Source organism: Homo sapiens, chromosome 22 (genome assembly GCF_000001405.40).
Source record: "Homo sapiens chromosome 22, GRCh38.p14 Primary Assembly".
Lineage (NCBI taxonomy): Eukaryota > Metazoa > Chordata > Mammalia > Primates > Hominidae > Homo > Homo sapiens.
This window is the reverse complement of record NC_000022.11, coordinates 12,118,086-12,190,174: the sequence shown is the minus strand read 5'-3', so window position 1 is coordinate 12,190,174 and position 72,089 is coordinate 12,118,086. Positions and strand designations below refer to the sequence as shown.

The 72,089-nt window shown below is 42.8% G+C and overlaps 1 long non-coding RNA gene and 3 pseudogenes across 1 annotated transcript; 2 read left to right on the top strand and 2 right to left on the bottom strand.

Moving 5' to 3' along the window:
* Nucleotides 1–23,000: 23,000 nt before the first annotated feature.
* Nucleotides 23,001–58,671, top strand: LOC105379516 (uncharacterized). The gene is made up of 3 exons (XR_951179.3): nucleotides 23,001–23,345; nucleotides 30,583–30,737; nucleotides 57,059–58,671. It is a non-coding gene; the product is annotated as an uncharacterized LOC105379516 (long non-coding RNA).
* LOC107987322 (translation initiation factor IF-2-like) lies at nucleotides 26,664–28,094 on the top strand (annotated as a pseudogene).
* Nucleotides 52,281–52,871, bottom strand: MTCO3P34 (MT-CO3 pseudogene 34; annotated as a pseudogene).
* On the bottom strand, nucleotides 53,185–54,241 carry MTCO1P34 (MT-CO1 pseudogene 34; annotated as a pseudogene).
* Nucleotides 58,672–72,089: the final 13,418 nt, after the last annotated feature.

Sequence of the window (72,089 nt, the reverse complement as noted above, 5' to 3'; positions counted from 1 at the left end):
AGAGACTGGGGGCCAATACACAACATTCCTAAAGAAAAGAATTTTCAAGCCAGAATTTCATATCCAGCCAAACTAAGCTTCATAATTGAAGGAGAAATAAAATCCTTTACAAGCAAATGCTGAGAGATATTGTCACCACCAGGCCTGCCTTACAAGAGCTCCTGAAGGAAGCACTAAACACGGAAAGGAACTACTGGTAACAGCCACTGCAAAAACATACCAAATTATAAAGACTATTGACACGATGAAAAAACTGCATCAACTAATGAGCAAAATAACCAGCTAGTATCATAATGACAGGATCAAATTCACACATAACAATATTAACCTTAAATGTAAATGAGCTAAATGTCCCCAGTTGACACAGTCTGGCAAATTGGATAAAGAGTCAAGACCCATCAATGTGTTGTATTCAGGAGACCCATCTCATACACATAGGCTCAAAATAAAGGGATGAATAAACATTTACCAAGCAAGTGGAAAGCAACAAAAGGCAGGGGTTGCAATCCTAGTTTCTGATAAAACAGATCTTAAGCCAACAAAGATAAAAAGAGACAAAGAAGGGCATTACATAATGGTAAAGGGATCAATGCAACAAGAAGAGCTAACTATCCTAGACATATATGCACCCAATACAGGAGCACTCAGATTCATAAAGCAAGTTCTTAAAGACCTACAAAGAGACTTAGGCTCCCACACAATAATAGTGGGAGACTTTAACACTCCACTGTCAATATTAGATCGATGAGACAGAAAATTAACAAGAATATCCAGGACTTGAACTCAGTTCTGGACCAAGTGGACCTAAAAGATATCTACAGAACTCTCCACCCCAAATCAACAGAATGTACATTCTTCTCAGCACCGCATTGTACTTATTCTAAAATTGACCACATAATTGGAAGTAAAACACTCCTCAGGAAATGCAAAAGAATGGAAATCATAACAAACAGTCTCTCAGACCACAATGTATTCAAATTAGTATGCAGGATTAAGAAACTCACTCAAAACCTCACAACTACATGGAAACTGGGCAACCTGCTCCTGAATGACTACTGGGTAAATAACGAAATGAAGGCAGAAATAAAGATGTTCTTCAAAACCAATGAGAACAAAGACACAACGTACCAGAATCTCTGGGACACATTTAAAGCAGTGTGTAGAGGGAAATTTATAGCACTAAATGCCCACAAGAGAAAGCAGGAAAGATCTAAAATTGACACCTTAACATCAAAATTAAAAGAACTAGAGAAGAAAGAACAAACAAATTCAAAAGCTAGGAGATGACAAGACATAAATAAGATCAGAGCAGAATTGAACGAGATAGAGACATGAAAAACCCTTCAAAAAATCAATGAATCCAGGAGCTGGTTTTTTGAAAAGATCAACAAAACAGACCACTAGCCAGACTAATAAAGAAGAAAAGACAGAAGAATCAAATAGATGCAATAAAAAATGATTAAGGGGATATCACCACTGATCCCACAGAAATACAAATTATCATCAGAGAATACTACCAAGACTAAACATGGAAGAAGTCAAATTCCTGAATAGACCAATAACAAGTTCTGAAATTGAGGCATTAATCTATAGCCTACCAACCAAAAAAAGTCCAGGACCAGACGGATTCACAGCCAAATTCTACCAGAGGTACAAAGAGGAGCTGGTACCATTCCTTCTGAAACTATTCCAAACAATAGAAAAAGAGAATCCTCCCTAACTCATTTTATGAGGCCAACACAACCAAAAAAAGGAAATTTTAGGCCAATATCCCTGATGAACATCAATGCAGAAATCCTGAATAAAATACTGGAAAATTGAATCCAGCAGCATATCAAAAAGCTTGTCCACCATGACCAAGTTGGCTTCATCCCTGGGATGCAAGGCTGGTTCAACATGCAAATCAATAAATGTAATCCATCACATAAACGGAATCAATGACAAAAACTACATGATTATCTCAATAGATGCAGAAAAGGCCTTTGACAAAATTCAACAGCCCTTCATGCTAAAAACTCTCAATAAACTGGTATTGATGGAACGTATCTCAAAATATTAAGTGCTATTTATGGCAAACCCACAGCCAATAACATACTGAATGTGCAAAAACTGGAAGCATTCCCTTTGAAAATCAGCACAAGACAAGGATGCCCTCTCTCACTACTCCTATTCCACATAGTGTTGGAAGTTCTGGCCAGGGTAATCAGGCAAGAGAAAGAAATACATGGTGTTCAATTAGGAAAAGAAGAAGTCAAATTGTCTCTGTTTGCAGATGACATGATTATATATTTAGAAAACCCCATCGTCTCAGCCCAAAATCTCCTTAAGCTGATAAGCAACTTCAGCAAAGTTTTAGGATAAAAAATTAATGTGCAAAAATCACAAGCTTTCTTATACACCAATAACAGACAAACAGAGAGCCAAACTATGAGTGAACTCCCATTCTCCATTGCTACAACAAGAATGAAATACCTAGGAATACAACTTACAAGGATGTGAAGGACCTCTTCAAGGAGAACTATAAACCACTCCTCAAGGAAACAAGAGAGGACAAAAACAAATGGAAAAACATTCCATGCTCATCAATAGGAAGAATCAATATCGTGAAAATGGCCATACTACCCAAAGTAATTTATAGATTCACTGCTATCCCCATTAAACTCTATTGACTTTCTCCACAGAATTGGAAAAATATATTTTAAATTTCATACGGAATCAAAAAGAGCCCGAATAGCCAAGACAATCCTAAGCAAAAAGAACAAAGCTTCAAGCATCATGCTACCTGACTTCAAACTATACTACAAGGCTACGATAAACAAAAGAACATGGTACTGGTACCAAAACAGATATATAGATCAAAGGAACAGAACCGAACCCTCAGAAATAACACCACATATCTACAACCATCTGATCTTTGACAAACCTGAGAAAAACAAGCACTGGGGAAAGGATTCCCTATTTAATAAATGGTGTTGAGAAAACTGGCTAGCCTTAGGCAGAAAGCTGAAACTGGATCCCTTCCTTACACCTTATATAAAAATTAACTCAAGATGAATTAAAGATTTAAATCTAATACCTAAAGCCGTAAAAACCCTAGAGGAAAACCTAGGCAATACCATTCAGGACATAGGCATGGGCAAAGACTTCATGACTAAAACACGAAAAACAATGGCAACAAAAACCAAAATTGAAAAATGGGACCTAATTAAACTAAAGAGTTTCTGGACAGCAAAAGAAACTATGAGAGTGAAAGGGCAACCTACGAAATGGGAGAAAATTTTTGCAATCTATCCATCTGACAAAGGCCTAATATCCAGAATCTACAAAGAACTTAAACAAATTTACAAGAAAGAACAATCCCATCAAAAAGTGGGCAAAGGATGTGAACAGACACTTCTTAAAAGAGGACAATTATGCAACCAACAAACATATGAAAAAAAGCTCATCATCACTAGTCATTAGAGAAATGCAAATCAAAACCACAATGAGATGCCATCTCATGCCAGTTAGAATGGCAATCATTAAAAAGTCAGGAAACAAAAGATACTGGAGAGGATGCGGAGAAATAGGATTGCTTTTACACTGTTGGTGGGAGTGTAAATTAGTTCAACCATTGTGGAAGACAGTGTGGCTATTCCTCAAGGATCTAGAACTAGAAATGCCATTTGGCCCAGCAATCCCATTACTGGGTATATACCCAAAGGATTATAAATCATTCTACCATAAAGACACATGCACACGTATGTTTATTGCAGGACTGTTCACAATAACAAAGACTTGGAATCAACCCAAATGCCCATCAATTATAGACTGGATAAAGAAAATGTGGCACATATACACCATGGAATACTATGCAGCCATAAAAAAGGATGAGTTCATGTCCTTTGTAGGGACATGGATGAAGCTGGAAACCGTCATTCTCAGCAAACTAACACAAGAATAGAAAACAAAACACCACATGTTCTCACTCATAAGTGGGAGTTGAACAACGAGAACACAAGGACACAGGGAGGGGAACATCACACACTGGGGCGTGTTGGGGGTTGGGGGCGGAGGGAGGGATAGCATTAGGACAAATACCTAATATAGGTGATGGGTTGATGGGTGCAGCAAACCACCACAGCACATGTATACCTATGTAACAAACCTCAGCATTCTGCACGTGTACCCCACAACTTAAACTATAATAAAAAAGTAGGTTAAAAAAAGTATTACAGACACAGTATGATGCAAATCTTTGACTTGGCTAGCCTCAAGGCTTTTAAAAGTCTAAGATTCCTTATTAGAAAGTTCCAACAAAGCCAATTTTAAGAAGCCTATATGGTCAATAAATATTCTTGCTGCACTTTATGCAAATAATCAGACCAGGTATGATAAGACTAAAACTTATTTTGCACAGAAATTTGTCCTACTATGGTTTGTCTTTGATAAAATGATGGACTAGAGAGAGAAAATTCATGTTTCAAATGAAAACTGTGACATATGCTATTAGATTCCAGCCCTGATCATTCTTTTCCGAGTTTTTATTATTTGCCTATAATTTGGGCTGAATCCTGAATTATTTCCTGGCTCCAAGTGTTCCCTAGTGAACCCAGATAAAATATATTTTTAAAAAACTTGTTTTATCCTGTCAGGAATGAGATGTATTTTTGAAGGACTACTTAAACTAGCAATTACAATTCGATTATTATGATTATAGAATCTCGGGATTTCTCTTCCTTCTTGTCAAGGTCTTTACCTGATGTTTGTCTCATTAAAAAAAAAAAAGAAATCAGACTGATTACACTCTACTCAAGACTGAAGACATGTACTTTAACCTGTCTCTGTTACCAGTAAACGAAAGCCTTAAATTTCAGAATCCGTCAGGGACCCTGTGTGGTCCCTGGATCAAGCACACATGGGCTTATGAATGTGTTGACCGCTGGCATATGAGAGGTAATTGTCTATTAGGTTATGTGGCTCTTCCTCTTCCTATTTATAACTCCAATGTTTCTGAACGCTGAAGTAGTTCATCGAAATTATTTTCCAGGATTAGACAAACCATACCTGCAAACCAAGGAGATGAATTTTGGCCTATGTTTGGCAGAAATCTCTTGCCATGGTGGGGAGTAACCTCTCATGAACGTATAATTAGAAATCTGTCAACCACTCTAGGTAACTTAGCAAATGAACTAGCTGAAGCCATAGCTACCAAATAAAGATCTTCAGACTCTTTAGCCAGGATAGTCATGGATTACGGAATAACTTTAGGCTACATAGTGGTGAAACAGGGAGAAACTCATATGGCAGCTAGCTAACACATCATGTTGTGTTTAGATCCATACATCTTCTGAAGTTGAAACACATGTAAAAAAATAGACGATATGGGAATTAATTATGACAAATCCTAGGGAAGAGGCTGAAAGAGCTGTAACACAAACAGGGCTGAGACATGCCCCTTGCTCGCCACATTGTGGGCAAAGAGAAGGAAAGAAGAGCTATGGCCCTTTGGGGAGCCCAGACCTGGGAGCTCCCCGAGCCAGAGCTGTGATTCCTTCTTTGGGGCCTTTGGTTCCTGATATCTCCAAGCTTCTGGGTGCCACTGTGTTCCCAGTGTGCCAGCTGTGGAAGCTTCTTGAGGTGCCCATGGTCCAGCCACAGCCTTGTGGAGAGCTGGCGCCTGTGTTGGCACCTGGAGCTACCTGCTCCACTTCAGCAGCCAGCAAATCTGACTGCACAGTGGCCAGACCCCATGCTCACTCACACACCCCTTGCCACTCCATGCAGTCTCCCTTGGCAGGCATGGGATCCAACGTGGTAGCATGAGCAGAGCACAGCCTGCCAGGCTGAGTGTGTGGGGCCCAGCAAAACTCAGGCAAAGGTGCCACCAGTCATAGAGGTTTCTGTCTAGAAAAGTAACACCCCAAAGATCCCATAACACCGCTACTCTTCCCAGCCTCTGGAAACTCTCAGTCTACTCTCTATCTTGATGAGTTCAATTGTTTTAATTTTTAGCTCCCACAAATGAGTGAGAACATGCGAAGTCTGTCTTTCTGTGCCTGGCTCATTGTACTTAACATAATGTCTTCTAGTTCCATCCATGTTGTTGCAAATGACAGAATCTTATTCTTTTTCATGGCCGAAGAGTACTCCATTGTGTATATGTACTACATTTTCTTTATCCCTTCATCTGTTGATGCACACTTAGGTTGCTTCCAAATCTTGGCTATTATGAATAGTGCTGAAATAAATATGGGAATGCAGATATCTCTTTGATATACTAATTTTCCCTCTCTTGGGTATATACCCAGCAGTGGGATTGCTGGATCATATGATAGTTCTATTTTTAATTTTTTGAGGGACCTCCATACTGTTCTCCATAGTGAATATATTAATTTACATTCCCACCAACAGAGTAAGAGTGTTCCCTTTTCCCCACATTCTTGAAAGCATTTGTTATGGTCTGTCTTTTGCATAAAAGCCATTTTAATGGGGTAAGATGATATATTTTTGTAGTTTTGATTTCAATTTCTGTCATGATCAATGATATTGAGCAACTTTTCATATACCTATTTGACATTTATACATGTTCTTTTTTGTTTTTGCTCATTTTTTGAGACAGGGTCTCACTCTGTCACCCAGGCTGGAGTGCAGTGGTATGATCATGGCTTAATGTAGTGTTGACTGCCAGGGTTCAAGCAATCCTCCCACCTCAGCCTCCTGAGTAGCTGGGACCACAGGCATGCATCACCATGCCCAGGTAGTTTTTAAAATTATTTGCTATGTTGTTCAGGTTGGTCTTGAACTCCTGGGCTCAAGTGGCCCACCCGTCTTGGCTCCCCAAAGTGCTGGAATTACATGTGTCAGCCACTGCGCCTGACCTGTGTGACTTCTTTTGAGAACTGTCTGTTCAGATCTTTTGCCCATTTAAATAATTAGATTGTTAGTTTTTTTTCTTATAGAGTTGTTTGAGCTCCTTATATATTCTGGTTATTAATCCCTTGTCAGTTATATAGTTTGCAAAAATATTTTCTTCCATTCTGTGGATTGTCTTTTCACTTTGTCCATTGTTTTCTTTACTGTGCAGAAACTTTTGAACTTGATGTGATACCACTTGTTCATTTTTGCTTTGGTTGCCTGAGCTTTTGGACTATTACTCAAGAAATCTGTTCCAAGAGCAATTTCCTGGAGAGTTTCCGTAATGTTTTCTTTCAGTAGTTTCGTGTCTTTGATTTAAGTCTTTAACCCATTTGGATTTGATTTTTGTATATAGTGCAAGAGAGGTTTCTAGTTTAACTATTCTGCCAATGACTTGGGAGGCCGAGGTGGGCGGATCATGGGGGCAGGAGATCGAGACCATCCTGGCTAACACGGTGAAACTCTGTCTCTACTAAAAGTACAAAAAAAAATTTAGCCAGGCGTGGTGGTGGGCACCTGTACTCCCAGCTACTTGGGAGGCTGAGGAGGAGAATGGTGTGAACCCGGGAGGTGGAGCTTGCAGTGAGCCCAGATCGCGCCACTGCACTCCAGCCTGAGCAACAGAGCTAGACTCCATCTCAAAAAAAAAAAAAAGCTGACAATGAATATCTAGTTTTCCCAGCACAATTTGTTGAAGAGACTGTCCTCTCCCCCATGTATATTCTTGGCACCTTCATTGAAAATGAGTTAATTGTAAATGTATGGATTTATTTCTGGGTTCTCTATTCTGTTCCATTGGTCTATGTGTCTGTTTTATGCCAGTACCATGCTGTTTTGTTTATAATTTCTCTGTACTATAATTTAAAGTCAGGTGATGTGATTCTTCCAGTTTTGTTCTTTTTGCTCAGGATGGCTTTTGGTATTCTGGGTCTTTTATGGTTTCATGTAAATTTTAGGATTTTTTTTCTATTTCTGTGAAGAGAGTTATTAGTATTTCAATAGGGATTGCATTGAATCTGTAGATTGCTTTGTGAAGTATGGGTATTTTAACAATATTTACTCTTCCAATAAATGAACATGGACTATCTTTCCATTTTTTTTGGTGTCCTCTTTAATTTTTTTGCATCTATGTTTTATAGTTTTCATTGTAGAGATCTTTCACTTCTTCTGTTATGTTTATTCCCAGTTATTTTATTTTATTTGTAGCTATTGTAAATGGGATTACATTCTTGATTTTCTTCTTTAGATTGTTCATTTTTGTCATTTAGAAATGCTACTGACTTTTGTAGTTTGATTTTGTATGCTGTGACTCTGAATTTGTTGATCAGTTCTAATAGTTTTTGGTGGAGTCCTTAGGTTTTTCCAAATATAAGAGCTAATCATCTGCAAACAAGAAAACTGTAATAATTTTACTTCTTTCCAATTTGGATCCCTTTTATTGTTTTTCTCTTGTCTGAATTGCTCTAGCTAGGACTTCTAGTACTATGTTGAGTAACAGTGTTGGAAGTGGACATTCTTGTCTTGTTCCAGATCTTAGAAGAAAGGCTTTCAGCTTTTCCCTGTCCAGGATGATACTGGCTGTGGGTCTGTTGCATATGGTTTTTATTGTGTTGTGGTATGTTCCTTCTATATCTAGTTTTTTTTTGAGGGTTTCTTTTTATCACAGGGATGTTGAATTTTATTAAATGCTTTTCAGCATCAATTGAAATTATCATATGGTTTTTGTCCTTCATTCTGTTGATATGATGTGTCACATTGATTGATTTGCATACGTTGAACCATGTTGGCATCCTCGGGATAAATCCCACTTAGACATGATGACTGGTCTTTTTCAGAGGATGAGTTTGGAAATACTACAGCCTTCTCTGTTTTTTGGAATAGTTTGAGTAGGATTGATAGTAATTCTGCCTTCAATGCTTGGTAAAATTAATCAGTGAAGCCAGTGAAGCCATTGAATCCAGGCTTTTCTTTGCTAGGAGATGTTTTATTATGGCTTCAATTTCATTTATCCATTTCTTCTAGGTTTTTTTTTTTTTTTGAGATGGAATCTTGCTCTGTCTCCCAGGCTGCAGCATGGTACAATCTCAGCTCACTGCAACCTCTGCCTCCCAGGTTCAAGTGATTTTCCTGCCTCAGCCTCTAGAGTAGCTGGAAGTACAGGTGCATGCCAGCATGCCTGGCTAATTTTTGTATTTTTAGTAGAGATGGGGTTTCACCATGTTGACCAGGCTGGTCTTGAACTACTGACCTCAGGTGATCACCTGCCTTGGCTTCCCAAAGTGTTGGGATTACAGGCATGAGCCACGGTGCCCAGCCACTTCTTCCAGGTTTTTCAATTTATTGGAATATAGTTGGTCTTAATAGTTTCTAATGATTCTTTGAATTTCCACAGTATCAGTTATAGTGCCTCCTTTTTAATCTCTGGTTTTATGTATTTGAATCTTCTCTCTTTTTTCTTAGTCTGGTTAAGTGTTTGTTGATTTTGTTGGTCTTTTAAAAATATTAACTTTTCATTTCATTGATATTTTATATTTTTAAATTTCAATTTCATTTATTTCTGCTCCGATCTTTGCTATGTTTCCTTCTACTAATTTTGGTTTTGGCTTGCTCTTGCTTTTTTAATTATTTAAGATGCATTATTAGGTTGTTTATTTGAAGCTTTTCTACTTTTTTTGATGTAGGTGCTTATTTCTATAAACTTACCTCTTAGTACTGTAGTACTGTTTTTATTGTATCCCATAGGTTTTTTTTTTTTTTTTTTTGAGATGGAGTCTCGCTCTGTTGCCCAGGCTGGAGTGCAGTGACGCGATCTCGGCTCACTGCAAGCTCCGCCACCCAGGTTCACGCCATTCTCCCGCCTCAGCCTCCCGAGTAGCTGGGACTACAGGCGCCAGCCTTCACACCCGGCTAATTTTTGTTTTTTGTATTTTTAGTAGAGACGGGGTTTCACCGTGTTAGCCAGGATGGACTCAATCTCCTGACCGTATGATCCGCCCGCCTCGGCCTCCCAAAGTGCTGGGATTACAGGCATGAGCCAGTGTGCCCGGCCTGTACCCTAGGTTTTGGTTTGACTTTAAACTTTTTCTTTTCTCGAAAACTCAGTGTCATGGTACCGGCTTCTTGTGCTTTGGGCAGTGAGACCCTTTTACTTGATAACAGTGGTAGCTGGGACAAGTTGGCAATGTAAATAAATAAACAGCATCTAGATTGGAAAGGAAGAAGTACAGTTATCTTTATGTACAGATGACATGATCTTGCATTTAGAAAATCGTAAGAAATTTACTAAAACGTATTAGGACTCATGAACAAATTTAAGAATGTAACACTATATAAGATTGGTATACAAAAATAACTGTATTTCTTTACCAAGAAATCAAGAATCCAAAAATGGAATTACAAAAATAAATCTTGTTACAATAGAATTAAAGCTGGGGAAGCTTAAACTTGAACACTAAAAACTACAATACATGGTTAGCGTTGGAAACACCCAGATAACATCCCTGAGCATTCTCTCCTTGGCTCTGAGGGCTTTACCTTCACTGGGTGAGGAAAGGGGTTGCATTCTTGGTTTTACATTATATTAGGTGGGTTCGGGTTGAGGTATCTGCAATTCAAATGAGTATTACAATCACTACTTTTATGGATAAGAGACTAAGGCCCACCAAGAGAGGGAATGACAGTCCATATCCTGGAAGGTGAATTGTCAGACACTAATTTCCGCTATTTAACCCCTGCCAATCATCATGTATTTAAAGGATCCCCAGATACCATACCAATAGGTGTTCAAGAGAGAGGCCTGTAATCTAGGCGTCTGAGAAAACAAGGCTAGAGATTCCAATATTGGAGACAACAGAGCTCTGGGAAGATTAAGTTTGAGTTTTCTGGATCTGCAGAATAGAGTCACTGAGGACCAATTGCAAGATCAGAGGAGATGAAAGAACAAGTCAGGGCATGCTTAGGAAAAGAGAATACCAGGGATAGGTTTTAGGCAAGAGTCACACTGAGGAAGGGCAGGTTCTTCGCGTCGCTCAGGAAGAAATCCAAAAGCAAGCCTGTGGTGGAAGAAAGCAGCTCTACGGAGGCATTGGCGGTGTTACAGCCCTGCGTCCACTCCAGCAAGGCAGGGAGCCCTCCGTGGGTTGTGCTCCCAGAGCAGCAGCCTAGGGGTGGCTTGTAGTCATTTTTATGATTCACTTTTAATGGTATGCTAATTAAGGGGCGGGTTATTCAGAAATAGCTAGAAATGGGCAGTAACTTCCATCTGTTTCCATGGCAAGGGGTGGGGACTTCTCGTGATGACATGGCATTGGCAAACTGTCATGGCACTGGTGGGAGCGTCTTCTGGTGACAGGTGTACCTAATAAAAATATGCTTAGTGACTTGGGATAAACCAATAGTTGTTCAAAAGTGATGGAGAGCCGTGAAAGAGAGATAGCGGTAAATAGTTACAATAACACAATTTTCCTGCACCTGTCGAGGATTTCCCCCAAAAAACGCAGAATGTGGGATGCACCTAAGGCATATGAAAGAGAGAGGGCAGAAGGAGTAAGAGAGAAATAGGAGGAAGGAAGGAAGGAAGGAAGGAAGGAAGGAAGGAAGGAAGGAAGGAAAGAAGGAAGGTAGGACGGAAGGAAGGAAGGAAGGAAGGAAGGAAAGAAGGACGAAAGGAAGGAGAAAACACCAGTGTTACTAAAACCCCCCAAAAAGTGGTTTCCCCCTGTGGGTAAGCCTACAATGTGGATGAATCTTGAAAATATTGTGCTACGTGTTATGTCAGTCATAGCAGCTCACCTATTGTGCAATTCCGTTTATAGGAAATGTCCACAATATGGAAATCTATGCATATGGGATTGATCGCACTAGGTAGTTGCTACCTAGGGCTGAGGGTCAGGGAGAGGGTTTGAGACAGAATGAGGAGTGACTAATGTCTACAGGGTTTTTCTCTGGTCGGGGGTGATAAGACGTTCTACAATGGATTGCGAATTAAAATTGAATGTGCACAACCACAGGTATAGTAAAAGCCACTCAATTCATGACGTTTAATGGGGGAATCTTATGTGGCGCACTCTCATGGAGACCACGGCAGACATAGTGAGAGAGAAAAAGGTGAGTAAGTGTCTGAAACGGAGGCAGAAACAGAGAGAATGAAAAGCCCTGTGAATGGAAGGGAGAGCGAAAAGGGAAAATGGTCCTATTTACAAATGACGGATGTGAAACTGGGGTTCACATCAACAGTGTCACTGCCAGGAAGGAGGGTCATGCTAGCCATGTCACCGGTAGTGTGGCCCGCAGGGACGCCGACCTGCTGGAGCGTCGTGCCAGCATGGGCTGTGGCATCCACGTGGGCCAGCAGGAGGTTCCCGCTGCACAGCTGTGGGGTGAGGATAGACTGGGTGGTGATATCGGCCATTACAGGGGCCTCTTCTGCTGGCAAGAGTGTGACAGTAGCAAGTAGATGGACAGGCCTGTGTGTGAGGACGTAATGCAGGAGGGGCTCTTGTGCGGCTGGGTGTGGGGCCCTCACGGGAACCGTGGAGAAATGGCCAGGTAACTGCGTCATGTGGGCTGGTAGATTGGCCAGGGCTTCGAACTGAAGGACGATAACGGGGAGTAGCTGTCAGGCCCTGGGAGTGCCTGAGTGTAAGTGAAGATGGGTTTGGGGTCACTGAGGGATGCGTGGGAGCCATCCCTGTATAGGTACAGGTCGCAGGGAGATAGCCTCGTGAGGCCTGTGAGTGTCTAGGGTTGTCCTGGGTGCCTGGGGCTGACTGTGGCAGAAATCTGGGGAAGGCTGGAGAGAAGCTGGGAGACCCAGGAGAGTCCCTGAAGGCAGGGGGTGAAGAGGTGAAAGAAATGGGGGTGGGTTGCAGTAAGGTCCGTGAGTTTGTAGGTGATTCCTGGGTGCGGGAAGCTGACTCCAGGTGAAATCTGGAGATGGTTGGAGAGTAGCTGAGAGAGACAGAAGAGTCCCTGAGGGTTGGGGGTGAGAACATGAGGGAGACGGGGGAGTAAGTCAGTGAAATTCGTGAGTTCGGTGGTGTATCGTGGGTGCCTGAAACTGACTCCAGCTGGAATCTAGAGAAGTTTTGAGAGTAGCTGAAAGAGACACAAGAGTCCCTGTGGGCTGAGGGCAAAGACCTGAGAGAGACCAGGGAGGACCTCAGTGAAGTCTGTGAGTCTGTAGGTGATTCCGGAGTGTGGGAGGCTGACTCCCGCTGAAATGTGGGCGTGGTGGGAGAGTAGCTGGGACAGACAGGAGAGTCCCAGGGGGCTGGGGGTGAAGACATGAGAGAGAGTGGGGAGTAACTCAGTGAAATTGCTGAGTTGGTTGGTGATACCTGGGTGCCTGGAACTGACCCCCGCTGAAATCTGGGCATGGTTGGAGAGTAGCTGGGACACACAGGAGAGTCCCTGAGGGCTGGGGGTGAAGACATGAGAGAGACCGGGGAGTAACTGAGTGAAACTGGTGAGTTTGGTGGCGACTCCGGGGTGCGTGGAACTGACTCCAGCTGAAATGTGGGCGTGGTTGGAGAGTAGCTGGGACAGTCAGGAGAGTCCCTGAGGACTGGTGAAGACATGAGAGAGACTGGAGAGTAATTGAGTGAAATTGGTGAGTTTGGTGGTGATTCCTGGGTGCCTGGAACTGACTCCCGCTGAAGTGTGGGCGTGGTTGGAGAGTAGCTGGGACACACAGGAGAGTCCCTGAGGGTTGGAGATAAAGACGTGCTAGAGACTGAGGAGTAACTGAGTGAAATTGGGGAGTTTGGTGGTGATTCCGGGGTGCCTGGAACGGACTCCAGCTGAAATGTGGGCGTGGTTGGAGAGTAGCTGGGACAGACGGGAGAGTCCCTGAGGGATGGTGAAGACATGAGAGAGACTGGGGAGTAACGCAGTGAAATTGGTGAGTTTGGTGGTGATTTCTGGGTGCCTGCAACGGACTCCCGCTGAAGTGTGGGCGTGTTTGGAGAGTAGCTGGGACAGACAGGCGAGTCCCTGAGGGTTGGAGATAAAGACGTGCTGGAGACTGGGGAGTAACTCAGTGAAAGTGGTGGGCTTGGTGGTGATCCCAGGGTTCCTGGAACTGACCCGCGCTGAAATGTGGGCGTGGTTGGAGAGTAGCTGGGACAGACTGGAGGGTCCGTAAGGGCTGGGGGTGAAGACGTGAGAGAGACTGGCGAGGATCTCACTGAGGTCTGTGAGTTTGTAGGTGTTTCTGGGGTGTGGGGTACAGACTCCCCCTGAAATCTGGGCGTAGTTGGAGAGTAGCTGGGACAGACAGGAGAGTCATGGGTGGCTGGGGGTGAGCTGCTGGATGATGGCAGTAAGAACATATGGTACATTATTGATGAATGAGGTGACTGTGAAGAATCTCCAGAGGAGGACACGGGAGAACACAATGACATGAGTGACTGTCCTGCTTGGTTAGGAAAGGGAAACGTAAAGTTGTGGAATTCTGTTGATGATGGATGTGAGAGTGGTGAAGCCCTGCGGGATGATGTAGAGGACTTCCACATCCCTGGTGAGGAGCTGCCCCTTGGGTCTGAGTTTCTGGGAGGGGAGAGGGAGAAGCTGGGTGAGGCAGGCATGAATCTTGAGGAGTCAGGGCTGGGGGACCGCTCATATTCTCCCGAGACCTGTGAGTCTCTGGGGGACTCCTGGGTGCATGGGGCTGACTCCCGCAGGAACCTGGGGGTGGCTGGAGAGTAACTGGGAGCCACAGGAGGGTCCCTGAGGCCTCGGGGTGAAGAGATGAAAGACACAGGGGTGGAGCACCGTGAGGCTCGTGAGTTGGTAGGTGATTCCTGGGTGTGGGGGGCAGACTCCAGCTGAAATCTGGGGTTGTTTGGAGAGTAGCTGGGAGGCACAGGAGACCCCCCGAGAGCTGGGGGTGAGATGCTGGGTGATGGCAGTAAGAACCTGTGGTATATTGTTGATGAACGTGGGGACTCTGAGGAATCCTCAGAGGAGGACACGGGAGAGCCCAATGGCTTCATTGATTGCCCATCACGGTGAGGACAGGGAAATGGGAGCTTGTGGGATTCTGGTGATGACAGAGGTGAGTGTGGTGAAGCCCTAGGGGATGGTGAATGGTAGCTCCGGATCCCTGGTGAGGAGCTTCCCCTTAAGCCTGAGTTTCTGAGAGGGGAGAGGGAGAAGCTGGGTGAGGCTCGCATGGACCTTGGGGTGTCCGTGCTGGGGGACCGTTCATAAGAAGAGCCAGACAAGACCCTACTCTTCTTAGGTGCAGACATGATAAGGATAAGAAATAAGGATAAGTTCAGAAATAAATGTGGGGCCCAGCATGTGGGGAGGGGCACTCTACCTTCCAGGAAGTGTTATCCAGAAGCTCTCTGAACCCAGTCCTTTTGGGTTTTGATGGAGACCTCATTCTATAGGCATGATGGGTTAAACCATACGCTATTGGTGATCAACTCCACCTGAGGCTCTCCACCCTCCCTGGAAATTGGGTTTGAGGCTTTGCCATTCTCAGTCTGACTAAAAGAATTTACCCAAACGGAATTTTAAAACAGATGTGCATAACTGGAATCTTAATTAGATGATTGGATTATCTGGAGCCACACCTTGATATTCCTAACCCGAGCACCCTCATCCAACGAATTCTCCACCCAACTGGCTCCCAAGTCTCTACGTGGTTCCAGAGCAAAAGAATGTTTATACAACGCATATCTCCACCTTTTCTTCAAAGTCTTTTCGCTTACACGGAAAGACTTCTTCAACTGCCATGCATCAGGGTCAGGGGGAGGTCTTGTTACAACACAGATCTGCGGATCTCCGGGGTTTGATTGTGGCAGGGATGCTGCTGGTGTCAAAACCACAACGTGGGAAGCACAGAACCACTAGTTGGTTTTCAGTGTTTCAGTGCATACAGTTCCTTATATATCTGGCCAAGAAATCTTGTAAGTTCTTAGATTGTCACAAAGGTGGCGCATGAAATCAGAGCAGGAGAACAGTTTCCTACGAGGTGTATCCTGGGAAAGTTGGGGGTGACTGATGGAAAGGAGGAGTGAAGCTCCGCCCTTTCCGCTGCTAGGCTGCGCCCGAGGCTATTTAAACCCACCCTGGCTGGCCTGTACTCAGATCTTCGCGGAGCGGATCAGCGGCCGGAGCGTTTGGCGGACTCTGCGTGGACTTGGAGCTCACAGCATCTTGCGACTTTGAAGCGGATTCAGAGGACAGGAGAGAACACTTGGGCAAGTGAATCTCTGTCTGTGTGTCTGTCTGTCTGTCCCATTGTTTGGTTGATTTCCATTTTCTTCAGGGGCACATACATCACACCGCACACACACAAACACACACACACACACACGCACACACACTCACGCACACACACTCCTTCCTTCTGCGAGTTAGAACATTAGTAGGGGCCCCTGGGTGCTGCAGGTTTCCTAACCATGTCTGCACCTAAGAACAGTAGGGTCTTGTCTGGCTCTTCTCTTGAACGGTCCCCCAGCCTGGACTCCCCATGGTCCATGCGAGCCTCACCCAGCTTCTCCCTCTCCCCTCACAGAAACTCATGCTTAAGGGGAAGCTCCTCACCAGGGATCCGGAGCTACCATTCACCATCCCCTAGGGCTTCACCACACTCACCTCTGTCATCACCAGAATCCCACAAGCTCCCATTTCCCTGTCCTCACCGTGATGGGCAATCAATGAAGCCATTGGGCTCTCCCGTGTCCTCCTCTGAGGATTCCTCAGAGTCCCCACGTTCATCAATAATATACCACATGTTCTGACTGCCATCACCCAGCAGCTCACCCCCAGCTCTGGGGGATCTCCTGTGTCTCCCCGCTACTCTCCAAACAACCCCAGATATCAGCTGGAGTCTGCCCCCCACACCCAGGAATCACCTACAAACTCACGATCCTCACAGTGCTCCACCCCTGTGTCTTTCATCTCTTCACCCCGAGGCCTCAGGGACCCTCCTGTGGCTCCCAGTTACTCTCCGGTCATCCCCAGGTTCCTGCGCGAGTCAGCCCCATGCACCCAGGGGTCCCCCAGAGACTCACAGGTCTCGGGAGAATATGAGCGGACCCCAGCCCTGACTCCTCAAGATTCATGTCTGCCTCACCCAGCTTCTCCCTCTCCCCTCCCAGAAACTCAGACCCAAGGGGCAGCTCCTCACCAGGGATGTGGAAGTCCTCTACATCTTCCCGCAGGGCTTCACCACTCTCACATCCATCATCAACAGAATTCCACAACTTTACTTTTCCCTTTCCTAACCAAGCAGGGCAGTCACTCAGGTCTTTGTGTTCTCCCGTGTCCTCCTCTGGAGATTCTTCACAGTCACCTCATTCATCAATAATATACCATATGTTCTTACTGCCATCATGCAGCAGCTCACACCCAGCCACCCATGACTCTCCTGTCTGTCCCAGCTACTCTCAAAATACGCCCAGATTTCAGCGGTAGTCTGTACCACACACCCCAGAAACACCTGCAATCTCACAGACCTCAGTGAGATCCTCGCCAGTCTCTCTCACGTCTTCACCCCCAGCCCTTACGGACCCTCCAGTCTGTCCCAGCTACCCTCCAGCCACGCCAACATTTCAGCGCAGGTCAGTTCCACGAACCTGGGGATCACCACCAAGCCCACAACTGTCACTGAGTTACTCCCCAGTCTCCAACATGTCTTTATCTCCAACCCTCAGGGACTCGCCTGTCTGTCCCAGCTACTCTCCAAACACGCCCACACTTCAGCGAGAGTCCGTTGCAGGCACCCAGAAATCACCACCAAACTCACCAATTTCACTGCGTTACTACCCAGTCTCTCCCATGTCTTCACCATCCCTCAGGGACTCTCCCGTCTGTCCCAGCTACTCTCCAACCACGCCCACATTTCAGCTGGAGTCCGTTCCAAGCACCCCGGAATCACCACCAAACTCCCCAATTTCACTCAGTTACTCCTCAGTCTCTAGCACGTCTTTATCTCCAACCCTCAGGGACTCTCCTGTGTGTCCCAGCTACTCTCCAACCACGCCCACACTTCAGCGGGAGTCAGTTCCAGGCACCCAGGAATCACCACCAAACTCACCAATTTCACTCAATTACTCTCCAGTCTCTCTCATGTCTTCACCAGCCCTCAGGGACTCTCCTGTCTGTCCCAGCTACTCTCCAACCATGCCCACATTTCAGCTGGAGTCAGTTCCAGACAACCCGGAGTCACCACCAAACTCACCAGTTTCACTCAGTTACTCCCCCGTCTCTCTCATGTCTTCACCCCCAGCCCACAGGGACTCTCCTGTGTGTCCCAGCTACTCTCCAACCATGCCCAGATTTCAGGGGGAATCAGTTCCAGGCCCCCAGGTATCACCACCAAACTCAGCAGTTTCACTGAGTTACTCCCCACTCTCTCTCATGTCTTCACCCCCAGCCCCCTGGGACTCTCCTGTCTGTCCCAGCTACTCTCCCACCACGCCCACATTTCAGCGGGAGTCAGCCTCCCACACTCCGGAATCACCTTCAGTCTCCCAGACTTCACTGAGGTCCTCCCTGGTCTCTCTCATGTCTTTGCCCTCAGCCCACAGGTACTCTTGTGTCTCTTTCAGCTACTCTCAAAACTTCTCTAGATTCCAGCTGGAGTCAGTTTCAGGCACCCACGATACACCACCGAACTCACGAATTTCACTGACTTACTCACCAGTCTCCCTCATGTTCTCACCCCCAACTCTCAGGGACTCTTCTGTCTCTCTCAGCTACTCTCCAACCATCTCCAGATTTCACCTGGAGTCAGCTTCCCGCACCCAGGAATCACCTACAAAATCACGGACCTTACTGCAACCCTTCCCCATTTCTTTCACCTCTTCACCCCCTGCCTTCAGAGACTCTCCTGGGTCTCCCAGCTTCTCTCCAGCCTTCCCCAGATTTCTGCCACAGTCAGCCCCAGGCACCCAGGACAACCCTAGACACTCACAGGCCTCACGAGACTATCTCCCTATGACCTGTACCTATACAGGGATGGCTCCCACGCATCCCTCAGTGACCCCAAACCCATCTCCACTTACACTCAGGCACTCCCAGGGCCTGACAGCTACTCCCCGTTATTGTCCTTCGGTTCGAAGCCCTGGTCAATCTACCAGCCCACATGACGCAGTTACCTGGCCATTTCTCCACGGTTCCCGTGAGGGCCCCACACCCAGCCGCACAAGAGCCCCTCCTGCATTCCGTCCTCACACGCAGGCCTGTCCATCTACTTGCTACTGTCACACTCTTGCCAGCAGAAAAGGCCCCTTTTAATGGCCGATATCACCACCCAGTCTATCCTCCCCCCACAGCTGTGCAGCGGGAACCTCCTGCTGGCCCACGTGGATGCCACAGCCCATGCTGGCATGACGCTCCAGCAGGTCGGCGTCCCTGCTTGCCACACTACCGGTGATATGGCTAGCGTGATCCTCGTTCCTTGCAATGACACTGTTGATGTGAACCCCAGTTTCACATCTGTCATTTGTAAATAGGACCATTTTCCCTTTTCGCTCTCCCTTCCATTCACAGGGCTTTTCATTCTCTCTGTTTCTGCCTCCATTTCAGATATTTACTCACCTTTTTCTCTCTCACTATGTCTGCCGTGTTCTCCATGAGAGTGCGCCACATAAGATTCCCCCATTAAAAGTCATGAATTGAGTGGCTTTTAGTATACCTGTGGTTGTGCACATTCAATTTTAATTCGCAATCCATTGTAGAACGTCTTATCACCCCCGACCAGAGAAAATCCCTGTAGACATTAGTCACTCATCATTCTGTCTCAAACCCTCAGGGCCTGATGTGAAGGCACTTTCGTCTGTAGGGGACACATGACCTGCTTCTCTGTGGCGCGGTTTTTTTTTTTTTTTCCTGCCATGGATGCCTCACCTCTCCTTCCTCAAATCTCACCTTCCCCTCATGGCCCTTCTGTCTTCCTTGGGGTACACCTAGCCGCCCGAGGTGCCCTGTGACCTCGAACCACGGACTCCAGGGTCCCTGAGGCCCAGCGCAAGGCCTGATGGGCAGACACTTTCGTCCGTGTGGAGGTCCCAGTCCCCGCTTCTCCGTGGCTGGGTTTTTATTTTCTCTGCCCCAGGTGCCTCACCTTCCTCTCTTGTGCCTTCTGCATGCTTTGGGGTACCCCTAGCGGCCCGAGGCACACCCTGGGCTCGAACCATGGAATCCAGGTTCCACTGGGCCAAGCGGATTGGCTGATGGGAAGACACGTTCTTCCTCGGGGACCCAGGCTCTTCTTCTCTGTGGCGTTTTTTTTTTCTTTTCCCCATGTGCCTCACTTTCCCGTCATGGGCTTTCTGCCCGCCTTTAGGTACCCCTAGCCGGCCCGAGGCGCAGTGTTGTTTTGAGCCAGGGATGCTAGGGTCACCGTGACCCAGTGCAGGACTTATGGGTAGGGACGTTCGTCCATGGGGGACCCAGGCCCCACTTCTGGAAGCGCAGTTTTTTATTTTCTTCTCTGCCACCGGTGTCTCACCTTTCCCTCATGGGCCTTCTGTCTGTCTTGGGGTACCCCTAGCAGTCCCAGGGGCAAGCTGGGCTCGAGCCTGGGATTCCAGGGTCCCCAGGGCGCAATGCAAGCGCTGATGGGAAGACAGTTTCTTCTGTGGGGGACCCAGGCCCCGCTTATCCGCGGCACGGTTGTTGTTGTTTTTTTTTCTCTGCCCCACGTGCGTCACCTTCCCCTCATGGGCCCTCTGCCTGCTTTTGTGTACCCCTAGCGGCCTGAAGCGCACCCTGGTCTCGAACAAGGAATGCCAGGTTCCCCTGGGCCCAGCGCAAGGGCTGATGGGAAGACACTTTCGTCCATTGGGGACCCAGGCTCCGCTTCTCCGTGGTGCAGTTTTTTTTTTTCTGCCACAGGTGCCTCACCTCTCCTTCCTCAAACCTCAACTGCCCCTCATGGGATTTCTGACCGCCTTGTGGTACCCCTAGCAGGCCCGAGGTGCACCCGGGGCTCGAACCAGGATCTCCAGCGTCCACAGGGCCCAGCGCAGGGACTGATGGGAAGGCATTTTCATCCTTGGGGGACCCAGGCCCAGGTTCTCCTAGGCGCGGCTTGTTTTCTTTTTTTTTTTTCTGCCACAGGTTCCTCACCTCTCCTCCCTCAAACGTCAACTTCCCATCATGGGCTTTCTGCTCGACTTGGGGTACCCCTAGCTGCCCAAGGCGCTCCCTGGACTCGAACCATGGATGCCAGAGTCGCCGGGGCCTAGCGCAGGGGCTGATGGGAAGGTACCTTCATCCGTGGGTACCCAGGCCCCGCTTCTCAAAGCTGCGGTTTTTTTCTCCGCCCCAGGTGCCTCACCTTCCCCTCACTGGCCCTCTGCCTGCTTTGGGGTACCACGCGCAGGCCCGAGGCGCTCCCGGGTCTCCAATCAGGGTCGCCAGGTTCTCGGGGCTAGCGCAGAGGCTGATGGGAAGGCACTTTCATCAGTGGGGACCCAGGTCCGGCTTCTCCGAGGTGCTGATATATATATATATATATATATATATATATATATATATATATATATATATGTATTTTTTTTTTCTGACACAGGTGACTCACCTCTCCTCCCTTAAATCTCGCCTTCCTCTCATGGGCTTTCTGGCTTCCTTAGGGTACCCTAGCATGCCGGAGTCTCTTCTGGTCCTTGAACTAGGGTCGCCAGAGTCCAGGGGGCCCAGCGCAGGGGCTGATGAGAAGGCACTTTCGTCCGTGGGAGACCCAGGTCCCGCTTCTCTTCCGCACGGTTTTTTTTTTTTCTGTCGCAGGTGTCTCACCTCTCTTCCCTCAAACCTCACCTTCCCCTCATGGGCCTTCTGCCCGCTTTGGGGTACACCTAGCGGGCCCGAGGTGCACCCAGGCCTATAACCAGGGTCGCCTGGGTCCACGGGGCCCAGTGCAGGGACTGATGGGAAGGCACTTTCTTTCCATGGGAGACCCAGGCCCCACTTCTCCGTGGCGTGGTTTCTTTTTCTTTTCTGTCACAAGTGTCTCACCTCTCCTCCCTCACAGCTCACCTTCCTCTCATGGGCTTTCCACCGCCTTGGGGTACCCCTAGTGGCCCGAGGCTCTCCCTGAGCTCGAACCAGGGACTCTAGATTCCCCGGGGCCCAGTGCAGGGCCTGATGGGAAGGCACTTTCATCCGTGGGGTACCCAGGCCACACCTTTCCGCGGCACGGGTTTCTTTTTTTTCTTTTTCTGTGACAGGTGCCTCACCTCTCCTCCCTCAAAACTCACCTTCCCCTCACGGGCTTTGTGTCCCCAAAGCCCCCCTTGGGGTGCACTTGGCGGCCGAGGCACACCCTGAGCTTGAACGAGGGACACCAGGGTCCCTGGGTCCCAGTTCAGGGACTGATGGGAAGACACTTTCGTCTGTGGGGCACCCAGGCCGTGCTTCTCCGCGGCGAAGTTTTTCTTTTTTTCTCTGCCCCAGGTGCCTCACCTTCCCCTTAGGGGCTTTCTGCCCACCTTGGGGTACCCCTACTGTCCCGAGGCGTACCCCAGGGTCAAACCAGGGACGCCAGGGTCCCCAGGGCCCAGGGAAGGGGCTGATGGGATGGCACTTTCATCCGTGGGGGGCCCAGGCACTGCTTCTCGGCTGAGCGTTTTTTTTTCTCTGCCTCAGGTGCCTCACCTTCCCCTCATGGACCTTTTGTTCGCTTTGTGGTACCCCAAGCTGTCCTGAGGCGCACCCTGGGCTTGAACCAGGGTCGCCAGGGTCCACCAGGCCCAGCATAGGGCCTAATGGGAAGGCACTTTCATCCGTGGGGAACCCAGGTCCCGCTTCTCTGATACGCGGTCCTCTTTTTTTTTTTTTCTGCCCCTGCTGCCTCACCTCTCCTCCCACAAACTTCAACTTCCACTCATGGGCCTTCTGTCCAAGTTGGGGTACCCCTAGTCGCCTGAGGCACACCCTGGGCGTGAACCAGGGATGCCAGGGTCCCTGGGGCCCAGCGCAAGGGCTGATGGGAAAAAACTTTCGTCCCTGGATGACCCAGACACCGCTTCGCGGCGCATTTTTTTTTCTTCTTTGCCCCAGGTGTCTCACCTTCCTCTCATGGGCCTTCTGCCTCTCTGCGCCTGCGCCGGCGCTGTGGGCCTCTCTGCGCCTGCGCCAGCACTGTGGGCCTCTCTGCGCCTTTCGCCAGCGCTGTGGGCCTCTCTGGACCTGCGCTGGCGCTGTGCTCCTTTGCGAGGGCGGAGCTGCGTTCTTCCCAGCACAGACAAGGAAAGCATCGCCAGGGCGGAGCTGAGTTCTCCTCTGCACAGACTTCAGAGATACAGCGAAGGCGGAGCAGTGTTCTCCTCAGCACAGACCCAGGCGGGCCGGGGGCACCGCGAGGGCGGAGCCGCGTTCTGCTCAGCACAGACCCGGGGGACACCGCTAAGGCAGAGCAGCCTTCTCCTCAGCACAGACCTTTGGGGCACTGCCTCGCTTTGGGACAACTCGGGACCGCATAGACGGTGAATAAAATCCTTCCCTTTTGCAGCCCTGAATAATCAGGGTCAGAGACCAGTTAGAAGGGCTCAGTGTGGAAAAGGGAAACCAAAAGCCCCTCTGAATCCTGCCCACCGAGGTTCTCCCCAGCCAAGCCGAGGCGGCCGCAGTGCGAGATCCACACCGCAGCCTCGGAAGACAAATGCAGCATTCCTAATGCAGACATGACACCCAAAATATGACACCCCCATTGCTCATGTAACAAGCACCTGTAATGCTAATGCACTGCCTCAATACAAAAATATTAATATAAGATCCGCAATCCCCTTGCTGCCATGCAGTCCTAAGACAGAGATCATAATAATCAACATTGGCATAGTACAAACGTAGTAACGAACCTAGGGTTAAGGTTGGTGTTAGGGTTAGGGGTTAGGGGTTAAGTTTAGGGTTGGGGTTGGAGATAGGGGTTGGAGTCAGAGTTAAGAGTTAAGAGTCAACGTTTAGAGTTAGAGGTTAGGAGAGGTTAGGGGTTAGGGATAAGGGGTTAGGGTTGGATTAGTGTGAGGGTGAGGGTTGTGGTTAGGGGTTAGGCTTAGGGTTTATGGTTAAGGGTTAGGGTTAGGGGTTAGGGTTAGGGTCAGGGGTTAGGGGTCAGGGTCAGGGGTTAGGGATCAGGGTCAGGGGTCAGGGTCAGGTTCAGGGGTCCCACTCTTTGAGTTGTCCATTTACTCTGCTGACTGTTCCCTTTGCCATGCAAAAGCTGTTTAGTTTAATTAAGTCTCAGCTATTTATCTTTGTTTTTATTGCATTTGCATTTGGGTTCTTGGTCATGAAATCCTTGCGTATGTCAATGTCTAGAAGGGTTTATCCAGTGTTATCTTCTAGAATTTTTATAGTTCAGGAATTAGGTTTAAGTTCTTAATCCATCTTGAGTATATTTTTGTATAAAATGAGAGATGAGAGTCCAGTTTTATTCCCCTGCATGTGGCTCGCCAATTATCCCAACATCATGTGTTGAAAAGGGAGTCTTTCTCCACTTTATGTTTTTGTTTACTTTGTCGAAGATCAGTTGGCTGTAAGTATTTGGGTTAATTTCTGAGTTCTCTCTTCTGTTCCATTGGTCTATGTTCCTATTTTTAAACCAGTACGTTGGTGTTTTGGTAGCTATGGCCTTATTGTACAGTTTGAAATCAAGTAGTGTGATACCTCCAGGTTCTTTTTGCTTAGGCTTGGTTTGGTTACATGGCTCTTTTTTGGTTCCATATTAATTTTAGAATTGTTTTTGTAATTTTGTGAAGAATGATGGTGGCTTTCAGACGGGGATTGCATTGAATTTGTAGATTGCCTTTAACAGAATGGTAATTTTCACAATATTGGTTCTACCCATCCATGAGCATGGGGATGCATTTCCATTTGTTTGTGTCATCTATGACTTATTTTCTTTCGTTTTTTTTTTTTTTTTTTTTTTTTCAGAGGGAGTTTAGCTCTTGTCGCTGAGGTGTGAGTGCAATGGTGTGATCTCGGCTCACTACAACTTCTGCCTCCCGGGTTCAAGCGATTCTCCTGCCTCAGCTTCCCGAGTAGCTCGGATTATAGGCATGTGCCACCGTGCTTGACTCCAGCTATGATTTCTTTCAGTAGTGTTTTGTAATTTTCATTGTAGCTGTCCTTTTATTTCTTTGCTAGGTATATTCCTAAGTTTTGTTTTTTTGTTGTTGTTTGTCGCAGCTATTGTAAAAGGGGTTGAGTTCTTGATGTGATTCTCTGCTTGGTAGCTGTTGATGTATGGAAGAGCTACTGATTTGTGTCCATTAATCTTGTATCTGGAAACTTTGCTGAATTCTTTTATCAGTTCTAGGAGGTTTCTAGAGGAGTCCGTAGCGTTTTCTAGGCAAAAGATTATATCATCAGCAACAAGTGACAGTTTGACTTCCTGTTTACCGATTTGGATTTCCTCTATTTCCTTCTTTTGTCTGATTGCTCTGGCTAGGACTTCCAGTACTATGTTGAAGAGGAGTGGTGAGAGTAGGCTCCTCGTCTTGTTCCAGTTCTCAAAGGGAATGCTTTCACCGTTTCCCCATTCAGTATTATGTTGGCTGTGGGTTTGTCATAGATGGCTTTTATTACATTAAGGTATGTCCCTTGTATGCCTATTTTGCTGAGAGCTTTAGTCATAAAGCAATGCTAGATTTTGTCAAATGTTTTTTCTGCACCTGTTGATATAATCATATTAATTTTTTTTAATTCTGTTTATTTGGTGTATCACACTTATTGACTTGCATATGTGAAACCACTCCTATATCATTGGTATAAAACCCACTTGATCATGGTGGATTATTTTTTGATATGTTGTCGGATTCAGTTAGATAGTATTTTGTTAAGGATTTTGGCATCTGCGTTCATCAAGGATATTGGTCTGTAGTTTTCTTTTTTGGTTATGTCCTTCCATGGTTTTGGTATTAGGGTGACTCTGGCTTCATAGAATGAATAAGGGAGGGTTTCTTCTTTCTCTGTCTTGTGGAATAGTATGAAAAGATTGGTATCATTTCTTCCTTGAATGAAAGAAGACATTCTTTGAATGTCTGGTAGAATTCTGCTGTGAATCTGTCTGGCCCTCGGCTTTTTTTGCTGGTAATTTTAAAATTACCATTTCAATCTTGCTGCTTGCTTTATTGGTCTGCTTGGGGTATCTAATTCTTCCTGATTTAAGCTAGGAGAGTTGTATTTTTCCAGGAATTTATCCAACTCTTCTAGGTTTTGTAGTTTATGTGCCAAAAGGTGTTCATAGTACCCTTGAATAATCTTTAATATTTCAGTGGTGTCAGTTGTAAGATCCCCTGTTTCATTTCTTAGTGAGGTTATTTGGATTTTCTCTCTTCTTTTCTGGGTTAATTTTGCTAATGGTCTATCAATTTTATTTATCTTTTCAAATAACCAACTTTTTGTTTTATTTATGTTTTGTATTTGTTGTTGTTGTTGTTGTGTCAATTTCATTTAGTTGTGCTCTGATCTTTGTTATTTCCTGTGTTTGCTGGGATTGGGTTTGGCTTGTTCCTGCTTCTCTAGTTCCCTGAGATGTGAACTTAGATTGTCTGTTTGTGCTCTTTCAGACTTTTTGATGTAGGTTTTTAGGACTACAAACTTTGCTCTTAGCAGTGCCTTTGCTGTATCCCAGAGGTCTTGATAGGTTATGTCATCCAGTTCGAAGAAATTTTTTACATTTCCATCTTGATTTCATTTTTCACCCAATGCTCATTCTGTGAGGAACAACAAATTGTTTTCCGCAGCAAGGGCATCATTTTCTATTCCTAGCAGCCAGATCATGAGGGCTCCAACTTCTCCACCTCCTTAGCAACATTTATTTTCTGTGTCATTGTTATGAAAGCCTTACTTGTGGATGCAGAGTGGCATGAATGAAGTCAATTAACACGTTTATTACCTCACAGAATAGTCACCTTTTTGTGTGCATGGGTGGGATAAGAAAACTTAACTCTATCCCCTGTGACGGAATAGTGGCCATTCCAGCTGCTCCAGGCTCCAGCAGAGGAAGACCGGGGTATGTGGCCCCACCAGGGTGACCCTCAGGCCTGGCGCGCACGCATTCCAGAGGCCACCCAAACCATGCTGTGCCATCTGGGCGCCCAAGCTGCCGTCGCCCTCTGTGTGCAGGCAGCAGCTGCCTGGCAACCCCCGAGCCCGCTCGCGCTCCTAGCATCATAGAAGCAGGGCCACGTGTCCCAGTGGCTGCAGCCAAGCCAGGCATTCTGCCCTGCTGCAGCAGCTGCACAGGAGCGAGAACTGAGAAGCCACCGCTCAACCCCACACGAGGTGACTGCCGAGTGCCCATACAAATGGCTCCGATCTCCCTCAGGTGGAGGAGTGGTCGGGAGGCACGGCCTGGGGGCCCTCACGCTGGGCGCGCTGGTGATCCCAAGGCCGACCAGGCCATGCACCTCCAGCCCGCCTGGGCACCCGAGCTGCAGCCACCTTCTGCGTGCAGGCAGCAGCCTCCAGGCAACTCCCGAGCCCGCCCACACTCCCCACATCTCGGAAGCAGGGCCAAATGTCCCTGTGGCTGTGGCCAAGCCAGGCGGTCTGTCCCTGCAGCAGCTGCACAGGGGCGGGAACCGGCCCTCAGCCCCATCCCCTGTGGCTGCAGAGGGCCCCTGGATAGAGATGTGGAGTTCTGACAGAGGAGGAGCCGGGCCGGGACAGGGTCTGGCAGGCTCTCAGGCCAGGGGCACCCGCGATCCAGAGGCTGCCCAGGGCATGCTCCACCACCTGGGCGCCCAGCTACAGGCGCCGGGCGACTCCCAAGCTGGCTGGCGCTCCCAGCCTCGCAGAACCGGGGCTAGATGTCGCCGTGGCTGCGACCAAGCCAGGCGGTCTGCCCAGGGGCGGCTGCACCGGGGCAGGAACCGACCCTCAGCACCATCCCCGGTGGCTGCAGACGGCCCCTGGGGTGGCCCCGATCTCTCTTCGGAGGAGGAGAGGGGCGGGAGTCACGGCCAGGCGGGCCCTCAGGCGGGAAGGAATGTGCGCCTGCCATTCCGGGACGTCCCGCGCCAGCCCAGGAGAACCCGCAAGCCAGCGGAGCCTGTTTCTCTGTGTGATTCTTTGAGGAACCACCAAACTCTTTTCCACAGCAAGTGCATCATTTTCTATTCCTAGCAGCCAGTTCATGAGGGCTCCAGTTTCTCCACCTCCTTAGCAACATTGATTTTCTGTGTCGTTGTTATGAAAGCCTTACTAGTGGATGCAAAGTGGCATCTCATTTGGGTTTTACCTTGCATTTTATTAATGAATAATGGTGTTTAGCATCTTTTCTTTTCCTTCTTAGACATTTGTGTATCTTCTTTGGAGAAATGTCTGTTCAAGTCCTTTGACTATTTTTTAATTGGGATCTTAGAAATTCTGTTGTTGAGTTGTGGGATATTAAGCTTTTATCAGATACACATTTTGATTTTATCAGATACATATTTTCTCACATATTATGGGTTGTCTTTTCACTCCCTTGATAGTATCCTTTGATGCATAAAGGGTTTTTTATTTTGATTCAATCTAATTTTCCTGTATTTTCTTTTGTTATCTGTGCTTTTCTGTCACATTTCAAAATACACTTAAAACTCAAAGGTCATAAAGGTTTACCGTGTGTTTTCTTCTAAGAGTTACATATTTTTAGTCCTTACATTTAAGTCTTTTATTAATTTAGAATTAATTTTTGTATATACTGCAAGGTAGGGGTCTAACTTCTCTCTTGTGCACTGACATCCAGCTGTTGAAGAGACTGTTCTTTCCTCCCTTGACTAGACTTGGCCACCTTGTTGAACAGTCATTGACCATATATGTGAGGACTAACTTGTAGTATCTCAAATCTGTTCTGTTGTATTGGTCTGAAAGCCTATTGGCCTTATTCCAGTACCACACTCTCTTGATTACTGTAGATTTGTAGTAGGCTGTGAAACTGAAAAATGTGAGTTTTCCAATGTTCTTTTTCAAGACTGTTTTGTCTGTCAGATCCTTTGAATTTTTGTATGATTTTAGAATGAGTTTCTTTGTTTCTGCAAAAATGCCTTTGGGATTTTGATGGTATTGCATTGAATCTGTAGATTACTTTAGATGGTATTGTCATCTTAACAATATTGTCTTACAACCCGTGAACACAGAATGTCTTTCCACTTATTTCCACTCTCTTTAGTTTTTTGCAGCAATGTTTTGTGTACACCACCATGGTTAGATTTATGCCTGAATAACGTATTCTTTGATGTCATTATAAATGGAATTTTTAAAATGTTTTCATAGTTCTTTACAACTATATAGAAATATAGCTCATTTGCCTATGTTTGTTTGCATCCTGCCTCTTTTATTAGTTATAATCGGTTTTGTGTTTTGTTTGGAGCTTTATACCCATAAGATCATGTGTAGATATAATTTTACACCTATTTTTTATTTCTAATTTAGATGCCTTTTATTTCTTTGTCTTGCCTAATTGCTCTGGCTAGAACTGCCAGTGCTACGTTGAATACAAGTGGCAAATGCACCATCCTTTTCTTCTAGATGTTAGGAAAACAGCTTTCAGTGTTTCATCATTGATCATGATATTAACTGTTGGGTTTTTGTACATCCCATTGTCATGTTGCAGAAGATCCCTTCTATGCCTAGTTTATTGAGTATTTTTATTATAGAAGGGTGTTGTATTTCATCAATGTTTTCTCTGCATCAATTGAAATAATCACGTGCTTATTCATTTTACTGTTACAGCATATTACACTGATTGATTTTTTATATGTTGAACCACCCTTGCATTTTGGGGATAAATCTCAAAGGTTGATAGTTTACAATCCTTTGATTATACAGTAGTGCTGCTAGTATTTTGCTAGTATTGCTAGTATTTTGCTGAGATTTTTGCTTATATATTCATAGGGGATATAGTGCTGTATTTCTCTCTTTTGTGCTCTCTTTGTCTTTGGTATAAGGATAATGCTGTTATCAAAAAATGAATTAGCAAGTATTCCTTCTTCATATATTTTGTCAGAAGAGTTTGAGAAGAAATGGTATTAATTCTTCTTTAAATGTTAGGTTGACTCACCAGTTAATGCAGCTATTTGGTCATACATGTTTCTTTGTTAATCGCTTTCGATTACTAATTCAATCTCCTAGGTTATAGGTCTATTCAGATTTTCTCTTTCTTCTTGAGCCACTTTGGTAGTTTGTGTCTTTCTAGCGATTCATCCATTTCATCCAGGGCACCTAATTTGTTGCTAGACAGTTGTTCACAGTATACTCCTGTAATCCTTTTTTATTTCTGTAAAGTTGGTAGTAATGGCTCTGCTTTCATTTATTATTTTAATAATTAGTCTCCCATCTTTTGCTCAGTCAATATAGTGAAAGGCTTGATCTTTCAAAGAATCTACATTTTTTCATTCTACTGCTCTCCAACCTTCTATTTTATTGATTTATGCTCTAATTATGCTCTTTATTATTTCTTTCCTTCTGCTAGCTTTGGATTTAGTCTTCCACCTGGATTTATTTTGGGAGTGATATTGATGTAACTTCATGGAAATAATACTAGATAGAAAGTTAGCGGATAGATTCTCTATCTGATGAGAGTTTGGGGCAAGTCGAGTACCAGGTTACCAAGTTTTATTTTTTTCTCTGACCCAAAAAACAATTTGGCAGCCGGTGAGAAACTCTCACAGCTCTGGATGTGAGTTTAGGACACTGCATTTCTACCATTCAATTTCTTACTACTTTTTTGCACAGGGATCATGGCACAAGTTGCAGTTTCCACCCTGCCAATGGAAGATGAGGAGTCCATGGAAGATGAGTAGTCCATTGAAGATGAGGAGTCTGTTGAAGATGATTCCGTGGAGAGCAGGATGGTGGTAACATTTCTCATATCAGCTCTCGAGTCCACGGTGAGACCTTCTGTTCTAACATGATATAATTGGGTAGAACTGGGTGGTAGATAAGGTTGATTTGTTTTTGTAGAACTTATAATTTTATGATTTGTAGTTCTAATGAGTAGATCTTTTTCTGGAATAGTAGTTATGGTCAAACACTTCTAACCAAATGTGCCATGTTGTCCAGTCTGGTCTCAAAATATGGGGCTCAAGAGACCTGCCCACCTTGGCCTCCCAAAATACTGGGATTACAGGTGTAAGCCCCTGAATCTGGCCAGATATTTTTCTTTTTATGGCTGAATAATACTCTGTGTATGTATATATTACATTTTCTTTATCTATTCACCTACTGATGGGCATTAGGTTTGGGCGACCTTTTGGCCACTGTGAATAATGCTGCTGTTAATCGGGTGTACAAATACCTGTTTGAGTCCCTGCTCTCAGTTCTTTTGGGTATATACGCTTAAAGGGTGTTGATGGATCATATAATTCTATGCTTCATATTTTTAAGGAGCTGCTAAACCATTTTCCACAGTGGGCTGTACCATTTTACATTCCAAAAAGCAATGCATACAGCTTCCAATTTCTCTATAGCATTGCTGACAGTTAATATTTTCTGTTTATGTATTGTATTTTTATAGTGTTTGAAATTAATCTAAGGCTTTTTGCTGATACCAAAATATTAGGAAAGGTTTTCCAAAAATAATACTGCTTATTATAAAGGATTTTACGTGTTACTTGATGCCCTGTGATCTGTTTTCTAAGTAAGAAGAGGAACTTCTTGGCTGGGCACAGCGTCTCATGCCTGTAATCCTAGCACTTTTGGAGGCCGAGGTGGGTAGATCACCTAAGGTCAGGAGTTCAAGACCAGCCTGGCCAACATAGTGAAACCCAGTCTCCACTAAAAAAAAAAAAAAAAATAGCTGGGTGTGGTGGGGGGTGCCTCTAATCCCAGGTATTCGGAAGGCTGAGGCAGAGAATTGATTAAACCCATAAGGCAGAGGTTACAGTGACCGAGATTGCACCACTGCACCCCAGCCTGTGTGACAGAGCGAGAGTTCATCTCAAAAAAAAAAAAAAAGGAAAGAAAGAAGAGGAACTTCTCTCCATCCAGCCTCATTCCACTGCACCAACTCTTCTGTGTCGGGTTGTGCAGGAGAGAAAGGGAGCTTGGCAACTCTTTGCTGTGCTGAGTTGTGGTAGCCCATCACTGGGTTGTAAAGTGCCTTGCCTCCTTTCCTCCCCTCCTTTTTTTTTGAGACAGAATCTCACTCTGTCGTCCAGGCTGAGGTGCAGTGGTGCGATCTCTGCTCACTGCAACCTCAGCCTCCTGGGTTCAAGTGATTCTCCTGCCTCAGCCTCCCAGGAGGCTGGGACTACAGGCACATGCCACCACACCTGGCTAACTTTTTTTTATTTTTAGTAGAGAAAGGGTATCACCATGTTGGCCAGGCTGGTCTTGAACTCCTGACTTCAGGTGATTCACCCACCTTGGCCCCCCAAAGTGCTGGGGTTAAAGGCATGAGACACTGCACCCGTCCACCTCCTCTTTTACTTGGGAGAAATGCACAGATTCTGGGTGTCATGTGCATTTGTTTTGGGAGTGATAATTGATCTAACTTATGGAAATAATACTAGATAGTTAGCGGATGGATTCTGTATCTGATGAGAGTTTTGGGCAAAACGAATTCCTAGTTTCTGAGTCTTATTTTTCCCCTGATTCAAGAAAACTGTGAATTATCCAGCCAGTAAAAAACTCTCACAGCTCTGGATGTGAGTTTAGGACACTGGATTTCTACCACTCATTTTCTTACTACTTTTCCTGTGCAAGGATCATGACACAAGTTGCAGGTTCCACCCTGCCCATTGAAGATGAGGAGTCTGTTGAAGATGAGGAGTCCTTGGAGAGCAGGATGGTGGTGACATTCCTGTCAGCTCTCGCCTCCATGGTCAGACCTTCTGTTCTCACATTCTGTAGTTCGGTAGGACTGGGCGGTAGATAAGGTTGATTTGTTTTCGTAGAACTTACAATTTTGTGATTTTTAGTTCTAATGAGTAGACCTTTTTCGTGAATAGTAGTTACGATCAAACACCTCTGACCAAATGTGCATGTGGAGTTTCTACACTGATTTTCAGACAATCTGGATCCCAACTGGGTATCCCACAATTCCATCCTGACACTCCCTGGAGTTAGTGCAGACCCCGCAGGATGGGAGCTCAGTCCCAGGAGTCTACCCTCACTCCACATGCCAATTGCAAGTCTTGGGTTGTTACATGTAGTTTTGACCAACCAGTTAGAAAACAGGGTTTCATGACCCCCATTGGTGGGTGGAATCATTTGCTCGGACCGCTTGCAGAACTCAGAAAAACAGATTGTTTTCTTTTTTTCCTGAGATACAGGGTCTAAGTCTGTTGCCAGGCTGGAATGCAGTGGTGTGATCAAAGCTCACTGTAGCATGGGACTCCAGGGTTCAAGTGATCCTCCCACCTCAGCCTCCCAAATAGCTGAGATTATAGGCCTGTACCAGCATATCTGGCTATGTTCTTTTACTTTTTGTAGAGATGGGGTCTTGTTATGTTGCCCAGGCTGGTCTCAAATTTCTGGGCTCACGTGATCCTCCCACCTCAACTTCACAAAATGCTGGGATTATGGGCATGAACCACTGCATCTCACCAATTTACTTTCTTTTACTGGTTCATTTTAAAGGCTAAATCTCAGAAACAGCCAGTGAAAGAGATGTACATGCTGGGCACAGTGGCTCATGCCTGTAATTTCAGCACTTTGGGAGACTGAGGCGGGAGCATCGCTTAAGTGCTCAGGAGATTAAGACCAGCCTGGGTAACAAGGTGAAAATGCATCTCTACAAAAAGATTTTTCTAAAAATTAGCCAGGCACAGTTATCTATAGTTCTAGCTACTCAGTGCCTATAATTCTAGCTACTCAGGAGGCTGAGGTGAGAGGATGAGAGGATGGGGCTTGAGATAGGGAGGCATAGTTCGCAGTGAGCCACGATTGTGCCATGGCACTCTAGGCTGGGAGACAGAGCCAGACTCTGTCTCAAAAAAAAAAAAAACCCACAGGGCAAGGTATGTCGAAAGGGGTACAGAACTTCCATGTCCTCTATTGTGCATGTTACCTTCCTGGTATCTCCCTTGTGTTCAGCAACCCAGACATTCTCCAACTCCAGTTGTTGAGGGCGCTTATGAACGCTTCATTATGCAGGCAAGATTGATGAAGTCATTGACCATTGGTGATTAAGTCAGTCTTCGGCCACTATTTCTTCCTGGAGCCCAGGGGGTGAGGCTGACAGTTCCAAGCCTCTAATCACATGGTTTGTTCTTCTGACAACAACCACCCCTTTTTCTGAAGCTGTCTAGGAGTTTTCAGTCACCCAGTCATCTCAGTAACATCACCAAATGCATTCTTACTATGGTGATCCCAAAGGTCTTAGAGGCTCTTGTGTTAGAAACCTGGGACTAAGACCAAATATTGAAACAGAAGATGCCCCATCACCTTCATCACCAAGGCCTTTATAAGAGCTTGAGAAGCTCTGTGCCAGGATGAGGGGCAGAAACCAAATGTGTATTTCTTTTCTTTTTCTTTTGAACACAGAGTCTCTGTTTCACCCAATCTGGAGTGCAGTGATGTTGTTGTAGCTAACTGCAGCCTCAACCACCTGTGCTCAAGCAATTCTCCCACCTCAGCCTTCCAAGCATCTGGGACTACAGGTGCACACCATCCATGCCCAGCTAATTTTTGTATTTTTTTTGTAGAGGTGGGATCTTGTTATATTGCCGAGGCTAGTCTTGAACTCTGGGGCTAAAGCGATCCATTCACCACAACCTCTCAAGTAGCTGAAACTACAGATGCATACTACCATGCCCAGCTAATTTTTTCTTATTTCTTTTTGTTGTTTAATTGAGGGGGTCTCGCTGTGTTTCCCAGGCTGGTCCTGAAGTTTTGGCCTCAAACGTTTCTCCTGCTTTGACCTCCTAAACTGTTGGGATTATGGTTGTGAGCCACGGCCTCTGTGTCCAGCAATCACAAGAGGTCTTTATAAGTGAAAGAGGGAGGTAAGAGAGTCCGAATTGAAGGAGATTTGATGATGGAAGCACAGGTCACAGAGGGAGATTCGAATATGCTTTGCTTCTGGCTTTGAAGATGCAGTTAGGGGCCATGAGCCAAAGAATAGGAGTGGCTTTAGCAACTGGGAAAGGCAAGGGAACATATTCTCTCCAGAACCTCCAGAAGGGATGCAGTCCTGCTGGCACCTTGACTTTAGCCTTAATAGACCTATTTTGGACTTCTGGCCCCCAGACTTCTTAGTTAGTAGATTTGTGGTGTATTAAGCCACTCAATGTAGGGTAGTTTGTAACAGCGGCAAGAAGAAATGAACATGAAGCCAGAATTGGTGGCCCACACCTATAATTCCAGCTATTTAGGAGGCTGAGGCAGGATGGTTGCTTTGGCCCAGGAGTTCACGGTAAGTCTGGGCAACAAAATAATACCCTGTCGACATGGAAAAAAAAAATAGCGGGTGTGGTGGCATGCACTTGTAGTCTTAGCTACTAGAGGCCCTGAGGCAGGACAATTTCTTGACCTAGGTGCTCCAGGTCTCAGTGCGTTGTGATCGTGCCATGGCACCCCAGTCTGAGTGACACAGCGAGATTATATCTTAGAAAAAAAAAGAAAAAAGAAATGAGTGAGCATGGCAGGAATAGGGACAGATAGCAATATTAAATAGAGTGGTCAGGGTTGGCCTCCTAAGTGAAAATTGAGCAAAGACTTGAAGGAGGGGAAGGAGCTGGCCAAGGTACTGAGGGAAGAGCATTGTAGGCAGAAACAACAGAATAAAGATGCTAAGAGGGAACTCCGTGGTGTGTCTGAAGCTCAGGAAAGAGGTCTGTGGAGTAGAGAGAGGGAGAGAAGTAGGGAAGGAGGCCAGGGAGTTGTTGGACTCAGATCAGTACAGATTGTGTAAGCCCTGGGAGGCTATTGCTGGGGCTTTGGTTTTTATTCTGTCTGAGATGGGAGAAGCAGAAGGGTTCTGAGCAGAGAGGTGACACGAACTGTCTACTGATTTAAAAGCATCCCATGGCAGCTGAGTTGAGAAAGATTGTGGGAAGATTTGCGTAGAAGCAGGGAGGCCATGCTGTGGCAACCTCCAGGTGGGAGATGATAGTGGTTCTGACCAGGGCCCTGGCAATGGTGAGAGATGGTTGATTCTTGTTGAAATACTAAGTAATTAAAAAAAAAACCACTACTGCTTTTCCCAATTATATGAAGTATGGGATGCTAGATTACAGAAATCTTAAGTCGGGCCAGGTGCAGTGGCTTATGCCTGTAGCTTCAGCACTTTGGGAGGCAGAGATGGGAGAATGGTTTGAGTCCAGGAGTTTGAGACCACCCTGGGCAACACAGCAAGACCTCCTGTCTATGCAAATAAAAATTATTAAAATATAATTATCCCGGCATAGTGGTATTTTCCTGTAGAACCTGTTACTTAGGTTGTTGAGGTGGGCAGATCTCTTGAGGGCGGGAGTTTGAGGCCAGCTTGGTCAACATAACAAGGCTCCTCTTTCTACAAAAAAAAAAAAATTAGCTGGGTGTTTTGGTGTTCATCTGTAGCTGTAGCTATGGTGAGGGTGAGGCAGGAGGATCTCCAGAGCCCAGGAGGTCACGGCTGCAGTTAGCTATGAGTGCACCCCTGCATTGCAGCCAGAGTGACAGAGTGAGACCCGGTCTCAGAATACAGATACAAGTAAAGAAATCTCAGCTCAGAGCAGTCTGTTTGTCACTATGCAGCCTTTGCAACCCCATAGCTGCGTGATTGGGTTTGTGTTGCTGGAGATGAGGAGACCCGTGCCCAGGTGTTGTTGCCTGTCTAATCAGTTTATTTTAAAATATATTAAGGAAATTTATTTCATCATACTTTATGGCCTCATACCTGAGTGGTTTTTTGAATTCTCCTTTGAATAGCTTGTAACTATTCAAACCTCTTATTGGTTCTATAATTAATTCTTTTTCTAATTAGTTTTTTAAAAATCAGAATTGATACTAGACCAATCAGTTATTAATGAGGAGATGAAATTGAGTTGTTTGTACACTTTGTCTAAGATAGTGTTATATTGGCTAACTCAAATCAGTATTTCAGCAAATGCAGAGTCAGAGCTTCTTCAGCGTGGAACTCTCTTGTGGTTCTTGAAGATGCCAATTCTTTTTTTTTTTTTTTTTTTTTGAGACAGCATCTTCCTCTGTCACCAGGCTCGAGTGCAGTGGCACAATCTCAATTCACAGCAACTTCTGCCTCCCGGGTTCAAGCATTTCTTTTGCCTCAGCCTCTGAAGTAGCTGGGAATACAGGCACATGTCACTATGCCCGGCTAAGCTTTGTATTTTCTGTAGATACGGGGTTTCAGCATGTTGGACAGGCTGGTCTTGAACTCCTGACCTTGTGATCCACTGGCCTTGGTCTCCTAAAGTGCTGGGATTACAGGTGTGAGCCACCGTGCCTGGCCTCTTTTTTCAGTCTTTAATAAACTGCTGCCATCATTTCAGACCACTTGCTATTTTAGGCACTTAGAAATTTTTCACTGGAATTCATGTAAAGAAAGACCATGGGTGTTTGTACTGGATTTAGTATTCATCCTTCGACTGCATGACTCACCCCTAGTGCCATAATTTACTAATGAATTTTTCAGATACTACTCAGCTGGCCACTGAACCTAACCAGCAACCCACCCTCAACCATTCAGTGGTATTTTGTTCTTCTCTGTTCCTCCTGAATGTTGATTACTCTCAGAAGGTGATAAAAACTTGGATTTCTTTTTTTTTTCTTTCTAGAGACAGGGTTTTGTTCTGTCACCCAGGCTGCAGTGCGGTGGCATGATCATGGTTCACTGCAGCCTGAAACCCCGGACTCAAACAGTCCTCCCACCTCAGCCTCCCAAGTAGCTGGGACTACATACATTTGCCCCTATGCCCAGCTAACTTCTTTATTTTTTATTGTACAGATGGGATCTTGCTGTGTTGCTCAGGATGTTGTCAGACTCCTGGCCTCAAGTGATCATTCTGCCTCAGCTTCCCAAAGTGTTTGGATTATATGTAGGTGGGAGCCACCTGTGTTCAATGCCCATTTTCTTTTTCTTTCTTTCTTTTGGAGACGGACTCTCACTCTGTCATGCAGGCTGGAATGCAGTGGTGTGATCTCAGCTGACTGCAACCTCCACCTCCCTGGTTCAAGCAACTCCCCTGCCTCAGCCTCGCAACTAGCTGGAATTACAGACCCATGTCACCACTCTCAGCTAATATTTTTGTATTTTTAGTAGAGACAGAGTTTCAGTATGTTGGCCAGACTGGTCTCAAACTCCTGAAATCAGGCAATCCACCCACCTTGGCCTCCCAGTGTGCTGAGATCAGAGGCGTGAGTCACCACGCCATGCCCAGCCATTTTTAAAATAATAACGTTATTGAAATATGATTAACGTATCATGCAATTCATTTATCAAAGTACGCAATTCAGGCCAGGTGCAGTGGCTAATTCCTATAACGCTAAGACTTTGGGCAGCTGAGGCAGGTGGATCGCTTGTGTTCAGGAGTTTGCGACTAGCCTGGGCAACATGGCAAAACAGCATCTCTAGCAAAAATACAAAAATTAGCTGGGTGTGGTGGCTCATGCCTGTAGTCCCAACTACTTGGGGACATGAGACTGGAAGATCACTTGAGCCCAGAAGCCATAGGTTGCAGTGAGACCAGATGGCACCACTGCACTACAGCATGGGTGACAAAAGGAGACCCTGTCTTTAAATAACTAAAGAAAAAAAGAAAGTATACAATTGAGTGGTTTTTAGAATATTCAAGGAGCTGTGCATTCATCACCACAGTCTTTCTTAGAAGTGATTACCCACTTGTAAGTTACCCACTTATGAGTGAGAAACCCTCACCTCTTAGCCACTACCTCCTACGTACCCTATATTCATAGGCAACCACTGATTTATTTTCTGTCATTGTAGTTTTGCCTAATCTGGACCTTTTATAGAAATAGAATTGTACAATGTGTGATCTTTTGTAATTTGCTTTTTTTCTCTTAGCAGAATATTTTCAAATTTCTTTCATGTTATAGTGTGTACCAGGATTTCTTTCCTTTTGTAGCTGAGTAATAGTTTATGTTTATCCATTCATTAGTTGATGGACATTTGTGTTGTTTTTGCGTATTCACCATCATGAGTCAGGCTGCTATGAACACTCGTACATAAGTTTTAGTGTGAACATATATTTTTATTTCTCTTGGATTTACACTCAGGAGTGAAATTGTCACATTATGTGATTACTATACATTTAGTCTTTGAGAAACTGCCACGTTGTTTTTCAAAGTGGTTACACTGGTCAGGCACAGTGGCTCACACCTTTAATCTCAGGTATTTGAGACACTGAGTTTGGAGGATTTTCTTAGCTTGGGAGTTCAGGACAACCCTGGGCAACATAGGGAAACAATGTCTTGATTTTTTAAAAAAATCAAATGCCAAGAAAACACCCAAATTGATTACACCATTTTATGTTCCCACCAGTAATGTATGTGAGTTCCAATTATTCCAATTGTCACCAACTTTTTTTTTTGAGACAAAATCTTGCTCTGTTGCCCAGGCTGGAGTGCAGTGACATGAACATGGCCAGTGCAGCTGTGACCTTCCAGGCACAAGTGATCCTCTCACCTCAGCCTCCTAAGTAGCTGGGACTTACAGGTGCATGCTATCATGTGCAGCTGATTTTTACAGTTTTTGGTAGAAATGGGGTGTTGTCATGTAGCCCAGGTTTGTGTCAAACTCCTGAGCTCAAGTGATCTGCCTGCTTCAGCTTCCGGAAGTGCTGAGATTACAGGTGTGTGCCACCATGCCCGACTGGTGTAACCACTTTGGAAAGCAGCCACTGAGCCCGGCCTTCACCAGTATATCAATATTTGTTAATATTGTTTTATTTTTTACAATTTTTCCATTTTTAAAAACTTATTCTTTTACCTGTATTATTGATTATAATAAACAACGAATAATTTTGTAGTAGAGTTGAGTCCCCTCAAAAAGTATTTATTGTTTAACTGAAGTAGTTTTTTTTTAACCTGGATATATATTTTTTCATTTTCACTTTATTTTTAGTGTTTATTTTAAAAAATTATTTATATGTATTTTTATTTTAATAGGTGTTTGAGAAACAGGTGGTGTTTGGTTCCATGAATAAGTTCTTCAGTGTTGATTTCTGAAATGTAGTACCCCTCATTACTCATTAAATTATATATTAAGTCATTATAAAATCATTAATAAACCAAGGACTTTAGTAAAATGGGAATTTTATTTTAACTTGCAACCTGGGACGTAACTGTCAAAAAAATTAGAGAAATTACCACATTAAGGTTTTAAAATCTTGAACTGAAAAATGAAAACCTTGGTGCACCTAAGAACCACCAGCCCACTGGTCAAAGTGAACAAAACTAAATGAAAAAATAAAACCAAGAAAACCAAACTCAGGATTATTAGGTATTCTGTAATGCTATTTTATCTTTGGACTCACAGAAAATAGTTATTATTATTATTACTCTTATTATTATTATTATTTTGATATGGAGCCTCACTCTGTCACCCAGGCTGGAGTGCAGTGGCGCAATCTTGGCTCACTGCATCCTCTGCCTCCTGGGTTCAAGTGATTCTCCTGCCTCAGCCTTCAGAGTAGTTGGGATTACAGGCAGGTTCCACCATGCCTGGCTAACTTGTATTTTTGGTAGAGACAGGGTTTCACCATGTTGGCCAGGCTGGTCTGAAACTCCTGGTCTCAAGCAATCTGCCTACCTCAGCCTCCCAAAGTGCTGGAATTACAGGCATGAGCCACTCTGCTCAGCTGAAAATAGTTAATTTTATGTATATTCCAAGTCAGAATACATCCTATTTTTGAATATTTGATGACTTTAGGATACTATATTAACTCTTAATTGAATTAATACAAGTTTAGGTGTAAAGATGATGTTTATGTTGACAAAAATGATTAATGTTTTACATATATGAAAGTAACAATATCATATATTTTTCATACTTGTAGAATACTTTGAAATCTATTATTAGCTAATATTTTATATTCATTTTGGGTTTTCACATTATTGTTAGATCCAGAGAAAAGTAATATTTTGTGAATACTCAAATCATAAACATTTTGCTGGATGCATTCATAGATACTTTATTTAAAAAGTACACTAATTGAAGTTTTACACCATTTTATGATTCATCAAACACAGCAACTGAATACTGGCGTATAGCAACATTACAGATGATGTTAGTCTAAGATAAAACTCATAACACATTTTAAAAAGGGTAAAAGGAAGGAAAGGAAAAAGGATCCAAGGCTGTAGAAAGATTTTAAAAACAAACATCGTATGTCTGAACCTTTGCCTGGAGTTTCTTATTTTGTGAAAAGCAGTTTGTAAGTAGAGGACTCGTAAGTGCACCTAGTACACTGCAATGGCACAGACACGGCAGATAGTCAATAAAATGATCTTTAACTTCTGATCTAGATTATTTTTGTTGTTGTTCATGTATTAACCTAGTGAATCTCAGCCAATAGATGGAGTGGCATTGACCTGCACAACTTCCAAAATCCCATCCAACCTTAGTGTCCTCTGAAGTTCTCCATAACTTATTGTCTGTTCCAACCAACATTTAGCATAAGCTACAGCTTATATTGTTAATAATTCTTCTATGTTTATGTGCTGATTTGCAAATAAATGGGCCTATATAGTCTTTATCTAGTGTTGGATTGGGATCAAAAGCTTCATGAAATCATTGTTTTTAGTATACGTACAGATGGATAATTGTATAAATAAGTACAGATGTGTATAAATGTGTGAGTATACATACATATATTTTCTAGCTCCTCTAACAAAAGGGTCTAGAAACAACATCATCCCAGTAACAATGAGAACACCATTCTCCAATTAAAGGAACCAAGGCTCCTTGGGGACATATTTGATATCAGGATTGGGCAGGGAAAATACAAGATTAGTTTGAAATATTTTGTCATGTTAGGAAGTAAGGAAATGCTCACAAAATGGAGAAGATGTGAAAGGGAAACAGATCCACTTTGAATAAACTTCCATAGCCCAATTTGAGAAAATTGGGGCAATAAAATAGATAACAATAGTAATATATTACAATCTACAGAAGAAAATTTTCAATTAATCCAGGCCGGGTGCGGTGGCTCATGCCTGTATTCCCAGCACTTTGGGAGGCAGAGGCGGGCAGGTCACTTGAGGTCAGGAGTTCGAGACCAGCCTGACCAATGTGGTGAATCCCTGCCTTCACTAAAAATACAAAAATTAGCCGAGCATGGTGGCACATGTCTGTAGTCCCAGCTACTCTGGAGGCTGAGGCAGGAGAATGGCTTGAATCCCGGAAGGTGGAAGTGCAGTGAGTGGAAATCGCACCATTGCACACCAGCCTGGATGACAAAACAGACTCCAACTCAAAAAAAAAAAAATCCATATTGACATAAATAATAAACCAAAGATTGAGAATGGGTAGTATTTTATTACAGTAAGATTTCATTAAATGTAGGAGACATTAAATATAAGAATCATCACTTTGCAAATATCATAGTAATAATTGTTGCAAGAAAGAACCTTGGAGGGATGCTAAGATTAGTGGTGAATATATGTTGGGAAAGAACATATTTGCATAATATGAAAGTATCTTCCCACAAGATAATTATAGAATAATAACTTCAAAGTGGAGATGTCAACTTACCCAAGTGATCAAAGTTAACATTACTAATAATAAGATAAATGAACTTCATGTAACTTCTTATATGATGCACTGAGTAGGACAAAACATCAATTCTATGGTATTCTTAGACAAAATGTATAACTTTAGTCCTAACCGTGAGAAAACATCAGACTAACTGAAATTGAGGAGGGACATTCTACAAAATAACTGCCAGTATTCATCAAAAGCATTTTAGAAAGACTGAGGAATTCTCCAGAGACATGGAGGCATGTTATCTAAGTGCAATGGAGAACATGCATTGTATCATGAACCAGAGATGGACAACAGTAGGATATGTACAATAACACCCCAACATTTGAACATTAAACAAAATACTTCAGAAAAACCCATTGGCCAAGAAAAGTTTCACACACAAAAAAAATAGTTTAAAGTGAAAGAAAAATTTTTAAGAACTTAATAAAATGTGGGATGCAGATAAATCGTTTCTTAAAGGTACATTTATACATGTAATATATTGAAAATAAAAGGCTTCAATCAATGACCTTTAGGTTCTTTTTTAAGAGGCTAAAAAATGAGCAAAGTATATCCAAATTAAGAAGAAGGAAGATGATAAAGATAAAAATGTAAACCAACAACATAGCAAATAACAAAAGGTGGAGCTAATTAATATACCCACAAATTGGTTATTTGAAAAAAAAATTTTTAATAAACAATGGCTAGCAAGATTTATCTCGAAAAAAATTAGAGAAGCTACATAATGTAGATAATGGGAATTAAATAGAGGATGTAACTACAGAACCTACAGACATCAATATAATTATGAAAACTTTAGGCCAATACATTTGACAATTAAAATAACATGGGAAATTATTTGTAAAACTAATTCTTAAAACTGATGCAAAATGAAATAGAAAAAGTAATAGCTTCTCTAAGTATTGAAGATTTTTTTTTAATTTAAAAATATTTCTATAATTACAGGCTACATGCTTTCTTAGGTGAATTCTATCAAACATTTAAGAAAGTACAGAGAGTCCTCAACTTACAGTGGTTTGACTTGTGCTCTTCTGACTTGATAATGGTGCTTTCATCTGTGTACATTAATGATGAGCATCAATATGACCAGTTTTTCACTATCAGTATAGTTTTCAATAAATTTCATGAGATACTGAATATTTTAAAATGGGCCTTGTGGTAGATGATTTTGCCCAATTGTAGGATAATGTAAGTGTTCTGAGCAAGTTTAAGGTAGGCGAGTCTAAGTCATGATATTCAGTAGGTTAAATATATTAAATGCGTTTTAGACTTACAATATTTTCAATTTAGGATGAGTTCATTCAGACATAAGACAATTGTAAGTTGAGGAGTATCTATAATATCAATCTTGAACGGACTCTTTTTAAGAAATAGAATTTAAGGGCCGGGCACAGTGGCTCACACATGTAATCCCAGCACTTTGGGAGGCCAAGACGGACAGATCACCTGGGGTCAGGAGTTTGAGACCAACCTGACCAGCATGGAGAAACCCCCGTCTCTACTAAAAGTACATAATTAGCAGGGCATGGTGGCGCTTACCTGTAATCTCAGCTCCTCGGGAGACAGAGGCAGGAGAATAGCTTGAATCTGGGAGGCAGAGATTGTGGAGAGCCGAAATTGTGCCATTGCACTCCAGCCTGGGCAACAAGAGTGAATCTCCGTCTCAAAAAAAAAAAAAAAAAAAAGAAAATTTAAAGGGACATTTCCTATCTTATTTTATGAACCCAGTATTGCCGATTCCAAATCCAGACAAAGGCATTATACAACTTTGATGTTTATCCCTCATAAACACAGACTCAAAAGTCCTTAAAACATAATAACCAATTGAATGTAGCAGTACATAGAATGGATAATAAACTGTGAACAAATTAAATTTCTAGCAAGATTGCAAAGTTAATTTATTATTTGAAAGATCAGTTTAATCAATTTTATTCACCTGGATGGTTACATCTGGCAAAACTCAGCAAACTGTGCACTTTAAAATAGTATTTATTTTATGTAAATTATGTTTCAATACAATTGATTTTTTAAAAAAAAACTTTTCCCAGAGTGATCAAAGTGGAGGGCAGGGAAGAGTAAACATCAGTGCTTATGTTATAGCTACTAGAAGCCTCCCAATTCCAACGACATGCTTTCAAGCAGGTCTGATCCTTCCCCTGGAGGATACCTCTGACCCAGGTGTGTACAAATGCATTGCCCTTAGTTGCTTCTGTCACCTTAGTGATGGAAGTGACAAGAGGGTACTGGAGAAAGAAAAGGTGTACAAGGTTCCAAATGTACATTCTATTTCCAAAGGACATTTGTGAAGCCAGTGGAAAGCGAACAAACAAGCTGCTAAATAAGTCACAAGTGTGTTCTCGTACAGTTTTGCGATTAACTAAATAGGACATTCAACAGATAAAATTTGTTTTACATAGTTACTCCTCTAATAGGATGAACTTGTGGATTGTGAGATAGGGCCGATATAACCTGTTTTCTCTCTGCCTCTTTTTTTCCCCCAAGTTTTGTGTGCAATACATTAGGAAAAATATAATTGGGCTACAAAGCTACAAAAATGGCTTCCTGGCAGTCCCATGCTTGTTTCCATGTGGTGCCTATGTTTGGCACTGTGTTCTCATTTGCACTTTCCTACTTGATTAGTTAATGTATGAAGGACAAGCCTGATCTCTACTGTGAATTTTTACCAAGGTATTCTAGTAGAAAAATGAGTATGTAATGGTGCTGTGGAATGCTAAAGTGTGTAAAACATTAAGAATCTAAAAATATGCTCATTTCCAAGTTTTGTCCCACAGCAACTGTGCACTCTGATTATATCGCTACTGCTATTTAAAGTTATCCATTTGCATGTCTAAAAAATAGATTCATACTGATTGTCCCATTTTGATCTCAAAAAACTCCTGAATATGAGAGTCGTGATCAAGGGACGCTTCATGAAATGTTCCAAAGTTAAAGTGTGCAATGAAACCAGATTTATCATAGCCTTATTTAAAATAATTATTTCTAAAATTGTTATTGTTTAATTATAAATGGTATCCTTTCAGGATACTTGGAAGATCCATAGCAGTGTTTTTATTTTCACAGAACAAGCATAAATTATTTATGAAATAATAACTCAGATACAGAGATTACTTCCTATTGGCCTTACATATGAATATAAATAAATACATATTATGAACATGAGCATACTTATTTTATAATTATGTAAATGTGTGTGTAATGTTATATATAAGTTCAATAAAGTCATGCTTATACATGGTTTCAATTCATGCTTCTAAAAACCACTCAATGTAGTCATTATCATATGTTAATAAATAATCTCTGAAAATGTGCTTCTAGTAGTTGCACAATATCGCATCATAAAGATTGTCATGCTGTTTTTAAGTCATACTTTTGGGTATATAAGTTATATCTGATATTTTTCTGCTACATATATACTATTATAAATCTATTAGTAGCTGATTTTTTGTCAACACATATGATTGTTTCCTCACAATAGTACAAGAGTTGGTTGTAACTTTATTTCCTTCCAACATTTATTTTAGGTTCAGCGGGTACATGTGCAGGTTTATTATATGGGTAAAATGTGTGTCAATGGGATTTGGTGTACAGATTACGTAGTCATCCAGGTAGTGAACGTAGTATCTAATAGGGAGTTTTTTGATCCTCACTCTCCCCCCCACCCTCCACCCACAGTAGACCTTGTGTCTCTTGTTCCCTTCTCTATGTCCATGTGGACTCAATGTTTAGCCCCCACTTATAAGTGAGAACATGCAGTGTTTGTTTGGTTTTCTGTTCCTGCATTAATTCACTTAGAATAATGGTATCCAGCTCCATTCATGTTGCTGCAAAAGACATTATTTCATCCTATTTTATAGGTGTGTAGTATTCCATGGTGTATGTACGCTGCATTTTTTTAATCCAGTCTTCTGTTAACAGGCATCTAAATTGATTCCGTGTCTTTGCTATTGTGAATAGTGTTATAATGAAAATATGCATGCATATGTCTATGACAGAATGATTTATATTCCTTTGGGTATATACCCAATAATGGGATTGCTGGGTTGAATGGTAGTTCTGTTTTAAGTTATTTCAGAAATCTCCAAACTGCCTTCCACAATGGCTGAACAAATTTACATTCCTGATGAAACTGGAGACTTCCCTGACTCCCCTTGGCAGAATGTGCAACAGGGGTGTGGCTTGTCTGGCCACCGTGTGTGCTGTCAAACCCCTTACTGGGCAGGGAAGCATGCAGACAGGCAGGTGCAATAGGCAGGGCAAGTGGCCATGGTACTGTCTAGGGGTGGGTTCCTGCGACTCCCACAGCACAAGTGGGCATGTGTTACAGTGCACTCTTTTAGCTTTGCCATCCACAGACGGCTTAAGTGTTAACCTGTTCAGTGCCCTCTTGGTACCCAGTTCCTTGTCCAGCATCCAGAAAGAATTAAGTTGCACACAGACTTGAGGATGGTGAATGTGGGGGTTTTATTGAGTGGTGGAGGTGGCACTCAATGGGATGGATGGGGAGCTGGAAAGGGGATGGAATGGGAAGATGATCTTCCCCGGGAGCTTTGCCATCCAGAGGCTGATCTCTCCAACCACTGCCAGCCAAACTCCTCTTGGCATTCAGATGCTCCTTCTCTTTTTTCTGCCACATCATTCTGCAATTCTGCTCTTCTGTTCATCTCCTCATCTGCTTGTCTGCTTCTGGAGCCTGGGGTCTGGGGCATATATGGGTACAGGACAGGGGGTGCATGGTGAGCTGAAAGACAATTTTGGGTGCAAAAGCAGGAATGCCTGTTCCCATTTAGGGCCATGGGTTTCCAGGCTTGTGGGCACGGCTTTGCCAGGGAACCACTCTCTTCTACCCAGTATTTCCCTGTCTCCTTTCTATATCACCACCAGCAGTGTATAAGCATTCCCTTTTTTCCACAAACTCGGCACCGTCTGTTATGTTTTGATTTTTTAATAATAGCCATTCTGACCGGTGTGATATGGTATCTCATGGTTCTGATTTTCTGATGATTAGTGATGTTGAGTATTTTTTCATATGGTTGTTTGCCATACATACTTTGTCTTTTGAAAAAAGAATCCACAGACAGCTTAAGTGTTAACCCGTTCAGTGCCCTCTTGGTACACAAGTCCTTGTCCAGCATCCAGAAAGAAGTTGCACATGGACTTGAGGATGATGAATGTGGGGGCTCATGTTCTTTGCCTATTTGTAGTGGGTTTGTTTTTTGCTTATTGATTCTTTATACATGCTAAGTATTAGACCTTTTTCAGATATGTAATTTGAAAATATTTTCTTCTGTTCTGTAGGGTGTTCTCTGTTGATAGTTTCTTTTGCTGTGCTGAAGCTCTTTAGTTTCATTAGGTCCCACTCGTCAATTCTTCTTGTTGCAATTGCTTTTGGAACCTTCATCATGAAATATTTGCCTGCGTCTATGTCCAGAATGATATTTCCTAAGTTTTCTTCTAGGGTTTATATAGTTTTGGGTCTTACATAAGTCCTTCATCCATCTTGAGTTGATTTTTGTATATGGTGAAAGGAAGGGAGTGTACATGCCCCTGTGATATTGTTCCTAATATGCAGGTTGGGAGAGGATATTATACTCAATATTGCAGGAAGTGTCGACCACCCTGAATATTGCTTTTAATATCCAGGGAGAGAGGGTGATATTACTCCCAATATCATCCTCTCCCCCCACACCCTGCATAGTACAAGCAATATCAAAGGGGGTCTGTGCAACACGTGCAATATTGGGAGTAATATCCTCCCCCAACATGGATATTAGAAACAGTATCACAAGGGGTTGTACACCACCTGTGATATTGTGGAGTACTATCATTTTCTTTCCCCATGGATATGTAGAACAATATCACAAAGGTGGTGTACAACCCCTGCTATATTGGGAGTAATACTGTACTTTCCCCACCTAGATATTAGGAACAATATCACGGGGGGTTATACACCACTGCAACATTGGGAGTAATATCATCCTTTCCCTCCCTGGATATTAGGAACAATACCTCATGGGTGTGTACACCCTGTTCCATATTGGGATTAATATTTTCTCCCTTGCTGGACATAAGGAAAAATATAACGGGGGGTATACACTCCTTATGATATTGCCAGTAATATTATAGACTCCCCAAAGGGATATTAGAAAGAGTATCAGAGAGGGGTGTACATCCCCTGCTATATTGGGAATAATATTCTTTCTTTCCCTGGATATTAGTAATAATATCACAAAGGGGTTGTATACCCCCCGTGACATTTTAATTAATATCATCTTCCCCACTGAATATTAGGAACAAATTCCCAGGGGATTGTACACCACCTGCAATATGGACGGCTATATCATTGTCTCTCCCCCGAATATAAGGAACAATATCACAAGGGGGTTGTACAACCCCTGTGATATTGGGAGTAACTTTATACCCTTTCCACATGGATATTAGGAACAATATCACAGGGTGGGTGTACACCCACTGCGATATTGGGAGTAATATCATCCTCTACCCCCTGGGTATTATGAACAATATCATGGGGAGGGGGTGTATGCCCTCTGTGATATTGGGAGTAATATCATCCTGTCCCCTCTGGATATTAGGAAGGATATCACAGCGGGGCTGTACCTTTCTGCACTATTGGGAGTGGTATCACCCTCTCCCCCTATGGATATTAGGAACAATATCACAAAGGGGGTGTACACATCCTGCGATATTGAGAGTAATATTGTCCACTCTTCCCTGGAATATTAGGAACAATATCACAGGCAGAGTGTACACCCCCTGCTATTTTACCTGTAATATTATTCTCTCCCAACCTGGATATTAGGAATAATATAACAGGAGGGTTGTACACCACTTGTGATATTGGGAGTAATATCATTCTCTCCCCCCATGGATATTGAGAACAATATCACAGGGGCAGCTTACACCTCCTGCGCCATTTAGAGTAATATCATCCTTTTCCCCCATGGATATTAGGAACGATATCGCATGGGAAGTGTACACCCCCGCCATATTGGGAGTAATATTTTCTCCCTTGCTAGACATTAGGAACAATATCACGGGAATGCACACACCCTGCGATATTGCCAGTAATATCGTAGTCTCCTCCCAGGATATTAGGAACAATATCACAAGGGGGGTGTACATGCCCTGTGATATTGGAAGTAATATCATCGACTCCCCCAACGGATATTAGTAACAATAGCAGAAGGGGTGTACACCCCTTGCAATATTTATAGTACTATCATCCTATACCCCCTGGATATTAGGAACAATACCACGGGGAGGTGTATACCCACTGTGATATTGGGAGTAATTTCATCCTCTACCCCTTGGATGTTAGGAGCAGTATCACAAGGGGGATGTGCACCCTCTGTGATATTAAAAATAATACCATTCTCTCCTTCTGTGGATACTAGGAATAATATCACAGTGCTGGTGTACACCCTTTACACTATTTGGAGCAATATCACCCTCTCCCCCACTTGATATTAGAGACAATATCATGGGGGGTGGCGTGTAACACCCTGCACTGTTGGGAGTACTATCATCTAGTCTTCCCCTGGATATAAGAAACAGTATCACAGAAGGGGTCTACACCTCCTGAGATTTTGGGAGTAATATCATCCTCTCCAAATCTGGATATTAAGGACAGTATAATGGGGTGTGGGGAGTAATATGGTGGGAGTAATACAATCCTCCTCCCCACTTGATATTAGGAACAATATCGCAAAACGTGTGTACACCCACTGTGACATTTGGAGTAATATCAACATTTCCCCACCTGGTATCACGGGGAGAGTGTACAGTCCTTACGATATTGGAAGTATCATTGTCTCTCACTCTCGATATTAGGAAAAATAGCACAGGGTGTGTATACACTTCCTGTGATTTTGGGAAGAACATCATACCCTTCTGTCTTTGATATTAGGAACAATATCACAGAGGGGGTGTACAACTTCTGTGATATTATAATATTCTTTCTTCCTATGGATATTAGGAATGATATCCCGGTGGGCTTGTTGTACACCCCCTGTGATACGGACAGTAATATCATTGTCCTTCCCCCTACATATTAGAAACAATATCACAAGGGTGGTATACACCCCCTGGATATTAAAAACTATCACAGGGGGGCTGTACAACCTCTTTGATACTGTGAGTAATACCATTGTCTCCCCTCCTGGGTATTAATAACAATATCATAGGGTGGGTGTACACCCCCTGCAATATTGGGAATAATATCATCCTGTCTTCCCCGGGATATTAGGAACGGTATCACAGGTGGGGTTTACACCCCCTGCAATTTTGTCAGTAATATTACTTCTGGATGTTATTGAATATATCACAGTGGGGGTGTACACCCCCTGTGATATGGGGAGTAATAGCATCCTCTTTCCCACTGGATACTACAAACAATATCGCAGATTGTGTACAACCTCCTGTGATATTGTTCACAATATTTAGGGAAGGAGAGGATGATATTACTCCACATATCGCAGGGAGTGTTACATCCCCTGTAATATTGTTCATAATATTTAGAAGACGACAGGATGATATTACTCCCAATATAGTAGGAAGTATACACTCCCCTGTGATACTGTTCATAATTTTTAGGGGATTAGAGGATGATATTACTTCCAATATCACAGGGAGTGTACACTGGTGATATTGTTTATAATTTTCAGTGGATTAGAAGATATTATTCCGAATATCACAGGGGTTGTACATCCCCAAGTGATATTGTTAATATTCAGTGGGAAAGAGGATGATATTACTCCCCATATCACGGGGGATGTAAACCCGTTTGTGGTATTGTCACTTACATCTGGGGGGGAGAGGATGATATTACTCTGCATATCATAGAGGGTGCACACGGCTGTAATGTTGTCCATAATAACATCCAGAGGGGAAGAGAATATTATTCCCATGTTTCAGAAGGTGTACACACCCCTGTGATAGTCTCTGTAACATTTAGGGAAGAAGGGGATGATACTACTCCAGATATTGCAGGGGGTGTACACCCCCCTGTGATACTGTTCATAACGTTTAGGGGAAAGAGGATGATATTACTCCCCATATCGAAGGGATTGTACATCTCCCTATATATTGTCCATAACATCCAGGACAGGAGAGGATATTACTACTCCCCATATCACAGGGGGTGGACAACCCCCTCTAAATATGTCTAACATCCAGGCGGGAACAGGAGGATATTTTTCCCCATAACCCAGAGAAAGTAAACCTCCTGCGATATTGTCCATAACATCCAGTGGGGGGAGGATGATATCACTCCCCATATTGCAGGGGGTGCACACTCCACTCTGATATTGGCCGTAATATCCGGGGGGGTGAAGTATGAAGTCACTACACATATCGCAGGGATTATTAGTATCAGATTGTTTGAAGGGCTCACAGTAAGGGTAGTAGTAGGGCGAGTTCTAACTCAAATAGGGGAAATGTGATGGCTACTAGAAAGAATTTTATGGAGAAGGGAATGTGGGCAGAGGATAGAGGGTCAAATCTGCATTCATAAGGGCTAGATTTTTCTATATATATTTATTTTATACATATATATATATTTTTCTCTCTCTCTACATATATATATTAAGTTGTGGGAGCCAAAATGTAATAATTATTAGTAACAGGGCAAATAGGGTGTTGATTACTAGGGTTAATGTTAGGTGAATTACTGTTTTTCGGATGCTATCAAAACTTTGGAAATCATGGTACTATTTATACTAAAAGAGTAAGATCCTCATCAATAAGTAGAAACATACAAGAATAGTCATACTACATCTACAAAGTGTCGATATCAGGCAGCGGCTTCAAAGGCAAAGTGATGACTAGATGTAAAGTGGTATTTTAATTGGCGGAGAAGGCAGACTGAGGAATGTTGACCCAATAATGACGTGAATTCTGTGAAAGCCTGTAGCTATAAAAAATGTTGAGCCATAAATACCATCAGAAATAGCAAAGGGAGCTTTGAAGTATTCTGAGACTTGTAGGAGGGTGAAGTAAATATCTAATATAATTGTAACAGGTAGTGCTTGGATTGTATGTTTTTGATTATTTTTTGTTAGGCTGTGATGGGCTCAAGTAATTGAAACTCCTGATGCAAGTAATACAGATGGATTCAGGAGAGGTACTTCCAGGGGGTCAAGGGGAGAAATACCTGTTGGGGGTCAATGCCCTCCTAATTCTGGAGTAGGGGCTAGGCTAGAATGGTAGAATGCTCAAAAGAATCCAGCGAAGAGGAATATTTCTGAGATAATAAATAGGACTGTCCCATATTGGAGGCCTTTTTGAACAGTTGTTGTATGGTGACCCTGAAATGTACTTTCTCAGATACAGAACACCCTTGGTCAATTGAATACAGATCAATCACTTTAAGTAAGCTAAGTCCTTACTAAATTGATGAGACTTAAACCCATGAAAACTTAACAGCTAAACTCCCTAGTCAACTGGTTTGAATCTACTTCTCCAGCCGCTGGGGGAAAAAGGGTGAGAGAAGCAGGATTGAAGCTGCTTCTTTGAATTTACAATTCAACATGAAAATCACCTTGGGACTGGTAAAAACAGGCGTTGACCTCTGTTTTTAGATGTACAGTCTAATGCCCTACTCAGTCATTTTACCCTTTTTTCTCACTTCATTTATGTTGGCTGACAGTTGACTATTCTCAACCAACCATAAAGATATCGGGACATTATATTTATTATTTGGCACATGAGCAGGGATAGTCAGTACAGCTTTAAGCCTTATTCGAGCTGAACTCTACTAGATGATCAAATTTATGTCATTGTTATAGCCTATGCATTTGTCATAATTTTCTTTATAGTAATACTATAATTGGAGGTCTTGGCAACTGATTAGTCCCCCGATAATTGGCGCCCCCGATATAGCATTTCTCTGCATAAATAATATGAGCTTCTGACTCCTCCCACCCTCCTTCCTATTATTACTTGCATCCACTATAGTAGAAGCCGGCACTGGAACCGGCTGAACAGTCTCTCCTCCCTTAGCAAGAAACCTAACACATGCAGGCGCCTCTGTAGATTTCACTATCTTTTCACTCCACTTGACAGGTGTTTCTTCTACTTGAGGGGCTATTAACTTTATTACCACAATTGTTAATATAAAACCCCCAGCCATGTCCCAATATCACACACCCCTCTTCATCTGATTAGTCCTAATTACAGCAGTTCTTCTACTCCTTTGTCTCCGAGTCCTAGCCGCCAGCATCACTATATTGTTAACTGACTGCAATCTTAATACTATTTTTTTCTACCTGGCTGGCGGAGGTGATCCTGTCTTATTTCAGCATTTATTCAGATTCTTTGGTCACCCTGAAATCTACATCCTCATCCCACTGGGCTTTGGGATAATTTCCCACGTCGTAACATACTATTCTGGAAAAAAAAGAACCATTCAGGTATATGGGCCTAGTGTGAGCTATAGGATCAGTTGGATCCTTACAGTTTATTGTATGGGCCCACCGTATATTTACGGTAGGGATAGATGTGGATACATGAGCCTGCTTCACCTCTGCTATTATAATTATTGCTATTCCTACTAGCGTCAAAGTTTTTAGCTGACTAGCTAGCTACACTTCACGGCGGTAATATCAAATGATCCCCCGCAATGCTGTGAGCCCGGGGATTTATTTTCCTTTTTACAGTAGGAGGCCTAACCAGCATTGTATTGGCTGAGGCTTATATTATGGTTCATTCATACATTTAGAAACCTGAAAGTTTCTAAATAAGTTGTAAAAAAGTTGTAAAAACACCCCAGCTGAAATAACTACGAAGGTGCCTTTAATATTCTGAAGACAAAATAGCTAAGATCCAAACTGGGAGTAGATACCCCGCTATGCTTAACTCTAAACTCGAATAGTTAGATCAACAAAACTGTTGGCCAGAACACTACAAGCAACAGCTTAAAACTCAAAGGACTTGGCGGTGCTTTATAGCCCTCTAAAGGAGCCTGTTCTATAATCGATAAACCGCAATTTACCTCACCACCTCTTACCCAGCCTAAATACCTCCATCTTCAGCAAACGCTGGAAAGGCCGCAGAGTAAGCACAAGTATCTACATAAAAACTTTAGGTCAAGGTGTAGCCCATGAGGTGGCAAGAAATGGGAACGTTTTCTACATCCAGAAAAATGTCGCGACAACCGTTATGAAATCTAAGGGCTCAAGGAGGATTTAGCAATAAATTGAGAGCAGAGTGTTTAATTGAATAAGGCCATGAAGCATGCACACACCGCCCGTCACCCTCCTCAAATATATTCTAGAAATTCATTCTACACACCCCTGTGATATTGTCCATAATATCCAGGGAGGGAGAGAATGATTTGATTTTTTTTTTTTTTTTTGAGACAGAGCCTTGCTCTGTCGCCCGGGTTGGAGTGCAGTGGCCTGATCTTGGCACACTGCAAGCAACGCCTCCCAGGTTCACACCATTCTCCTGCCTCAGCCTCCCTAGTAGCTGGGACTACAGGCGCCCGCCACCGCGCCCGGCTAATTTTTTGTATTTTTAGTAGAGACGGGGTTTCACCATGTTAGCCAGGATGGTCTCGATCTCCTGACCTCGTGATCTGCCCGCCTTGGCTTCCCAAAGTGCTGGGATTACAGGTGTGAGCCACCGCTCCTGGCCAGAGAGAATGATTTTACTCCCCATATCGCAGGGGATTTACATTCCCCTGCATTATTTTTCGTAATATCCAGGGGGAAGATGAAGATGTTACTCCCCATATAGCATGGGAGAACAATTCCCTGTGATATTGTTCATAATATCTCTGGGGGGAAAGAACTATATTTCTCCTTTTATCGCAGGAAGTGTACACCCCCTTGTGATATTGTTTATAATATCTAGTGGGGGAGAGGATGATGCTACTCCCCATATTGCAGGGGGTGTACAACCCCCTAGAATATTGTTCATAATATCCACGTGGGGAGGAGATGATGTTACTACACATATCGCCAGGGTGTACTGCCCCCTGCCATATTGTTTGTAATATCCAGGCTGGGAAAGGATGATATTACTCCCTGTATCACAGGGGATGTACACACCCCTGTGATATTATTAGTAATATCCACGGGGGAGATAATACTACTTCCAATACCATAAACACCCTGTGTGTACACCCTCTGTGATATTTTTTGTAATATCCAGGGTGGGAGAGGAGTATATTACTCCCTATAAGGCAGAGTGTGTATACACCCCTCTGTGATATTGTTCATAATATCCACTGGGGGATATGATATTACTCCCAATATCATAAACACCTCACATGTACACCGTCTGTGATATTATTTGTAATATCCAGTGGGGGAGAGGATGATATTACTTTCCACATCGCAAGGGGTTTACACCCCTCTGTGATACAGTTTGTAATATCTAGAGGGGGAGAGGGTGATATTACTCCTCATATCTCAGGACATGTACACCCCCCTGTGATATTGTTTGTAATATTGTTCCCAATATCCTTTTCCCCCGTGGATATAGGAACAGTATCGCATAGGACGTGTACACCCCCTGCCATATTGGAAGTAGTAGTGTTTTCTCCCTTGCTGGACATTAGGAACAATACCATGGGGGGGTGCACACCCCCTGCGATATTGACAGTAATGTAATCCACTATCCCCTAAATATAGGAACAATATCACAATGGGGATGTACACACTTGGCGATATTGAAAGTGATATGATCCTCTCCCCACCTGGATATTAGGAACAATATCACAGAAGGGGTGTACACCCCCTGCGATGTTGACAGTAATATCCTCTCCCACCCCCGGATATTAGGAGCAATATCACAGAAGGGTTGTACACTCCCTGCGATATTGACAGTAATATCCTCTCCCCCCTGGATATTAGGAACAATATCACAGAAGAGGTGTACACCCACTGTGATATTGACAGTAATTTCCTCTTCCCCCCCCCCGGATATTAGGAACAATACCATGGGGGGTGTACACCCCCTGCAATAATGACAGTAATATCATCCTCTCCTCCCCAGATATTAGTAACAATATCACTGAAGGGGTCTACACCCCCTGTGATAGTGACAGTAATATCCTCTCCCCCCCCCAGATATTAGGAACAATAACACGGGAGGATGTACACCCCCTGTGACATTGACAGTAATATCAACCTCTCCCCCCACCCCGCATATTAGGAAGAATACCACCGGGGGTGCACACCCCCTGTGATATTGAGAGTAATATCACCCACTATCCCCTAAATATTAGGAACAATAACCCAAGGCAGGGAGTACACCCTCTGCGATATTGGGAGTAATGTCATCCTTCCCCTGCCCCTGCATACTAGGAATAATATCACAGGGGATGTACACCCCCATACGCTATTGGGAGAAACATCACTCTTTCTTCCCATGGATATTAGGAACAATATCACAGAAGTGGTGTACACACGCTGCACCGTATAGAATAAAGCAGGCGGAGGAAGATGGGATAACCTTACTAGCTGAAGCTTCTGGCTCTCTTTTTTTCTTCTTCCCGTGCAGGACACTTGCTTCCCTTCTTCCTGCCCTCGGACATGAGACTCCAGGTTCTTACGCCTTTGGACTCTGGGACTTGTACCAGCGGCTTCCCCGAGGCTCTCAGGCCCTCGGCCTCATACTGAAGACTGCACTGCGGGCTTTCCTGGTTTTGAGGCTTTTGGACTTGGACTGAGCCACTACTAGCTTCTCTCTTTCCCTACCTGGCAGACAGCCTATTGTGGGACTGCCTTCTAACCGTGTGAACCAATTCTCTCTCGTAATCTCCCTTATACATATACGTGTATCTTGTTGGTTCTGTCCCTCTGGAGAACCCTGACTCATACATTTTGTTTATTTTTTCTCCATTGCCCTTTCCTCTGCTTCTAGGCTTACCTAGACCACCACCATTCTTTCCCCCTTTCTAAAGTAAAAGTTGTTTTTTTCTCACTAAATGCATGGTATTCTGCCCGTTTTCCATGGCTTCCCTCAGCCCTGCTCTGTTTATTCTTGCTATCTTAAGAGGAAATCCCTGCCTCTTCCGTGGCTTTTCCCACTTGGCCTACATACTGGTTTCTGTTGTTCTCAGAGACACACTGAGACCCTTCACATCTCACTGTCACTTCTTGGAAGGGCTCTCTACCTCGTCTGCCTGCTGAGCAACCTCTTGGGGAGACGCAGGCCCTCTTGAGTCACTGAACTTGAGCTATATGGTGTTGGTATGTTAATTTATCTTCTTAGACCACTTACCACTTCTTTAACTTCAAAAGAGGAGAATAAGTATTATTTTCCATGGTTGATATGAAGAGTAGAAATAACTTATACCAAATGCATTGCAGTTAAGTGATAATAAATGGCCGTGAATGCCCTTATTAATGTTATTCTATCAGTCTCGGCTCAGATAGCATCTGCTCTGTAAGCTCTGCTCTGAATCATATCTGCTTCTTCTCTGGGTTCCTTGTGCTCTGTTCTTAACTACTTTAAAGCAGTAATTGTTCTGATTCTAATTAGTGATCCTTCCCAATAAAATTTTAATTTTGTAGATCTCTTCCCCCTACCCCTGCCGCAGCCTAACCAGTGTTTTCTTACTTTTTTGTGTACAAGCTACATCACTGGTCTTTTATTTGTGGCTAAATAAATGTTGTGTTAGAAGAGTAAAGAGTTCCCAGTTACATGGGATCTATAGTTCTACAAAATGAATGTATACATAATCCATGTAAATATTTCACTTATTTTAAAACAATTTTTTAATTTTTAAATTAAATTTAATTTGTGCATGTGTGTGAGACCAGAGTGAGACCAGAGATTGCGGCGGTGAGGGGCGGTGGTCTCACCATGTTGCCCAGGCTGGTCTTGAACTCCCCTTCAAGTGCCCCCCTCCTCACCTGGCCCCCCTCACCTTGCCTCCTCCCCCTCACTCCTATGCCAGCCCCTGCCATTCCCTACCCCCTCTGTTGACCGCAAGACTCAACAAGTGACTTGCTGAGCAAACCCTGCTGAGAAGAGGTCTGTTTAGGGACACAGGAGGCCAAGTACACAAAAAAGCAAAAGAACTAGCATGCCTTTTTCAATGGATGTCTATTTTACAGGGCTGGCTTCAGATTATTGTTATAGCTTTAAATAAAAGGACCGTTTTGTCATCTCGGCCCATGGCCTACATTATTTCTTTACTGTCCATTGCCCTGGGCGCTTGACTAATAATTTAACAGCAATTTTTTTTTTAAATTTTAAATCATGATTCATTGCATTGCTGTAAGAGTAATTAGAGGTAAATTAGGGCTTGAAACTGCCTGTAGTGGGTTACTTTCTGAGATCTTAGTATAATTATCAGGTGAGAGGGTGAAGTTTTAATCAGCGCTAAGTGGGATAGAAATTCAATGCACTGAAACTGTAGTGTCCAATTCAGTAGGCGCTAGCCACCTGTAACTGTTGAGCACTTGAAATCCTGGCTAGTCCTAATTGAGATGTGTTGTGTTAAATATACTGGATTTTGTCATTGGAGTGGGAAGAACAGCGTAGAATATCTGCTTGATAATTTTTTATATTGATTACATGTTAAAATTATTACTATGATTACTATTTGGGACATACTGAGTTAAGTATATTTAAAATTAATTTCACCTTTTAATGGGGCTTACTAGTACATTTAAAATTACATATGTGGCTCACATATTTATTGGACAGCACGGCTCTAGAAGTTTAGGAAGAAATAAGAAAAATATTGAGAATAGGTAGCAACAGTAGGAAGTTTGACCTCCTGTAAGACTGATTCCAATAAAACTAATAGGTGATAGTTTTAATTGGCTTTTTCCTACTAGAAAAAGTAAGTGTACTTTACGTGTCTCTTTGTTCTCCCTCTTTCCCCTTCAATTTAGTGGTTAGCGTGTATTTACTATATCAGGCTTAAAATTCACTAAGCAGTGTTAAGAAGACTTAGGTAAATGATTCCCTGATGAACACACTTGATTTTCAAAGCACCTTCCTAACCCATTTTTAATTGGAATAGAGTCAAAGGTAGATGGCTTATTAGTAGTCATCTCATTTAAACCTCATGGAATTTTCCTGTTAAATCTCAAAGTAAACAATTTGTTATAGGCTGTTTTGTCAAGTGCATGGAAGGGACAGCATAAGACATGTGGTACTTCATTTCAAAATTGCTTGAGATGGTTTTCATTATAATCATACATTATTTGCTTCTGGTTTTCCAGAAAAGCCAGCTAAACCTGTGGTTCATTTAGATATAAATGAAATATCCTCAAAGGATTGCTCAAAGTGACTTATGCAACTTGAATATATATTTTTTTCTGTAGGGTGTTTATTCCAAATTATCTGGCCATTTGTGGCAATTTGCAGTTTTTTAGAAAACACCAAATATTTTTCAAGTTAGAGATGTTTTAATAAAAACAGTCATATTGAACTGGAAGCAGCCAAATAAAATGGCCCTTTATTTCACAGTTGAGAATTTGAAATTGGAAGGTAATTAACATATGTAAGGATGATGTATTTGCTGCCTGGCTTATAGGAAGGAGCCAAGGTGTTTTTTGAGGGATGTTGTTGCTGTGTATGTCCCACCTATTTTGCTTCCTTAATGAACAATGCAAGTTTGAGACAGAAATATTTGAGAACATTTTTATCAGTTGCGACATTTTGATAGTGAACATTTTATATCTTCTGTCAACTTAAAATGTTTGCATCTTCTGTCTGCTTAAAATGTTTAATTTGTTATAGCCAAATAATTTGGCTATAATTGAGAATTTAATTTATCAAATTAAATTGCTTTTTTTCCCTTTAGACTTTCTTCAGTCACATCTGAATAAATCACTTAGAAGTAAGCTAGATGTAATATAATGAAATGCTTAAAAGGGCTGTGTATCTTCATATTACACTTACAGTGATTTTCTGTTGTACCCATTATATTCTACCTGCAGCTAGTTGAGGTAAAGAGAGGGCATTTAACTGTCAAGGGAACCTGTGAGGAGACTGTAGAAATCTGGAAAGTCTCTTGAGTCTTTGAGGGATTTTGGGATGCAGAGAGTGGGGCTGGGATCTCTGGCTAGGTTGGAGCCAGCCTGCATTTGTATCTTTATCTTGGAAGCAAACATAGAATGCAGAGATAGATGTGGCCTGGATGCTGCTAACTCTAGCCAACCACTAAATCTTAAGGTGGGAGAGATGCAGGCTTTGGCTGTGTGCTAAGCTGCTGTAGCTGGTTGAATGTAGAGGTCACTATCTTTTCTGAATACTTGTAAGTAAATTAAATCATTCTCTACTCCTGTATGCCTGCCAACCAAATGGGAAATCGCTATAGAAAAGATGGTTTAAATTTTAGTCTTTGAAGTGGTTAATGCACGTTTCTGGAATCAAGATTTAATGTGGACTTGGATTGGATATTGAATATTTTTGATTTGTCTACTTTTCTCTCCATAGGGAGCTTATAGCTTCATTGCACTGTGTGTGGCATTTGGGTCCTGTTTGGCAGCAATGACTGCCTTTCTGTTTAGTGTCTGTGTGCTATGAAGATTGCACACAGGAGTCCAGATGCATCCTGTTTTGAGAATGTTAATGGATACACCAGCTGCTGCTTTGGATTTCACCCATTGGCGCTTTCTATAAAAACTTTAGACACAGTGAGCCACTCTTCTCAGGGAATGGTGGAAACCCTCCTAATTCCAATTTCCTAAACACCACCCAAGGGCCAGCCTTGCATGCAGGCCTTTCTAAGGATGGCAGTCTCTTGCCTGTTACATGAAATCTTTTCTGCACACTTTGTATAGCCCCACCTTAATTTTTGGTGTTGTTTTAAAATTTCATTTTAATAACATAATATTATAAGATAAGGTAACTTGGTACTAATTTCTGTTGTATGATCCATCTTAAGTTGCAGCGCTGGTTACTTTTTTGACTTTCGATGACGAACAGCTATTTGTACATAAGTTACCATAGCAATGTTAGGTAATTATAATCTGTCCTATTTATCTCATTTACCTTTCAGTAAAATTGTTAAATAAGCAAAATAATTTGAGTTAAAATTAGAATAAAAATTGTCTTTTATTTGGATTACATGAATAATCTAGTTTTCATATTGTGCTAAAGCCCTGCTTAGAATTATGAAATAAGATAAAATATTCAATCATTTTTATCAATATTTTCTTACCTAAGCATGCAATTAAATTTATTTATTTTATATATTTTATATACTTCAATTTGAGAAATAATGACCACATGTTGTTACTTTGGTCTTCAATGATCTCTAATTTTTAGGGTCACCGTGTCTTGCTTAAATATATCATAGTAACAGGTTCAGTGACTATCTTTATTTTTAATTTTATTTACTTATTTTTTTTTTTGAGACAGAGTTTTGCTCTTGTTGACCAGGCTGCAGTGCAATGACACAATCTTGGATCATTGCAACCTCCACATCCCAGGTTCAAATGATTCTCCTGCCTCAGCCTCCCAGGTACCTGGAACTACAGGCATGCACCATCATGCCCGGCTAATTTTTTATATTCAGTAGAGATGAGGTTTTACCATGTTAGTCAGGCTGGTCTCGAACTCCTGACCTCAGGTGATCCACCCACCTCAGCCTCTCAAAGTGCTGGGATTACAGACATGAGCCACTGCCCCCAGCCATCTTTTTTATTTATTTATTTTAATTGTTGTTCTGGAGATCCTGGGATGCATAGACAGTGAATATCTTTTTTGTTTTTTGAGACAGAATCTCACTCTGTCTCCCAGGCTGCAGTGCAGTGGTGCGATCTTGGTTAACTGCAACCTCTGCTTTCTAGGCTCAAGCGATTCTCCTGCCTCAGCCTCCCAGGTAGCTGAAATTACAGGTGCCAGCTACCATGCCCAGCTAATTTTTGTATTTTTATTAGAGATGAGGTTTTGCCATGTTGGCCAGGCTGGTCTTGAACTCCTGACCTCAGGTGATCCACCCACCTTTGCCTCCCAAAGTGCTGAGATTACAGGCATGAGCCACTGAGCCCAGCTGAATATTTTTTTTTAAATCAATAACCTTATTTCTTAGAGTAGTTTTAGGTTCACAGCAAAATTGAGAGGAAGGTACAGAGATTTCTCATATATCCCATGCCTCCCACACACGCATAGCCTCCCCCATTATTAGTATTTTCCACCAGAGAGTGGTCCATTTGTTACAACTGATGAACTTACATTGACACATTATAATCACTTGAAGTTCATAGTTTACATCAGGCCTCACTCTAGATGCTGTACATTCTGTGAATTTGGACAAATGTATAATGACATGACATGTATCTATTACTGTAATATTATCGACAGAACAGTTTCACCGCCCTAAAAATTCTCTGTGCTATGCCTGTTCATCTCTCCCTTTCTCCCTAGCAACTCGTGACAACCATTGATGTTTACTCTGTCTTCATAGTTTTACTTTTTTCAGAAGAGTCATACAGTTGGAATAAGAAGAGTGGATATCTTTTTGAGTAGTTAAAAAATTAAAGCTCCATGGCAGTTGAATGTAGTCATTTAAGATGTTCTTTGTCCTTTTGTTTTTCTTTTGCTTCTTTATCATTGTAAAGAATGATGTATTCTGATGAGATATGATTTACATACTTAGAAAACATGATTTGTATAGATATGTGGCACATAATAGAAAGGGTTGAGGAAAAGGACACCACGCCGTACTACACAGCACAACCTGGAGCATCTTGCTCTGTGAGGTGGGTCCAGATAGACTCTTTAGCAATGGAAGGGGACAAGTGCAAAGGGTTGTGCTTTATAAAACTGGAATCACAAAGTCTTTCATACTTACCTTCGGTTGGAAATAAGACCAGGCAGTGAATGCTATTAGGTAAATACATAAGTTCCTCACTTATGAGGAACTTCCTTTGAGGGATGAGGTTGACAACAGCCTGTATTATGATGACATGACTCACCTACAACTAGATTCTGTCATGAGAGATGACAAGGGAGTTTTGCTTTATGCGAGGTGAAAAAAATTTTTTCACCTCGAGGCAGGTGGATCATCTGAGGTCAGGAGCTCGAGACCAGCCTGGCCAACATGATGAAATCCTGTCTCTACTAAAAAAATACAATAATTAGCCGGGCATGGGGGCGCAAGCCTGTGATCCCAGCTACTCAGGAGGCTGAGGCAGGAGAATTGTTTGAACCCGGGAGGCGGAGGTTGCAGCTAGCTGAGATCGTGTCACTGCACTCCAGCCTGGGCAACAAAAGTAAAACCTCCGTAACACACACACACACACACACACACACACACACACACACACACACACAAAGGTATATATTAAATATGTGTAATTTTTGTATGTCAACCACACCTTAGTTTTATTTTGTTTTTTTTTTTTTTTTTGAGACAGAGTCTCGCTCTGTCACCGAGGCTGGAGTCCAGTGGCGCAATCTCGGCTCACTGCAAGCTCCACCTCCCAGGTGCACACCATTCTCCTGCCTCAACCTCCGGAGTAGCTGGAACTACAGGCACCCGCCACCACGCCCAGCTAATTTTTTGTATTTTTAGTAGAGATGGCGTTTCACCGTGTTAGCCGGGATGGTATCGATCTCCTGACGTGATCTGCCTGCCTCAGCTTCCCAAAGTGCTGCGATTATAGTTGTGAGCCACCGCGCCCAGACAATTTTTATTTTTTTGAGACAGAGTCTCACTCTGTCACCCAGACTGGAGTGCAGTGGCACTATCTTGGCTCACTGCAACCTCTACCTCCCATGTTCAAGCAATTCTCCTGCCTCAGTCTCCCGAGTAGCTGGGAATACAGATGCATGCTATCATGCCTGGCTAATTTTTTGATTTTTAATAGAGATGAGGTTTCACCATGTTGGCCAGGCTGGTCTCAAACTCCTGACCTCATGTGATCTGCCCACCTCAGCCTCCCAAAGTGCTGGGATTACAGGTGTAAGCCACTGCACCCGGCAATTTTTAAATATATATAATTAAAAATTAATAAAAAACAGGTATTTGCAAGTTTCCGTTTTGTTATATGCTTATTATTCTTTATCTTTATGTCAGGTTGCTGTGTCAATACACTTAGGAGATCATAGTTTCTAAATTGAAATACAAATATGTCTGAAATTTTTCTTTTTTCTTTTTTTTTGAGACGGACTCTCATTCTGTCACCCAGGCTGGAGTGCAGTGGTGCAATCTCAGCTCACTGCAACCTCCGCCTCCCAGATTCAGGTGATTCTCCTGCCTCAGCCTCCAGAGTAGCTGGGATTACAGGCACCCACCACAACACCCAGCTAACTTTTATATATTTTTTTTCTATTTTTAGTAAAGACAGGGTTTCACCATGTTGGCCAGGCTGGTCTCCAACTCCTGACCTCAGATGATCCTCCCGCCTCGGCCTCCTCAAGTGCTGGGATTACAGGTGTGAGACACTGTGCCTGGCCTGGAATTTTTTTCTAAAATTTACATTTCTGAGTTAAGAATGCTTAAAATATTATAAAAACAGAAGCACAATTCATTATGGGTTTCATTAATTACCTTTATTAAAAACAACACAATTATATTGCAATAGGACAAAAAATGTTTAAGCAAATGAAAACCATGACATACCCAAACTCAGGAGGAGGCAACAAAGGCAGTGCTAAAGGGAAGCTTACAGCTGCAGATGCTTAAATTAAAAATAAGAAAGATCTCAAACCCATGCTAAAGGGAAGCTTATAGCTGCAGGTGCTTAAATTAAAAAGAAGAAAGATCTCAAATCAATAACCTAACATTACACCTGAAGGGGGGGAAAAAAAAAAAAACTAATGACAAACCAAGCAAAAGGAAGAAAATAACAGATTAGAGCAGAGATAAGCAGAATAAGACCAGAAAAAAGGAAAAAAAACACTGAGTTTGTTTTTTTAAAGATCAATAAAAATTTTAAAACTCACAGCTATATTAAGAAAAAAAGAGAAATCTCAAATGCTAAAATCTTAAATAAAAGAGGTGACAGTACAACAGATGTCACAAAAATGAAAAAGATTACAAGAGACTAATGTGAGCAACCATATGCCACAAAACTGGGCAACCTAGAATAAATTTATAAATTCCTAGAAACACAAAACGCCATACTGCATCAGGGAGAAATAAAAAATCCAAAGAGACCTGTAACTAGTAAGAAGATTCAACCAGTAATCAAAAACCCCCCAAAAAAGAAAATTCCAGGTCCAGATAACTTCACTGGAAAAATTTACCAAACATTTCAAGAAGAATTAATGCCAATCCTCTGCAAAATATTCCAAAAATGTTCAAAAACCAGAAGGGGACATTCCAATCCATTCTATCAGGTCAACGTTTATCTGGTTCCAGAGCCAGATGAACACCTTTTGTAATAAAAACACTCAAAGAATTAGTAATATATGGAAACTCCTCAATAAATAAAGATTATACATGAAAGGCTCACAGCTAACATCCTACTCAATGGTGAAAAACTAAAATCTTTTCCTCTAGGATCAGGAATAAGATAGCAACATCTCTTCCTGCCACTTCTATTCATCACAGTACTGGAATTTCTACTCAGAATAATTAGGCAAGAGAAAGTAATAAAAAGGATGCAAATTGGAAAGGAAAAAGTACAAAATTTTGTTCACAGACAACAGGATGTAATGTGTAAAAATCCTGAAATTCCACAAAATACTGGTAGAATAATGAAATTCAACAAAGTTTCAGGATACAGTAACACACACAAGTCAGTTGCATTTCTATAAACTAACAATGAACAATCTGCAAATAAAATTTTAAAAAGAGACCAGGTGCAGTGGCTCACACTTGTAATCCCAGCACTTTGGGAGGCCAAGGTGGGTGGACCACCTGAGGTCAGGAGTTCGTGACCAGCTGGGCCAACCTCATCTCTAATATAAATAGTAAAACTCTATCTCTATTAAAAATACAAAAATTAGCTGGGTGTAGTGGCAGACACCTGTAGTCACAGCTACTTGGGAGGCTGAGGCAGGAGAATTGCTTGAACTTGGAAGATGGAGGTTGCAGTCAGCTGAGATTGTGCCACTGCACTCCAGCTTAGGAAACAGAGTGAGATGCGGTCTCAAAAAAAAAGAAAGAAAGGAAAGAAAGAGAGAGGAAGAAAAGAAAAGAAAAGAGAAAACAAAAGAAAAGAAATTTTTAAAAAGAATGATATTTGGCCAGGTGCGGTGGTTCATGCCTGCAGTCCCAGCAGTTTGGGAGGCCAAAGTGGGCAGATCACCTGAGGTCACAAGTTCAAGACTAGCCTGGTCAACATGGAGAAACCCTGTCTCTACTAAAAATATCAAAAAATTAGCTGGGCATGGTGGCGCGCACCTGTGATCCCAGGTACTTGAGAGGCTGAGGTTGGAGAATCGCTTGAATAGGGAAGGTGCAGGTTGCAGTGACCTGAGATAGTGCCACTGCACTCCAGCCTGGGAGACAGAGCAAGACTCCATCTCAAAAAAAAAAAAAAGAATTACATTTACAACAACATTATGAAAATTAGAAATAAGCTTAACCAAGAGGGCAAAAGATTTGAACACAGAAAACTACAAAACACTGTTAAAAGAAATTAAACACAAATAAATGAAAAGAAAAGCTGGGTTTACAGATTAAATGATTTCATCTTGGAATGATGTCAACACTACTCGAAGTGACCTAGATTCAATACAATCCTTATAAAGATTCCAATGACATTTTTGATAAACAGAAAATCCTATCCTAAAATTCATATGGAATCTATGGGGCCCATGAATAGGCAAATCAATCTTGAAACAGAACAAAATTAAAGGTCTCAAAACAATTACAAAACTGCAATAAGCCAAAAAAAAATATGTGGTCATGGCAAAAAGACACTCTTGACACACTTATGGACCAACACAACGGAGACCTCAGAAACCAACCCTGGCATATATGGTCCAATGATCTTCCACAAGGATGCCAAGACCACTCAATGGCGAAGGACACTTTCTTCAACAAATGGTGTTGGGAAAATTGTATATCTACATGCAAAACAATGAAGTTGGACGCTTACCTTACACCATGTTAAAATTAATTCAAAGTGAATTATAAACCTAAATGTAAAACTAGAACTATCAAACTCCTAGGGAAAACAAATTTGGAAAATGCCTTATGACGTTGAATTTGTCAATAATTTTTAGGATATGACATTAAAATCTCAGGCAGTAAAAGCAAAAATATATCAAACCTAAAAACTTCTGTTCCTCAAAGGTCACAACCAACAGGGTAAAAGGCAAACTGTAGAATAAATAAAATACCAGTTGAGTGTCCCTTATTTGAAATGCTTGGGATGTATTTCAGATTTTGTAATATTTGCATTATTCTTACTGGTTTAGCATCTCGAATTCAAACACCCGAGTCTGAGATGCTCCAATAAGCATTTCCTTTGAGTGTCATGTTGGCACTCAAAAAGTTTCAGACTTTGGAGCATTTGGGATTTCAGATTTTTGGATCAGAGACATTCAACCTATAGTAGCTCATCATGTATCTCATAAGAAGTGAACATTCAGAATACGTAAAGTACTCCTACAGAGAGACTACCAGAAGCAGAGAGGAGCAAACACATTTTCACACTAGGGCACCTCCTATCTCTCCTGGATTCTAATTAGGGCAGAGTAAGTGCTAGTTCTCTGCCAACCCAGGATTAGGCCCTGCAGCTGCAGTGAAAATAATCACAGAAGAAAACTAAGAAATAAAAAATGGAGAAAGTGAGACATCAAACTAGAATTACTAGAAACCCCCAGGAAGAAGGAAAAAAAAAAAACCCAGGAAAACAGAAAAACAATCAAACGAGTTAATTAAACCTTGTGGTGCGACCCGAAGATCAGGGTTTCCTAAAGGAGTGGAAATTTATTGACTTGAAGAGTATTTATTGATTACTGATTTGAAGAGGAAGAAAAACCATGAATGGTCTAAAGCAAAAGCCTAGTGTCTGAAGAAGTCAGTAGGGTGAAAACAAGAGCTGGCCAGAATGTCCACAGATGGTGACAAGTTTGCAAAGCCTTTACTAGACTACTTGTGAGGTTAACTAGAGGCCAAGGAGCCAATACTGCCCCTGTCCTTACAGAGAGACCCTACACAGGATTCCCAGATATACATGGAAGGACAACATCTTATCAGGTCCTCTCTGTGCAGATGTGGTTATCATTCCAAATAATGAGCTCCAGCCCCAAGACCGTTCTATCCTCAATTGCTTTGAGTGGGCAATGTAGGCTCTCCACACACGAGCTACATGTAGGTTCCTTGGGTACCCAGATGGGAGCCGTGAAACACAAACCCTCCATGGTCAGGTCTGTATCTGTTTCCTGCCTTTTTCCCAGCAATCCCCAGGCCTCAGCAGCAGTGGTCTACGTCTGCTGATTCTCATTCAGAATCTAAACTTAGAAACAATTATAACCTAGACCCCAATTCACCTGAAAGTAACAGAATAACATAATCTATACCCTGCAGCATGACTGTTTGCCCAACGTAATGAGGATGAACTGAGAGATAATGAATGATCATGACCCTGGCCCAAGTAACAAGAATGAACTGTGAAATAAATGAATGGTCATGACCAAAAAACCCCGCTACAACACAACAACAAAATAAAGTGATTAAAAAATGGACAAAGAACATTTATCCAAAGATGCAAAGATGATATACAAATAGCCAACAGATACATGAGATATATGAGAAGATGTGTAACATCACTAGTCATTAGAGAAATGCAAATAGAAACCACAATGGGACATCACTTCAAACCCAACAGAAAGTAACAAGTGCAGGTGAAACTGAAACTCTTGAACACTGTTGGTGGAAATATGAACTGGCTCCTCAAAAAAAATAAAATAAAATGACCATATGATCCAGCCATCCAACTTCTACAGAGACAAAATAACTAGTAGCAGGACCTCAAACCGATATGTGCACACCTATGTGTTCACAGGAGCATTACACAGCCACAAGGTGGAAGAAACCAAAACGTCCATCCGGGAATAGATGGATAAACAAAAGGAGATATATATATAGATAGAGGAAAAAAAATATATATATATATGAAGAAATATTATTCAGCCATAGAAAGGAAGAAAATCCTGACACATCTGACACATAACATGGAACCTACTTACAAAACAACAAATATTATATAACCCTAGGTATATTAGCCAAATTTTTAGAAACACAAAGTAGAATAGTACTTGCCAGGAGGTGGAAGGAAGGGGAAATAAATAGTTGTTGAATGGGTATAGAGTTTTCCAAGATAAAAAAAAAAAATCTAGAAATCTGCTACACAACACTGCAAATATTCTTAACTCTACAAAACTCTATACTTACAACTGGTTATGATGGTAAATTTTAAGGTATGTGTTTGTTACCAAAATTCGAAATAATAAATTATTTATAAAAAATGATCTTTTTGACACAGGTTCTTACTCTGTTGCCCTGGCAGGAGTGCAATGGCATGATCACAGCTCATTGCAGCCTCAACCTCCCAGGCTCAAGCAATCCTCCCACCTCAGCCTCCCGAATAGTTGGGACTACAGGTGCACATCAAGATGTCAGTCTAAATTTTGGTTTGGTTTTTTTGTAGAGAGGGTTTTGCCATGTTGCCCAGGCTGGTCTCAAACTCCTGGGCTCAAGCAATCCACCTCCCTTGGACTCCCACAGAGCTGAGATTATGAGCATAAGCCAACATGCCCAGCCTATAAAAAATTATTTCAAAAAGCCAAAAGATTAATCAAACTGGAATATTTAGAAATATTTAACCCAAAAGAAGTTAGGAAAGAATATATAGAAGATCAAAAGACAGATGAAGGCCAGACATGGTGGCTCATGCCTGTAATCTGAACACTTTGGGAGGCCAAGGTTGGTAGATTGCTTGAGCTCAGGAGTTCAAGACCAGCCTGTGCAACATGGCAAAACCCTATCTCTACAAAAAATATAAAAATTAACCAGGTGTGGTGCCATGCACGTGTAGTCCCAGCTACTCAGGGGGCTCAAGTGAGGATTGGTTGGGCCTGGGAGGCAGAGTTTGCAGTGAGCCAAGATTGCACCACTGCACTACAGTCTGGGTGACAGAGCAAGACCCTGTCTTAAAAAAAAATAAAAAAATAGAAAATAAGTAGAAAAATGGCAGACCTAAATCCAACCTTAGCAATGATTAGTTACAATGTAACTGGACAAATACTCTACTTAAGACAGAGACTGCCAGACCTGAGAGGAAGGCAAGACCCAAAAATATGGCATCCACAGAGACACAATTTAAACACAAAGATACAAAGTATGAGAAAAAATATGCTATGCAGACACTAATCGTAAAAATATGCTATTCAGACACTAATCATAAAAAGCTCCAACAGAGATGTTAACACTAGATGAAAGAGGCTTCAGAACAAAATATATCACCAGAAATAAACAGGGTAATTTAATAAAAATAAAAGAATCAGAGACGATGATGTTACAATTATAAATTGTGCCTCAAAGTGCACACAAAGTACACACACACACACACAGAGCCTCAACGTATGTGAATCAAAAACAACAGAACAAAAGCAGGAAATTGACAATCCAAAATTATAGCTGGTGAATTAATACTGCTCTCTCAGTAACTGATGGAACAACCAGATAAAAATATAGGAAAAATACGGATCTAAATGACAAAATCCTGACCCAAATGGTACTTGGCAGTACCAAGATAGACTCTATGTCGATCGATTGAGAAAAGGTTCAAGCCTGAAATAGTATACAAAGTATGTTGTCTGAACACTTGAAATTAAATTAGAAACCAACAACAAATTGATATCCAGAAAAGCCTCAAATGTCTGAAAACCAAGTAATAAACTTTGAAATACCCTGTGAGTCAAAAAAGTATTCACAAGGGGAACTGGAATGTATTTGGAACAAACTTGTTATAAAAATCTCATTTCTGGTAGACTAAAGGTGACAAATTCTTTCCTGCTCCTGTCTCTGTGAGAACCAATTCCCCTTAAACCTTGCCCAGACTACTGACTTGTTTGGCCAACAGAAGGTGACAAAGGTGGTATTTGGGGACTTCAGAAGCCAGGCTGAGAAAACAGAACACTTATCCAGGAGAAAGCCAGTCACCAGGCAGGAAATCCCACTCCCCTGAGACCTCATGATAGAAACCACATGGCCAGTCCATGACTAGCTACACGCATTGACATCCCCCACTGAGCCTCCAGCAACACCGACTCCCAACAACTAGTGAGCCTCCAGCAACATCCACTCCCAACCACTAGTGGGCCACCCTGCACACCACCCCACTGTGCTTTCACACAATCCAGCTTGGCTGCAAATGTGTGTGAGATGAGCTGGCCACCAAGACTCTCTAAGCCAAACAACAAGTAATAATGAGTTGTTTTAAGCTGCCAACTTTTGGGGATGGTTTCTTCAGAATAGATAACTGGAACAGAATATGGCAGCTGGAAATGAGCTGCTGTGGTAATCAGAAGCTACAATATGTGCCACGACTGTGAGGCTGACCTGTAACTGGGCCTCAAGGAGACCATTCATGCAACCTGGAAGGGCATCAAGACTCTTGGTCAGGGCCTGAAGGACGGTGAGAAAATGTCATTGGAA